Here is a 72,089-nt window from a genome sequence, read left to right as displayed (position 1 = left end):
GAACAATGATTAGCTTGAAATTGTCAATAGAATACTAGATAGATAGAAATTCTTTTGGTTAAGATCCGCAAATTTTAAGTACAAAGATTGATTGGATAAAGAGATTTATGGTTTATATAGAAGAAAAATTGGAAAGTAAATGGATGTGACCAAGGAAGTTCTATGTTTCCAACAAAATCTTAGGTTAAAAATTAATTGTGCTACAATTACAACGGCTAGTCATAAATAAAGGTGGACTAATTACTAATATTGAAAAAATTACCTATACAAATTTTTTAGTAAACTAAAATTAGGGACGGGCTATAGTCCGGGTTAGCCCCTTGCTAGGCCCGTCCATGCTCTAAATTTTAATATATTTAACTGCTTTTACTTTAAAGAAAAACTCTGAAACCGTGCCGAGCCATCCATGAAATGAGTTGGCAGTTGCTCATCATGGAAGCCGACTCCCGAGCCTAATTTTTCTGTTGAATTCATTACTCTTTTTTGTGTGTGTGTTGTATTCATTAACCAGTTACCCAACCATATCATTTTCTGCCTTCCCATCCCATAACATTACTCCTGGCTCTTCCCTACTCTGAACCGCCATCCTTAGGGCTGATAGCATATGTCAAAGGATTGTCTGCGTGTCCAGTGCAACGTTTGAATAATATCAGTGGCCAGGTAAATCCCATCTGGGTAGAACTATCCTCGAAATCAATCCACAGATAGGACAAACAAATAAAACCGGCTTGTAGCTCAGCTGATTTCATGTGTTTCACAAAAATTTCATACCTTCTAGAAGGTCCCAGGTTCGAGTCCCAGATGGTACAATATTACAGAGTTTGACATGGATGGTAGAGTTAGCTTGTCCTTCTTGCGACGATATTAACTACACTATCTGCTTCGACTCCCTCGGATTTGTTCCTCTAGAGGCTCGCTGGTAGGCTAGCACGGCAACCTGTTCAACTTATATAGTAGTACGCTGCTTAGTGCTTATATTCAGCCTTACGAACACTCAAAAAATTGAGAAGCCACGTCAGAAGCCTTTAACCCTTGAAAAGACGCAACAGTTTGGAACGCAACAATTTGGAACAGATCGGTACAAAACTACAAGTTTCTTTTCGTAAAACATTTGGATACTTATCGTTTTGAAACGTTGCATCTTGAAGTCACTGGCTATTCGGAACCATATCAATCGACTCCTTCCATGACTATAAATTCTTTATCTTTAGCGCAGCCTAATTTTGTCAGTTTCCGATTCGTTGTTTTGGTTTCAGTCATTTCAAACTCAATATTAAATGAATTGCTGAAAAGATAATAGTTCTTCAATCATGATGGTTGTGTTTCGAAGCTTTATAACATAATTGTACAGACAGAAAGCCTTATAGTTCTGATCAAAACGAATTCAGTCTGATATGGTACCTGATCTATCGCACGCACGCACAAGATAAAGGTTTGTTAACCGAATGTCTACCAGTGGATTGTTAAAATATATTTGTTAACCGGAAGTCTATTAGTGGATTGTTAAAATGCAATTTTGCTGTGCATCGGAAGAATGAATTCCCTTTATATCTTTCTTGGTTCTAATACTTTTTGGGTGTTTTGATTGAATATGCTTATTTGTTAACTGTTGATATTCGTTTTAAGATCACTTGAGTTCGCCTCAAGTAATTGTCTCAAAAAGACTAGGACGACACAATTTGCGCTTAATTTGTTTGTTTGTTTGTTTTTTTGAAATGAAGCTGATTTCATTTCTTTGTAATACAGTGCAACATTCAACGGGCTTGACATGCAACACGTGCACCATTTCTAGGTGTCCATTTGATTAAACGAAACCCCAACAGAATCAGGTCGATCAAGTCGTACAATACAGTATTTGTAAGTCTCATCAATCATTAGATTTTGAAACTTAAAAAAGTCACTTTTGTTCAATTGTTTTTCACAAGATGGCTTGCCGTGGACTTATCGGTGGTTCAGACAAGTTGAGAAGATGTATTTTGAAATTTTGGTTTACCTTCTTATGAAAACGTGTTTTGGTTCAGATGGAGTGAAGGTAGGAGCGGTTTAAGAATTCGACATTATTGAAGTTTGTATAAGTAGATTTAGGTTTACAATACCTGATGCAATAAACTCGGGAGGATCGGATTTACAAAAGAAGTCTATGTTCAGGAGAGGTATGAAATGTGTTTTTAGAGAAACCATCTATGACTTACTTTAGAACAGATTAGCTAATAACAAGCACCACAGATTTAAAATTGCTTAGTCTTCACAAACAGTGACGTGAAATGTTTCTGAATACTGTGATGAATCTTAACTTCTTTGTATAGAAACACCCATCATCGAACTTTCACTATTTCGGTTTTTGCACGCGCTTGGATGTTAGATCACCCCGTCTTATTGCACCATGAAGTTTTGAATACGGATAATCATGCAGCCTTCTAATGTCTTCTTATGTACCAGCACCGCCGATTAGTACTCATTGAAAATGGATGGCACCATTTTTCCTGCCCTTGGTGTCGCAAAAGATAGTAGTGGATGATGATACCTTTGGTGCACAAAATGCGAGACTGAATTGGACGTACCCGTTGCAAGGTTAAGTACCACCAGAAAATACTATATCATTTCAGTTTGTGGATGCCTATCCAATTGTTATTTCCCTAGCCAGTTGACCATTTGTTTTTAGCCGCCTAGGTTCCTGCTGCTCTCTGAAGTGGAAGATAACACAAGTTCCGTTGGTTTCGTCGCACTCCAGAAGTTGGATCGTGACACTGCTTCCCAGTGCTGTTGAGTGGGTCAGTGGTAAAAAGAGAGATTTAGTTCAAGATTTGGTAAAGATTACTATTGGTGTTGCAAATGGATTGTTGGTTTCTGCAACAAATACTACAGTTATGCCAAGGCAACACTTTGTCTATGACGAATCTAAGTGAAGATATCAATAGACTCTATGTAGAGAAGCAGTATATAGCTAGGAAAAGTGAACCAAGCTTTCTGAATGTTCACAAAACGTAATTTTAGTGATGAACTTGGTTAAGCTTCATGGCGTAGTTAGCAATCTTGCTACGTGAACAGCTGTGTAACAGCTACATAACAGCTGATCTGATGTGGCGGCTGATATGGTAGAAAGAGGTGGATATTCATCCTAGCCACATCATCATCAAAGTAAACTTTTTTTTCAGTTTTCCGATTATTTTTATCCTGCTCTTTTATTCTTCCATCGAATATCGAATCACTGACACGATAGAAGCCCTCACATATTCTCGAAACATTCTTGATCGATTAAGAAGCCGGATCCAGAATCACCGTATATGGCATTCAGAAATACAAAGTATTTTAGAGTTTTAATTTAATTGAATGGAATCATCAAATGAAGATTGTTCTTCTTCAACGAGTGCAAGTGAATTTGACCAGATCCCACTTAATTAATCAAGTTAGTAGTGCTGGAGAAACTGATTTCAAATTAGTCATCTGAGACTGGATTGTAGTAAGCAGCACAGATGTTGCGGACCTCTGATCCAAAATCTGTTTCGAACATTGTTGTGATTTCTCTCCGTAACTGGTTTCTTAATCTTTGATGTCATTGATAAATCTCAATTTTCATAGAAATTTTTTATTTTTCATTAATCAAAAACAAATAAAATCTTCTAGACTGACCCGATCAAAAGAATCCCCTGGACTCTTAAGTGTATAATCATCTATAAAAATTTGGATGGATGGTAATGGTTGATGATGAAGAAATTCATGCAAGGTTTCAATGCAAGATTTCTTGAAATAATTGCTCGTAGTGTTTCGCGTGGAGAACGAAAAAGAAAATACCTTCTATCTATGTGCTTTTTATTTTTTATTTTTTCAGACGTGGATGAGAAAATACAAACCTCTCTGCCATATGGCATGTGCCCTCAATTTTTGCTGTCAATCGGCTGTTATGTAGCGTGCCAAATAGCAATTTCGCGTAGTTACATGACAAGGAAAATTCAAGTGAAGGCAGGAGAAAGGTAACTAAAAGAGGACCCTTAAAAAACATAAATGGGAATTTTAACAAACTGCCACACTTTGGATTTCCGGTTTAAGAAAATGCCACCGTTTTTTTCAAAATTTATTAATTGCTACAACCGTTAGCTTTTTCATTCGGACCCAGGAATTTGGTCATTTTTGGTTGACTTTGTCAAAAGAATATGTCTACTTTACATACTTACCCTTACAAGTTTATCCTTATCACGAAGGGAACAAAAGAAAAAGCCATCGCCCTCTTCTCTATGGCTTCTGCAGATCCGCTTCTTATTCTTTCTGACTATTTTGTTTCTATCTTCCTGTTTCATCTTCTTCTTCTTTCAAATCTCGACCACAACAAAAATAACAAGTCATTTTCTCACTATTAGGGTCTGCAGATTGTGTTAAAATTGAAATTAGGGTTTGATTTTGGTCGGACTAATGGGTTTTTTGTTTTCTAATCATATCTGACTAATGGGTTTCCATCAGGATTAGAAATTGAGATTGAAATTTTCCTTTCATTATTTTTCTTCTGAGTTTGAAATTGAAAGTAGGGTTTGATTTTCTCACTAATGGTTTCTTTTCAAACTCAGACAAAAAGTAAATCAAAGACTTAGTTAAGGTTTCTGGATTTGAATAAAGGGAATTAGTTAGTGAAATTCATGAATGATGAAGGAGATGGAATTGTGGAGTTATGAATTGGTGAGGGTTCTATTTTGACTGAAGAGATTTGGGTTTGTGAGAAATTGATCACAAAATCGATCAATTGATAATGGGTTTTTACTGTTACGAGGAAGGGAGAAGGATTTATTGATTGAATCTCTGTTTGCAATGAAAATATAGGGTTTCATGAGAAGAACTCAGGGAAGGATTTGGGATGGATATTTGGTGTTGATTGAAGCCGAACCGAGCTAGCAGTGAAGAATAGTTAATTGTAAGAGGTTAGAGTTTGGGTCCGAGGTAATTTTCTTCAATCAATTGAATTGAATTTCTGTTACTGTGATGAGTTATAGAGTTTAGGTAATTATTGTATTAATTTTGAATTGAAGAATTAAATGGATGATATTATTGACCTTGATAATCTTAGGATGTCTGAGTTGATAGGAATTGATGTTGAGGCTATGTTAATGTGGAGAGATGATGTGTTGAGCTGAGCTGAAGGTGATGGTTGCAGAGAGACAAACAGATATGAATGTTGTTGCTATAGGATTGAGTTGAATTAGAGATTGGAGAAGATGCAGTTGCAATGGTGAATCATACAAGATGAGATGGTGCTAGTGGTTGTTGCTAAGGGAAGTGAGTTACAGCTGAATTTGCAAGTAGATGAGCAGCAGCTGGAGGTAAATAAATTGCTTGGATGGGTTGGTATTGGTGCATGAAAGCATTCAGTTTGTTTCGACTCGGTATCTAGTCACGAGTTAACTTTCTACTCAATCACTCATTCCCAGTTAACTGATTCAAGGGCTTGAATGTCATTTTATATGGGCGATTTAATGACGCGTGTGCACTAACGGCAGTTAACTATTTTCTCAAAAAAACTAGATGGAAAAGGTCAAGAGTGTGGCATTTAATAAATTCTGAAAAAAACAGTGGCACTTTTTTAAACATGAAATTGGAAGTGTGGCACTTTATTAAAATCCCCAACATAAATCAATTGATGAACTAGCCCGTGCATTTGCACGGGCATACAGGGACCTTGTAATATTAATAAAACGGAAAGAAGAAAAGAGAGAATTGAGTCTCTCGATTTGGTTTGAAGATAAAACCAATGAGATATTACTGTGGCACCTGGATGGCAGAATATGGGAAGCCATAGAAGAATCATTTATTAGCCTTAAAACCACTTGCTCTTAAAATTACTATTATACCCTTCTCATAAATTTGGTGATCTTTTTCTTCTATATCCGTTTGACAGGATGGAGTAGTTCATTTCGCATGATTTTTTGAGATTTATTCAATGGTACTAGCTTCATCTCCGGATTATTGTTCGATTAATTTTTATTACTTAATGTTCGTGTTTAACTAATCAAGTCAATAGCGGCTAAATAGTTTCTTGACCGGCCGAATGGCGTTGACGAGTCTGCGAATTCTTACAACAAAAGCTTGCATAACTGCATATATAAATCAAAAGCTTCCTTGGATTTTATGGGAAAGATGTCATCGTATTCGTGATATGATCACCCATTCCGTGTAAGCATATTTATGGAGAAGTGAACTTCTCAGCTAATTTCTTTGCTAAGGAGGGAGTTCATTTACAAATAGGGCATCAAGTTGTTTTCAGTTCTAGACTTGATAATTTGGTAACAGTTGAGTTCTTTGACCATCCTTAGGCCAAGCACTATGATTAGACATTTCGCTTGGTTATGGATTAAATGTGGCCAAGCGAAATGAAAGAGACATCGTACCTCACTATGGGAAAAGGACAATGCTTAGCTTTTGAGAAGGAAACTGTGTTTCCGTCTAAATTGTAAAAACAAAAACTGAGTTTTCGTGTACTATTTTTTATATCAGATTTCAGATATATTGGAAAATCCGGAGAACTAAAATTCAGATATATTTCAAATATAGTCTGTCCAAAACCGTATGAAAATCGTAAACTAAAGTTCTACAAGATAACTGAATTTCCGTAACCCATCACTTATCTTAAAAGAGGAACAAATATGTTCTTCTCTTTAGCGAAAAAAACAAAATCGCCACATTAAAGATAAGTTTGTGCCTTAGTAATTTGATTTCGTTATACTTAAGTTATAGCCAAGCGAAACAGACTACCATAGTGCTTGGCCATACGATATATATTGGCTTTTGCTTATCGGGCTTGTAATCCAGTATTTAGTTTGGAGCATTTGGGCTTGTTTTTTTTTTTTTTTTTTTCTCTTTCTCTTGTGTTGGCCCTTCTGGAATAGCAATTTGTGAATTTTTTGTGAAACGTAGATTGTTTTGTTTTTCTTTCCAAATTCTTTTTTCTCAGATTTCCCCCATGTAAGCTTACTCTAAATTTTAACATATTTAACCTGGCATTTTTAGGGGCGACTCAAACAAAATTAGGGGCGACACAAAAGACAAAATAAATTGAAAATACTTTTATGTCCCTTCATAATCGGTAGGCTAATTCATAATCGGCAAGATTTTTGCAAAATTTCATTTTTTGGGCAATAATATATTCGGTAGTTATATGAACTATTTTGACTACCGATTATAAGCTTAACCAAATTAGAAAAATAGAGGATTTTTGCAAAATCTCATTTTGGGGAAACTTTATATTCGGTAGTTATATGAACTATCTTGACTACTGATTATGCTAGGATACTTTCATTTACTACCGATTATAGGCTCGACCAATGCAGTTGAAAAAGCTCGGTGGCGGCATGGACGTGTTATGAATACAATGCCGGTACGTTATACAGGGGGTCTGGGGGGGGGTGGGGGGTGGGGGGGTGGGGGGGGGGGGAATTGTTTTATGGTTTATGGTTTTCAGTCTACTGCCGGCACAATCATTTAATTCTCGAGAATAATTGAATCGGGAGTCAAGATAAATTTATTTACTACGGATTATAGGATAATCAAAAAAGTTAGTGAGTATTTGCAAAATCTCATTTTGGGGCTACTCTATATTCGGTAGTCAATATAACTTTATTGACTACCGATTATGGTAAGATTTCGGCAAAGAGTCACTGTATAATCGGAAGTCATGATAACTCTTCCTTTCCTACCGATTATCGGCTCGACCAAAATTCAAAAAGAAGAGGAATTTTTGCAAAATCACATTTTGGGGCTACTCTATATTCGGTAGTCAAGATAACTTTATTGACTACCGATTATGGTAAGATTTCGGCAAAGAGTCACTGTATAATCGGAAGTCATGATAACTCTTCATTTCCTACTGATTATCGGCTTGACCAAAATTCAAAAAAAAAACAGGATTTTTGCAAAATCTCATTTTGGGGCTACTCTATATTCGGTAGTTATATGAACTATCTTGACTACCGATTATGGTAGGATTTCGGTAAAGAGATCTACTGTATAATCGGAAGTCAGGATAACTTCATTTACTGCTGATTATAGGCTCAACCAAAATTCAAAAAATTGAGAATTTTCGCAAAATCACATTTTGGGGCAACTCTATATTCGGTAGTTATATGAATTATCTTGACTACCGATTATGATAAGATTTCGGCAAAGAGAAATATTGTATAATCGGAAGTCATTATAACTTCATTTACTACTGATTATAGGCTCTACCAAAATTCAAAAAAAGAGGATTTTTGCAAAATCTCATTTTGGGACTACTTTATATTCGGTAGTTTTATGAACTATCTTGACTACCGATTATGATAAGATTTCGGCAAATAGAACTACTGTATAATCGGAAGTCATGATAACTTTACTTTCGATTATAGGCTCAACCAGAATTTAAAAAAAAAAAAAGATTTTTGCAAAATCTCATTTTGGAATTACTCTATATTCGGTAGTTATATAAACTGTCTCGACTACCGATCATAATAAAACTTCCGATTGTAAAGGGTAATTTGGCCATTTAAAAAAATGCGATTTTAAGTTACCTACCGATAGTAGATTAACCTCCTGATTATGACCTATCTTGTCATTTTGTGTCGCCCCTAAAAATGTCAGGACATTTAACCGTTTCTACTTTAAAGGAAAACGAGTTGCCAATTGCCCATCATGCGAGCCGACTCCGGAGCCTAATTTTGTTGAATTCATTACTTTTTCTTGCGTTGTATCCCTTAATCAGTTGCCCAACCACATCATTTTCTGCCTTCCCATAACATTACTCCTAGCCTGCCCCTGCTCTGAACCCACCAGTCAAAGGATTGTCCGTGTGTCCGGAAGGATTGCAACGTTTGAGCAATATCAGTGGCCAGGTTAATCCCATCTAGATAGAACTATCCTTGATTTCTATGTGGAGCTGCTATCAAATGGTACTGGCTTGAGCATGTTTTTCACATAAATTGGTAGGTCATCCTCAGCAATCAGACATGTACCATTACCATGTGATTTGTGCACCTTCTTGGAATTATTAACAAAAGGATCAAATTCATTATCATAAGGTGCCATAAGCCATAAATAATACAAAGACTGAGACAAAAGAACCACACAATTGTAGCTAAAACAATTGACTAGCACCAGTACAGGTCTATCCATTGATTGAGAAATCTAAGGCACAAACAGCCAATTGAAGATGGTCCATTGCAACTGCAGCATGATGGTCCTCCACAACTGCAGCATGCTTATTCAGGGCATAACTCAAAAACTATTAAAATATTACTAAGGCCAAAGCCAATGAATTATCTTCTTCATTGAATCATTCATATTTCATCATCATCAACCTTGAATAATTCGATGCGAACTCCACTGACAGTAACATCACCATTTCGAGGAATCAAACTCACAACCAATTCCTTTTCACCGTCGGCTTCAATTTCTTCCAGTAGAGTACTAATACCCAGTTCCAAACTCGAGCCTTTACCTGCTGATGATTTCGGAATTTGCACAAAACTACCGGCTAATTCTCCGTTGTCTGGCCCAGCTAACCCTTCGAGGGATTTAGTTACATAGACATCAAACCTTGCTGTTGATCCACTTGTAACGTTGATTCCATCTATTACTAAAATTTCTACTGCATCTGCTTTCTCATCTTTACTCCTTGAAGTCTTTGGCCTTTGTACTAATACCCGTATTGGTCCTGTTAATGGCCGTGGTTGGGATCCAAACCCGGAAACTGGGGCTAGTTTCAATGAATCACCTTCGCTCCTCTTCTTTGCTTCGTTCCTCAGTTTCTTGTACTTTCTTCGAATGGTTGTCCATGCAAGTGGTTCAGGATTGTAACTGTAACGTAGGCTTTCTGGAGTCAGACAATTCCTCACCTGCACATATAAACGTAAACTAAAGTATATGAGCGATGGAAGATTTAAAAACTCTAAAAACTGTGACAATTAAGAGATAATAGCAAGATTTTTCACGGGCCACCGCTAGAATGTGACGGAAACGAATATGCGCGTATGACCTAAATAGCCCATTTAAAGCATATTTGGGAGAAAACACATAAGCAAAGATATATCACCGGGGCAATTTTGAGATAAAATCTTTATTCTGACCTTTCAAGCAAGATAAGATAGAGATTCACACCTTGCACTTGACGAGTTGTTCATTCTCATCGTAGAAGATGAAAGATGAGTCAAGCCAGTCAGGATCTCTGAATTCAACTTTCTGTCCACGGAACTTACTGTAGATATCCCACATCCGATCGACGTTACCATGGTGAGCAAAGAACAAAGTGTCACGAGCAGCAGTGTGGAAATTTCCCATATTCCAGTGAGGTTTATCAGGAGGTCCAGCCCACATATGCGCGACATTGTGCAAACTCTCACACCTCCCTGGAGCTGGTGTAGGCTTCTCTCCCGCTCTTAATGCTTTCCCCATAAAAAGTGCTGGCAATTGTAACGTTTCTTTGAATATACTGTCTAGCTCAGCCAAATTAGTAGTAACCACAGCATCGATATCAGTGGGATTGGAGTTTTTATAAGTATATTTGTAATCAAACACCGACGTGTAGTGGCGTTTGTCACGAGTGTCATCCCATAAAGGTGATTTCTCATTTAAGTACATGGGGGGCATGTACATTCCTTTAGGAGTATCCCAGTTCCAGAAAGGGATAGCAAAAGTATCATCTCCGATAAGTTTTCCGAGGATTTTCTCCCAGAAGTATAGATAGTAACGATGCCATGGAAGGAAAAACCAACTTTCATGAATTTGAAGTAAAGCATCACTGTTCAACTGATTGAAGGCACCATTGCAGTAAGTACAATGAATGGTAGCTTGTTGATTGTAATTCCATGGATGATCTGCTGGTAAAGCCTTCATCTTAGCAATAGCTGCTTCAAATTTCGCAATATCGTCAGGATTGTATTTGTGGGCTGCTTTCCGAACTCGTAATGGATCATTAACAGAAGGCGGTGTGAAGTCAACCATTTTTGCATTACCGTACTTAGGTGGACAACAATCCACCTTATTCGGGGTAACATCATCGTCCGTTGCTTTATGACACTGACCTAAGTCAGGAGGCGTAAACGGAGCACCTATAGCAGAACCGGTGGCACCATATAATCCTCCTAACCCTAGGAGGACATTTCTTCTATCAATGACATTATGATTTGCATTGCCTTCTTTGCTGGTTTGTTTGTTTTGTTCACATGAGATGTAGCGGGTACGGTTTGAAAGATGAACTGATGGGCTGCTGGTAGTTTTGGTAGAACATCGAAGAGGATTGTTAGAGGTGATTGAAGAGGAAATGGGTGTGGTATACAAATGAGAGAGGGACATGGTTGTTGATCAAATGAAGTTTATTTGGGATTGAAATGGTGTATTGTAGAGAAGGAAAGAGCGATCTTTAAATAGAGGAGTGTGAGCAAAAATCAAGATTTGGCTCTACACATATTCCAGAGACCGTGTACTCACCGTCACAACACATTGTGTATGGATTCGACACGTAGCAAGATCGATGGCCAAGAGCGATTTGGCCAGAGAGAAAGAAGTTTCAAACATCGCAACGTTTCACACGAAAATAATAGAAAACGTTCTGCACGAGATGACAGGACATGGACAATGGGAATGCAAGCAATCGGGTACTGCAAATTTTCTAAGGGGTTGCTAAATTTGTCCTGAAGCACAAATTTTCTCAAGGGGTTGCTAGATTTGTCGTGAAGCACAAGTGGTAATTTTTTCTTGGTTCTTCACTGTGTAAAAGAAAGCTGAGACTTAAGTTCTTGTTTGTCATGATTGTAATTTTTTGTAAATTTGAAACTTCCATATGGTAGATTCTAAGGCTAAGTCCTATGCGTTAGATTGAGCTGCTAGATTACCAGAAAAGTGTTGCAATTCAAAAAAAAAGTGTGGTCTATTTGTTAACACTAGTTCTCTCTCCTATTATTTGCTCGCAGTTGAACTAGCAGCGAGATTGAAGCGTTGAATGGTTCAACGCTCAAAAACTGACCTTTACGCTGAATGGTTCAGCGCTGGGAGATTAATTTTCTGATCTAACGGCTGAGATTTAAAGCACTGAACCAAAAGGCGCTGGACAGTGGTCCCAGATGACGTGGATTGCTAATCTAGCTACTAATAGCACTCCCATAGGATTTAGGAGATTGCCCTAATTGACGTGGATTGCTAATCTAACTGCTAGATTAACATCCATACGACTTAGGATAGGTTAAGTGTTTGGGAGGGAAAAGGGAGAAAGAATTAGAGGAAAGGAGATAATGCATGTTGCTTGAAATGATGGGGCTGCGGACTTGGATAGTTAAGTGTTTGGCAGCTGGTTACTGAATTGCGGGTTAGAAACCGGTTAGTCTCAGCTGACGGCTATTCTTCCAAATGGAACAAGGTCTCATTTCTCCTTTTCATGTATTCACTTTGTATCTGTCGTTTGCTTAGAATCGTTATCTAGAGGGCTGCAAGGATTCTGGTGTGTAGTGAGATAAAGGGAGCCCTTGGGATTAAAAATAAAACAAAAATAAAGACAAAAAGATACAAAATGCCAAAGAAAACTAGAAAGTAGGAATTACTGTTTAATCCAGTTTTTCATGACCCAGTTAATGGCTAGTCCATCCGTGAAAAACATTTACTCACTAGTCCAAAAACTTTGTGGAGATTATAAAATGTGTTTTCTAAATGCCTAAAACACCCTTCCAGATCTAGTTAGTATCAACACATGTAAATGTTACTAGCAGTATGTTACTACATACTAGTAGTAACAAAAATATGTTACTAGTAAATTAGGTAACTACTTTACTAGTATACTAGTAAAGTAAACTAGTATACTAGTAGTAACTAGTAGTAATATGTAGTATCAATATGTAGTAACTAGTATGTAGTAACTAGTAGTAATATGTAGTAGTAATATGTAGTATCAATATATAGTAACTAATAGTAATATGTAGTAGTAATATGTAGTATCAATATATAGTAACTAATAGTAATATGTAGTAACTAGTATACTAGTATAACATACTACTAGTAGTATGTTATACATATTGATACTATGTATAACATACTACTAGTAGTAACTAGTAGTAATATGTAGTAACTAGTATGTAGTAACTAGTAGTAATATGTAGTATCAATATGTAGTAACTAGTAGTAAGTATACCAGTAGTAACTAGTACTTTACTAGTAGTAACATATGTAGTATAACATAAAAATATTAATATGTAGTATCAATACATAACATAACAGTATTGATATGTAGTACATAACATATTGATACTACATATTGATGTGTAGTATCAATACATAACATAGCAGTATTTATTTATATGCAGTCATAACATATTGATACTACATATTGATATGTAGTATCAATACATAACATAACAGTATTTATTTATATGCAGTACATAACATATTGATACTACATATTGATATGTAGTATCAATACATAACATAACAGTATTTTTTTATATGCAGTACATAACATATTGATACTACATATTGATATGTAATATCAATATGTCGACACTACATATTGATACGTAGTATCAATACATACAACTAGTAACATATGTAGTATGTAGTAACATACATAGTGTTATATGTTAGGGTTAATAGAGTAATTTTACTCTTTTCAAAACTTTTTTGGACTAACGAGTAAATAGATTTTCCCGCTGGACTAGCCATTAACCCAGATCGGGTTTAGTGGACTAAACAACATAGTTCTCAACTAGAAAAGAAACAAAATAGCAACATGCCCATTAAAAAAATAAAAGCCCAAAATACAACAAAAAAGATTTCAGGCAAAACTCAGATAAGAGAGGAAGGGAAATTCGATCCTAGGTAAATCGGGTGATGTATTGGAGAAGGTGAGGGTATGATCCTAAAAAAGAAATCCCTTGTGAAGATGATTTCTCTTATTACATTCTTAAAATGGATTACCTGCAAGTTATTACTTATTCTTCCATCTTGATTAGGAACACTAAGGAATATTCTTCCTCACAAAAGCGCACAAAGTAGCTATGTAATCAGATTGAAGAATCATCATGTTTCTATGGTTATCAATAGCACATCCTAATGCTTTTATAAACTAGCATAAATCCCAGCAGTGAAGCTTGTGGAAATACCCATTCCACCAGACTTTACATAACAAAAATCTGCAGTATGATTTCTTACAACCCAACCATAACCTGATATATCAGGATTACCCCTAGATGCTCTGTTATAGGATAATAGAGTTGTGTTGTCATACAGTAGCTGGAAATAGCACTCCATAATTCTTGTAATCCTAACTCTTCTACTAGCCACGTCAAACGTATTCAGAATATACAGATAATAACAAGAAGCTCACATTGTACCTTTAAATCTAATTTCACAAGCATGAACAGTGTGAATAATTTTCTTCTTATAATTTCTCTTCATCAGAACCAATTCCATCAAAGTAAATTCAGTTTTTTGGAAACCACAGATCAACCATAATATTGAAAGCAGCCACAAACCAGAATTTTTTCACTACTGGGCTCTTGTTTTCGCATATTGAGAGAATATCATTAAATGAAGAAGAATTATGAAAAGAAAAAAGACCTTCAATCCAATTTCATAGTGAAATACTGAACTCACAATGCTAGAGTATATGCTTCATATAATCCTAGTATTTTGTGGCAGTGTAGCATCTTGAAACTAGAACTATAACCTTTTTTACTCAAATTTTCTTCAGTTACACAGTACTAGAAGTAGAAGGATGTATATAAGGTTTCCAAATCTTTTTATACCAATGGAATTTAGGATGATGAACTCTAACAGTATTAGTATCACTTTTCAATGGGAAAAAACCCATTTTGAGCACCAGTCTTGATAAGTGCGTAATTCATATGATTTTAGTATCAATTCCATACTTGTTTAAGCTATTTCTCTTGCATGTATTCGTATTATTACTCTTGTTTCTCTTATTCATCTCTTATAGGTGAATCATCCATAAAGGAGCTATAAAAATATCTAGGAAGAGAAGTATTCCAAGTATCCAAGTGCGCAAGTCGAAGAGAAGTGGAAGAAGTGCGACGAAAAGGAGCAAAACAGGAGACGTACCAAAGACCGATATTAACTCATTCAAGTTCAGTATTTCTCATCACCATCTTGAAAATAATTGAAATAGGAAAAGAATGCAAAAATAATGAGGTCATTCCGAGTTTGGACGAAGAAGTTACGGCCAAAACATGTTTTACCGAATACCGAAGACAAGCAAGTTTGTAAACGGGTATGCAAACGGATTTAACTGAAATTTCATTTTGCAAACGGGTACGAACACTTTTTTCCATGGATTTATTACAAAATTTCGTTTTCATCTTGAAAATTTCGTTTACATACTGGAATGCAAACCATGAAGGCTAAGAACCGGTTTTAGGGTCCTTCTTTCGTAGTTTCGGGTCGGTTTCCGGAACTGACTAGGATACTTGGAGGCCAAGCAAAGTAAACCTATATAAATAGGTATTAGGCCTTCCAAAGAATATATCATCTCATATCACAAGCTATGGTTTATTCTACATCACAAACCTAGGGCTTACCCCTTTAGGGGAAAACCACCGTTATTCATCTTATTTGTAATATGAGTAGCTAAATCCTTTGTTGACTAAGGATGAATTCAATGTTCTAAGAGTGAAGATTTGTTATTAATAAAAATATATTTGAAGTTCTAATCATTATCGTTTGTTTTCATTATATCTAGGGTTTATGATTGATTCTTAGATTGGTTTGGGTGCGGCAACTAGATTAGTCTAATGATCATTGTATTGCTAGTAGAGAGTTGAACGATCCGTAATTGTCGTGCATCTTACACAAGTAGAAAACATGAGACCTTGCAGAGGGATTATGTAAAGCAATCGTGTGTGGAAACAACACCAGTAAGTGAACCGAGCATACTGAGTTTAACTGCTGGAATCAAACCTAAATTCACAAACCCTAAAGCGTTCGATTCGAGTTACACCTTGTAAGCGCACCTCAAGGTGGCTCAGTTGGATAGAATCCGGTTACTAAGCATACCTGTTACCCGGTGATACAAGGAGTTTTGGGGATAGCTAAGCGTACCCGTTATCCTATGGTTGGTGATGAATGGTTCTAATGGAAGATAGATAAGTATTCTAATCCATTTATCGCTTGGTGACGGCGAAGGATTCCTTAATCATCACTTTCTTCTTATTGTCTTTTTATTTATCTTAAAACCAATCCCCATTTGTTATTTACTTTATTTTTCTAATTCAAATAACCTATCAATTACACAGCTCTCTGTGGGAACGATCTCTTACTACCGCTATACTACCAGTTAGTTAGTGGGAAATATCTTTATTAATTTGTTGAGCCTACGACATCCCATACAACCCTATATCATTTTGTCATCACCATTATGAATAACAGGTAAATCAGAAATGTCAAAGATTCCAGAAATTCTACAGGCTTAATTCACCAATGATTCACAATCAAATGACTTAACTTTAAAATTTAAATTCTGAAAAATGATGGTACAAGAAAAATGGGATTGAAAATAGAAGAATCTTGTATCCAATAATCATACCTAAGTGAAATTTCATCTTAATCTTAATTAAGGATGAGTATGTATCATTAATAAAAAATAAAGGCGTTCTTGGTATTAGAAAATTTGAAGATGCGGAGATTTGAATAAGATTTTTCTTATAAAACCCCTTTGGAAAATTCATTCTACTAATCCTTTGGGAAATTCAATCTCTTAGGGATTAACAGATGACCAAGAAGTTACTCCTTTAAAAAAAATGGCCTTAATTTTGTTTTCCACTTTTACAACAAAAAAAAAAAATTTGTTGATAAAATAATCGTATTAAAAAAGATGAAACGAATTACATAACGAATGGTAAATGAAGGAAGGATAATATCCATCCATCCACCTGACACATTTTTTCTTTTAGAGAACTTGGTTGTATTATTAGCTATTGAATTTAAATCCCAACTAATGTAACTAACTTTGACAAATGAAAAATGGTTCAATAACATAACATAATTGAAAATACGAGGGTACCTAATTATACACCACAATATTTTGAATATCAACCTATAGTCCGATATCTTAAGTGATCGTCTATGGACAGAGTCAAGACAATATAACTTAAGTCATATACCTTGTGTGATTGTCTATGGACGAGGTTGAGACAATACGACAAAAAAAATATGTACTTGACAATAGTTACGGTTATAAACGATTGACTATTAGGATCAATGCCAAGTAATTCGGATTAAGGTACCTGTGTAATTTAATCAATTATAATGAAAAAATAAAGTAAATGACACAACAATATTTTGTTAACGAGGAAACTGCAAATGCAGAAAAACCTCTGGACCTAGTCCAGTTTTGAATACCCTCAGAATTAATCCGTTATACAAAATATAATACCAACTTCTTATAGTTGAGACCAAGTAGACTACCCCTAACTACTTAGTTTCCTCAATATCCTTGCGCCTTCGACTTTTAGAGTCACGCACGTGAATCACCAATTCTTTTGATCGTATTCCAAATAGTAAATGATAAATATGTTTGGTAACCACTCTATTAAATCTTTGGTAAAAAGATATTATGAGTCGTTGACAAAGGCTCTTCCGTTTAATGTAATAAACTTTTTTGTATGGTTAGATCAACCTAAAAGTTTTATTACCGAAATAACCAATTTCTAGATTCACAATCAATCAATATAAAACTCAAAGAGTAACTATAAAGTGATGCCGATCTCATGCAACTAGAAAACCGAGTCTATCAAAGATAAACATGATTCTAGTTGGATCCCATCCGATCAAGGTTTGTGCACTAAATTCACAAGATACGAAAACTAATAAAAAAATCTTCTTCGTCTTCAAATCTTCGATTTTCTTCTTAATAACCAAGACAACACAACTTGAATCCTCTTGTGATCAATCACACACAGAATAGAGTCTATTAACAATGGATTATCATAAGATGTCTTTAGATCCGAAAATGGTTTTAAAGATCTCGTCGATACTTTGATCTACTTTGAGTGAGCCTTTAAATCAGAAGAGAATTAGGTTCTTAAGAATAAACAAACTAGGTGCAATCAAAGTTTCAACAACCGTTAGTCAATCAAATCAATAATCGAAAACTAAAATAACAATGTAATTATCTAGGATCCCACCAACAGTACTCGTAGAGCTTCTTGATCCCACAAAAGTCTTTAAACGAGCGGTCGTAAGAGATTTCTTCTAATCAAGGTACTTTCCTCTCCAGATAGATGGCTCCACCAGAAACAACACGAATGAAATTTTCCTGGATCTTAGGATAGTTTGTAAAAAGTGCAAACTCAAGTATTTATAGACCAAGGTTATTTGGATAACAAGGAAATTCCAAAACCGGAAATATTCTCAAGATATTGATTAAAGTACCAAATTTTGGTTTTCCTATTCCCAATTAATTACCAAACCATATTTCCGAAATCTCATTTAGAAAACTTTTATTATTAGTGTAGAACAATAACTAATAATATTTTCCAGAGGATATGCTTTTATTTTTTATTTTTATTTTTCACCAAAAAATCTAATTTTTTTGTTGAATAGAAAGATAATAAAATATGAAAATAATAAGTTTTACAGGAAGTGGGTAGAGAGTCTAGCGACAAGCTGAGCCCCTATACCTTTCTGAATGACAACTCCTAATCTATGCTTTTATTGCTTGTAATTAAAACATATATTATGAAGATCGTAATTAAATGCTTCTCAATATTTCGGTTCGGTATCATCTTGAGTATCAAGGAATATATTTGAACAATTAATGATAAGACTTATGTACATGTTCAAATAATATCGACATCTAGAAGTTTCTCAGCAAACCCTAATTCCAAGATTCACATAAAACATAAAGAGATATGTGAATGATTGAAACTTGGTTTTGGTCCTTGGGATCGGTTCTACCATGACTCACAATGTGAGTTGTGACCGGTTATACTATGCTTCCCAAACTAGGTTGTGACCGGTTACACCATGCTTCCATAGGTAGCTTGTGATCGGTTACACCTTACTTTCCAAGTTAGCTTGTGATCGGTTACACCTAGGTTCCCAAAGTAGCTTGTGACCGATTACAACTAGCTTCCCAAACTAGCTTGTGATTGGTTACACCTTGCTTCCAAAAGTAGCTTGTGATTGATTACAACTAACTTTCCAATGTAGCTTGTGATAGGTTACACCTTGCTTCACAAAGTATCTTGTGACCAATTACAACATGCTACACAGTATAGGATGTGACCGGTTATACCTCAATTCTCATAATGAGTTAAGATAGGTTCTATCTTGTCATCTTGCATTGGTCATCAAAAATATATTCAATAAAGAACCAGACCAATCATGATTTCCCTTTAGATTAGGAAACAAGTTCATACATCTACTTTCTTAAACTAATGTAATAATACATAGTTTTCTAGGATGAAATCACACCTATATCTTACACATAATCAAGTAACTAAATACAAAGATTTTGTTGATGTCGTATTTACGAAGTTCCAAAAGATAAGCGTTTATACTTCGTATTTCAATAAATTCCTTGACATTTTGATCATAATGATATGACCAGTTCTAACCACTAAAGTATTATATATATATACAGCTTCGCGTGTTATGTTTTCAATATAATCCGACTTGAAAGATACATTAGGAATGAAAACAATATCAAGTGAATATTACTAACCCCAAGTGGAAGGATGATGTCTTCGTTGTAGTTGTTACTTCTGCTCATTCTTAAGGTCTTCAGAGTACGTCTCAACATTCCTAGACTTTCTAGTCTAACCTAAATGAAGTTGAGTATATGATTTAATCAAGAGACTATAGATGAGTTTTGATACTAAAATATGACAACCAAACTTGACATACCAACGCTTGGTGGATTCAGCCGAGCTATGCTCGAACAGTAATTATCCAAGACGATGCTACTAAACCAATTAGTTCTATTCTCCAACACCGTCATGCTCTCAGCTACTCTACCCGTCTAATTCTCCTTCAAAATTACTAAATCATTGTTGTTTTGAACATACTGTTTTCCATTACGAAGGGGAGATAGCGGCAAAGTTTCCTAGCCATGTGCAGGGCAGATCTCCATTCCAAATATTTACCCAGATTCGACTAGGTCGAAAATCAAAAACCTAGTCGTTTATGACTATGTTCATCACATATGAACAACACCATAAACCATCAGTTTTTAATCAAAACTTAGTTAGATGATTGTGATGATGTTTTGGGCATATAGAACACCATCAAAATGGGGTAGGTTGAAACTGAAAAACACTATCCACAATTGGCAAGATTAAATTGCATCAAGTTTTATTTTCAAAATTAACCGGATATTCTTCTTTTTCCTTATCGATTTAGGTCTAGTTATCCGAATTTTCCCAAAATCAACTAGATATTCTTCAAATACCTAGACGACTTTCAGTAAAAAAAAAAACATGATATAACATATCACACATTACAATCTATAACTCTACTCTAGAATTTTAGTCTCAATAATCTAATATAACTATAACACTCTATTTATTATATTAATTAGTTCATTAGCCCATAAGAACATCTTTACCATTATAGAAAATATTTTGCAAAATGATTGTTGGAATTACTCTGTGTAATGCTTTTTCATCTTATCCTGAAGCTTCAAAGAACATTCGCAATCCCCAAAAGACAGTTTTTTGCTTAACAATAATTATCTTTTATATGATGCAAGACTTCCCCGGGTTCCAGCAGTTTAGCACCCAAAATCCTGGAATTTGTTTTTGTATAGGGGTGAACACTGAATTAGTGGAAGCATATCTTGTATCACCACCCGACGGAAAAAATACAAGTACGTCGACAGATTCCGGATGAAAAAACTCTAATAATTATGATTTATCTGCATAAATCAATAATAGAAGATACTGAGGGAGTTTTAAGTTTCGATTTTGAAGGAAATTTTGATGTTCCATCATCATTACCCCAAATAGTCAATCACATATATAATCTTTGTTGTAAATCACACGATCGAAGTCTTTATTTCATAAACCTAGTCGTGTTTGAAACTATGAATTTAGTTGTAATTAATAGTATACTTGTCTTCTTGTCAAGTCATGAAGAATTGGAAGCACCATTATCACTACAACAATTACTACCTCGTCATTGTAAAAACAGTTACAAGCTTCTGCAAGCTAACATTAAAAGTTAAGTTTGTTCAAAAATTTGTTGTGATACACGATATAATGAATAAACAATTAGGGAAAATAAATATATATTTGATATTCATGGGTGAGATGGTTCTAGCGGATCTTAAAGATGCCACCCAAGTCAAGTTTACCAAAATGAACGATTTGAAAAGTCCAGTCACATCCTATTCACCAAGAATCTTGTTTCAAGGCATACTCAAATTTTTTGAGGCATATCAAATTATTGTCCTACCTAGGGTGGGTTTATGAGGGGTGTACTAACAGTCGATAGATTACTAAGTTTCCCTTAATTATTTTAAAATACTTCGAGATTATCCTTCACCTTAATTTAAAATATAAACCTAAACTAATCAAATCCAAAATCATTTTCAAAATCAAAAATCATTTTCATTCCTAACCTAATCTAATCATTATCAAACCGTTTTGATTTTATTCTTCATCGTAGATTCATAAATCTTTGATTATCGATTAAAACCACAAGTATAAAATGAGTCATGTGAATCGTTGCGCAAGAGATATAGCTCCAGATCCGCATATTGGAACCCAAATCTTTGTTCTTCTTTTTTTTATGTTTCAGAAGAACAGTTCGACAGATATTGAAATAGCATGTTTTTAGCCGAATCAAGTTTATAACGAAGAAAACCTTTAGGTTCGACTGATTATTTGATATATTATTTTCAGTCGAACCTTGTTTATTTGGAAAAAATCCATGTTCGGCTAGTTCGAAATATTAGATTACAAGACAAACCTATAAAAATGTTGCACCAACGCAAGGTTCAGCTCATATTGGAAATGCAGTTGTATATCCGAACCTTTAACTTGTGTTTTTACACTACCAAGTTCGGTCTTATCATAGTAAGCCTTCGCATGGCTCCGTAAGTCGCAGCTTATAAAAATCCAAACAATGGAGTACAAGTCCGTCCAACAATGACTGAAGTTCGAATAAGCCGAACATCAAGTATTTTTTTTGATGCACTTAGGTAAGCCTTTAGAAATATCAGCCGAACGGTTCTTCCCAATAAGATTCGGCGAGTAATTCTATAGCCGAACCCAGCATTGAACATCCGAAAAAGTTTTTGAAAATTCAAATGAAAAAAAAATGAATCTAAAAAATGGGGATTAAACGTCGCCTACAACTATAGCTGTGAATCTGATTTGAACCACACACTTTGGACACTTCTAACCATTAAAATCCCAAAACCTAAGTTTTTTTTTTCACTTTTTTTCTTTTTTTTCCTCTCAAAAATCCCAACTCGCTCACATAAATATAATTCTCTACTAATTTACCACTAAAAATTTAAGTTAATCAATCATTAACATTACTTGAATCATTATCACTAAATCTAAATTATAAACATTAACACCAATCACGTAAGGGTAGTTATGCCACTATAAAAAAAAAGGTGGTTGAGGGAAGATGGGATTTTTTTACCTAATGACCCTATTTTCGCATCGTTAGGTATGCCTCAAAAAAAAAAGTATCCCTCGAAACAGAATTCTTCACCAATAGGCACATCGATGTTCACTGCCATATTCCGGGTTGGTCGGATGAAATCCACGGATTCGGATGGTTTTGCTAAGCCCTAGACTCTAATGTTAGGCATGGCCCATTTTAGGCTCCTCAAGCTGAGGTAGAAATATTTCAAGCCCATATAAATGTAATCTGTGAAATATTTCAATCCCATATAAATGTAATCTGAAGCCCAAATTGCTTGTCTAAGTTCCGCAAACTGTTTCGCTAGCTATTTTCATGTGTCTCCCAGTCTTGAATCCTGATTCCGCCATTGAGACCTCCAGTGTGAATTTGTCGTGAATATATTGCCACCAGTGACGCAAGGTGCAGTTTTTTTTGGCGTATGCAACCCTCTTCATTTCTCTAAATTGACTTCTGACTCCAAATGGTAAGATTAAATAACTCTTAGTATTTAAAATTTTAAAGGAACAATCATGGGAATTCTTGTTTGGTAAGAATTATTAAATATGAATGTACAACTTGATACCATCTGGTATATTTTACATTCTGGGAAACAAGTGGGGGTCTGATCCAAGTTTATTATCATGGGGCTGGAGATTTGGCTGGTCATTGAATTGAGGGTTAGAAGTTGGTTAGTCTCAGCTGATGGCTATTCTAATTCCAAATGGAACAAGGTTTGATTTTCTTACTTTTCATGTATTAAATTTTGTGGTTGGCATGAGTTTTTTGTAAAATACTAAATCTGAACTAAGCCAGTCAATGGAACTTAGTGTCGTAGTATACTCTAGTGTCTTTCAATTTTCTTATGTACCTAAATGTACATTGTATGTTACTTCAATTTTGTTTGGTGCAACAACTTTTGTAGATATCGTGCTACTTCAGTTTTCTTTCCTTCTGCGGTTTACTAGATAGTTCTATGTGCCTATAATCTCCTTTATGAGTCATATGAGTTTCTCATTTACGGGATGGATTGTAGACTTCACTGTGAATTTGTCATGGATACATACTTCCCAATCCCTTGCCCTGCTGCCTTTTCGTATCACAAAATAAATGGTTAAAAAGACCAAAACCAACAATTTCTGGGTGAAAAAGACATGTAAAATTTGATACTGTTTAAATGGACGAGAATGTAAAAATAGTCAGGATGTAAACAGTTTCATCCTACCCATTTTCAAATACTTTTTCTTATTTTAATTTACATCATGATGTATCCAGTTTCATCCTCGCTCTTTTTTAAGATTAAGCCACGATGAATCCAGTTTCATTCTTACTATTTTTTTGGTGTCCATTTCACCCATACTAATTTTTACTCATCCATTAGAACCACGTTTTAAAAATATTTGGACAAATGACCAATTTTTCGTTTTCGTATATAGCCAGCTGTTACGCATAGGTCAGTTTCTTCCTTTTGTAATTGCTACTTCTTTTCGTCATTTCTCTTGTCCGGTTGTTGGTTTCCTGTAGTGTTGCGTGTCTGTTCCTTCCTCTAATATGTGGCGCAGACAAGTAGAAATGGAACCTCAATGCGCTGCTTGGTGTATGATATATATATGTAAGATCTTTCTCAGAATGTGCTAGTGCTTTGGTGTAACATTGTGGGTATATATGCGAGCAAATGTCCAGTTGCCCTATGTAAAATCGTTAAAAATGGGTAAGAATGTTCTTGGTCACTAGGTTAATCAGTATGGCACACACTAACAAAAATACTTTCAAATAATAACACCTATACCAAGCAGGGCTCCAACATTTTTCTTTTGACATTTGATTTACTAAAACCTATTTACAAGCTGAATCGACAAGAAGTTTTATTTACTAGGAAACAATACGCATGTTTCCTCTTTTAACTTTACTACCTAGATCATGCATTCTGTCTTACCTACATCGACCTCCATATCGAAACAAAAATACCTTGTGGTCCTCTCTACTCCAGCACTGTGAAACCTACAATACATAAAATGTCTTTTAGGATAAAGCTTTAACAGTATATACATGAAATCTAGCCATAGATACATATAGCTACACATATCTAACCCATTTCAATCGTAATCTTATCAGGAAATACAAAAACAAAAACTATTATAGGCAAAATTTAGCCTGCATGCTCTTACTAAATGCGTGATAAGAATTTACATTATTCCTAGATTTTTTGGAAGATGCCATACAATGACAAAAACCTATACCATGGAGAAGGGTCTGGATAAACGGAGTTCCACAAGCTAGAAATCAACTTGTTCACTAGATAACATTGAATATCACCAGATTGTAGATACCAAGTACTGCCATTGATGGAGTATACTCCCAACGCTGTAAATACTTACCAATATTACTTGTATATAGTGATCTTGACCTAACTTAGGTCCTCCCAGGAAAATCTCTCTCTACATTCACAGCCAAAGACATGTATCTATCTTTACAGTTGACACCCATATAGAGCAGGACCATCCACTGAGACACTTAACCAATTCCTGGACATACAAACAGCATATGGAAGAAAATTACATACCCAATTTCAGCTTTTCATCTTTCAACTTTCCCTCCTAGTCAGCAGACATTGCTTTGTGGAACTGATCATTATCAACTTTGTAAAAAGGTTGATAACTTGATATAGTTACTTTTGCTTTCATCATTTCTATAGTTGAACTTAGTGATATAGTGGAATTATGGGTCGGAACAAGCTTTTACTTTAAATCTTATTTCATCATTGAGTTTCGGTTTTTTTACAGAGAGCGAGAATTTTATTTCTTTATTCGGTTTACGGAGGATGAAAATCACGGTCTATGTTCTTACTAGTGATGTGAGTGAATTGAGTGTTCAAGAGTTAGTTTTGTTTTTGCTTGTTGATATGGACTATGGAGGGAGTTGGAACCAAGCTTCAACTTGATCATATTAGACGATACTGAAAACAAAGGAGCGGGTACATACAAAATAAGAAAAAGGCGAAGAGTTAATCTTCTTTACGTCTTTAATTAAGTTTCTTCTACTACTCTTAATTAACTCTTCTTCAACAATTTCCAAGATATATTGAAGAGGGCACTAATTCTTTTTCTTCATTTCCGTCAGTAAAACTATTCTGTTTGTTACGAAGTTTGACAAATATGGCTGAAGTTCTTATTATTGCTGCGAGTGAATCCTTAATGAGCAGGTTGGTTTCTATTGCTTCCGATGGGATATATCTAGTTGGGAGTGTTAAAGATGAAATGCTAAAACTCCAAGGAACTTTACTCGGTATTCAAACTGTATTAAGTGATGCGGAGAAGCAACAAGTAGAGAAAGATGCAGTGAAGATTTGGCTTCGAGAACTTAAAGACATAATTTACGAAGCTGAAGACATATTGGATGAATTCGCTTACGAAACTGTGAGGCGTAAAATGCTTATTCAAGGCCGTAAACGGAACAGGGTAAAGAACTTCTTCTCGCCCTCGAACACACTTGCATTTCGTGTCAAAATGGCTCGTAAAGTTAAAGATCTTAACCAAATGTTGGATAAAGTGGCAAAAGAAAAAGACATGTTCTGTTTCGATGTCAGCACTCAGAGAAATACTACAAGTAAGGATAATGTTATCAGAATCAGAGGAACTTCATCCCTTGTAGGTGACTCAAGTCTTATCGGAAGGGAAAACGATAAATCAAAGATAATAGATGTATTAACCAATATCTCTAACAGTGAACAGATTTACCGTATACTTCTCATCGTTGGCATGGGGGGAATTGGCAAGACCAAACTTGTTCAAAGTGTCTATGGTGATAACGTTGTCATACGTCATTTCGAGAAAAGACTGTGGGTATGCATATCTCAAAATTCTAATCTGAAGCAGATTTTTGGCAAGTTATTAGAATCCATTACCGGGACGAAGAAAGATATTTCAAACTTGGATGTCATGGTGAATAGCCTCAAAGAGAACCTTCAGAATAAGAGATATCTGATAGTTCTTGAAGAGATGTGGAACAATAAGCACAATGAGTGGGACGATATGCTGAAAACTTTGTTGCCCATTGGGGCTCATGGAAGCAAGGTAATCGTGACAACACCAAGTAATGAAGTTACTTTAAAGACACGGTCTGTATACAGATATAGTTTGGAACGGTTATCCAACGAAGAATGTTGGACTCTCTTCCAGAAAATTGCTTTCGGGTCTGGAGGAGTAGAGAAGACAGAAAAATTAATCAAGATCGGAAAGAACATTGCGAAAAAGTGTGGAGGATTGCCATTAGCAACAAAGCTTCTTGGGGGTATGATGTACTCCAAAAGGGGTGAAAACGAGTGGCTGTCAGTTGAAAATAACGTCATCTGGAATCATCCCGAAGGCGAAGAAAAGATTATAAAGATATTGAAGTTAAGGTATGATCACCTTGAGCCACATTTAAAACAATGTTTTGCACATTGTTCTTTATTTCCGAAAGATCACATTTTCAAAAGGAAGAAAGTAATTCAGCAGTGGATGGCCGAAGGGTTCCTTAGTCCCGGTAAAGAAAGCGCAGAAATGGAGAAGATTGGTAATGAATATTTTAACACTTTGCTAAGATATTCATTCTTCCAAGATGAGCAAAAAAATGAGCTGGGAGGTATAAAATCATGTAAGATGCATGATCTTGTGCATGATCTTGCACAATCCGTTGCTAGAACTGAATGCTCTATGATAAATCTTAACAAGAAGCCAGAAGAGGAAATTAATGGTCTTCGGCGTGTAAGTTTGGTTTTTGAAAATGAGTTCTCATTTGTCGCTATGGAGTTGTCCAAGGTGAAAAAATTGCGGACGTTCATTTCTACTACACCGGAGTTCATTGATAATACTTATGCCATGCAGATTTTCATGAACTTTAGTCACATACGTGTGCTGGACTTGAGCTGCAACGCGATAACGGAGTTACCTCCATCAATTGCCAAGTTAAAACACTTACGGTACCTCAATCTCTCAAACTCTCGATTATCTAAATTACCCAACTCTATTACTACTCTCTACCATCTGCAAAGCTTGATTCTGAAGAATTGTTTTGAGCTGAAAGATCTTCCTCGGGGCATGAAAAAGCTTATCAACTTGAGACATCTTATTATCTGTAAAAGTCAAGCTAATGCATGGATACCTCCAATGCCAAGGGAGGTAAGAAATTTAAGTTGCCTCCGATATTTGCCGGTATTTGTTGTAGGGAAAGACAGTGGATTTCGTATCGAAGAGTTGAGAGACCTAAATCTTCTTGGTGGTAAATTACAAATTCATAATTTGGAGAATGTAAGAGATGGAAATGATGCCCAAGGTGCCTGTTTAAAAGACAAACAACATATTGTTAGGCTGGAGCTATATTGGACCGAAAACGAAACATGTAATGATGTCGTTCGAGATGATTTTGACGTGTTAGAAGGCCTCCAACCTCATCCAAACCTTAGAAGACTGGGAATCCACTACTATGTTGGTTCAAAATTCCCCACATGGATGATGAGGCAAGATAATGTGCTTCCTAATTTGGTTTTTGTCGTTCTTCTAAATTGCAGTAAGTGTGAATATCTTCCTTCGCTTGGGTCACTTCCTTTTCTAAAGGTTCTCAAAATAGTTGGACTTGTTAGTGTGCAAACTATTGGCAGTGAGTTCTACGGTAGCAACAATGGCGAGGTGTCTTCTTTCCGATCTCTTGAAGAACTCTCACTAATTGGTATGCCGAATTTGCTAGAATGGTCAGATCACATGTCATCACCATCTTCTGCTTCATCATCATTTCCTTCAAGTTTTCCTCGCCTTGAGCGGCTGGAGATCAAGGCGTGCCATAAGTTGACGATCATGCCAAACCGGTTTCCATTTCTCAAAGTACTGAAGCTTGAACACTGCAATGGCGAACCAGTAAGCTCATTGGTAGATAGCAATCTAACATCTCTGACGTCCGTGGACATTGCATTCTGTAAAGAGCTTGTGTTTCTTCCTCGGGGATTGCTTAGAGGAAATAATATGCTTCAAAGTCTTGAGGTTTCTAATTGTGAAATGTTTCAAGGCTTTAATCCGGACCAAGAGCTTGATGAGGAGGGGCAAAGTCGGTTACTTCCTAACAATTCTCTCGATTCGTTGTCGCTGTTTAATTGCCCTGCATTAGTCTCATGGCCAGATTTACGGGGATTCAACTCTCTCTGGGTTCTTGGTATCAATGTCTGTAAAAGGCAGAAGTCCATCCCAAATGGTATAGAACATCTTCCCAAGCTTGTAATTCTGGGTATTGGTGGGTTTTCTGAAGAGTTGGAATCCTCTCCCTTCCCTGCTTTCAATAATGAAGAAGGAACTCTCCAGAGACATTACTTTCCATCGCTTCGTACGTTGTACATTTACGGATGGTCCAAACTCAAGTGCCTGCCGGATCAAATTCAGTACCTTACTTCTTTGCAGTATCTCCTTATATATAACTTTGATTCGTTGGAGGCTCTGCCTGAGTGGTTGGGTAACTTGGCTTCGCTTAGGTACTTGAGTATATGGAAATGCGAAAATCTTAAGTATATGCCTTCAGCAGAGCAGATGCAGCGGCTTACCTCACTGCAACAACTGGAAATCCATTTCTGTCCACTTCTAGTGGATAGGTGTATAGAAGGAGGAGAAGAGTACAGCAAGATTTCTCACATTCCTAATGTCACTTATTTTTAACGGAACACCTCCAATTCAAGATCCTTCACAGGTTCGTTGTTTAACTCATTCTTTCTATTGATTATGGTTATATCCTTCTGCTCCCACCTCATAAGAGATTTCCCCTCTGAGCTCTTGTAATTGTGTGTCTAGTCATGTTCCACTTCTATGAGCCATGCATTTGTGTTGTGTGCACTAATTAGCAGCCTACTTCAATGCTTACTGTAACTGTAGTAGATTTTCATTCTCGGTTTGATTTTGTTGCAGCAGGAGCCTTTTCTGGCAATGGGCAATCCGACTTTAAGATAGGTCACCTGTCCAACCAGATGGAACTCGTAGTCTTATGGTCCATTGTACAATGCCGCTGTGAATGTAACTGAACATGGTGTAGCAGATAATTCATTTTCAATCAAACCGTGCATTCCTCAACGGGAAGTAGCAGAGACATCAAACATCCTTCCGGTTGGAAGCAAACTGTATACGGTTAAGCTACACGAGTATTTTTCTTGATTGTGTAGTCTAATTGTTCCTTTGAAAAGAGAGAATGAATTTTCCCCAGAAGGTGGACTACATTTCATCAGGATGCAAGATTTTATTTGAGAACTGTTTTTTATTATTCATTTATACGGCATTATAAAACTGGCAACAGCCCCTGCTATGTGAATATTATTTTGTTTTTGACAACACAGGATGCCTCTTCTTGCACCATCAGCATCTGAAGTTGATGAAAAATGACAGAAAGAAAGATATCAAAGAGATTCCTTGAACGTGGTCACCATTTCTCATCTTCTTTCGATCTTTCAATTTCTTTGAATTCACTATCAGTTGCTCCATGATGCGGACATTTATATTCGTAAAATTTGTCAGTAGAAAGTAAAAAAAAAAAAGTCAAGTATTTCAACTCAAAAACAAAAGAAAACTTTACTCAATTGATGTTCTTCAGAAAATCTAACGAAATTTCTTCCTTGAAGAAAGACACACATTTCGGCAAATTTTGTAATTTTTTACATCGTCTAAATGGATGCAATTGCAGCCTGCCTGACCTTTGGAGTTTTGAATGATCATTTTATCGTACAATATTTTATCTTATCCCTCACCTCCACCTAAAATGGACAAAAAATATAATGACAGCCCTCAATCTTTATGCTAATTTAACAACTTCTCCCTTTGATTCAGCTCTTGTTTGTTTGTTTTTTATGGTCAAGAATCTACTTAAATCCACTAGAAGAAGGTCTTGCAAATTTGATCCCCTTCATGAGCTAACTGTAATGGCTATAGTAATAATATTACAATGCCTGGAGTCATCCGCTATCTCAAACCTTTTTCCAGTGATAAGCACGAATTATAAATGGATACCATTGTGTGGGGTGATACTGTTACGTATTAACAGCGTCGGATCGCTTAGTGGATGCACGGTGATAACATATTGATCACGAATCGCGATAATTTCTGGGTTGTTTGTATTTTTTCAAACTCAAAAGATTCGTCCGGATCTAATTCATCTGAATTTAACCTATCATGTCTGAATTTAACTCTTCACAAATTCGAGTCAGATATATGCCCAGCGAGCGAGTCAGGTATAAAATCAAACCTTACTCAAATAGCTCCCAACCAGATGTATGAGACGAGTCGGCCCTACAGTTCGGACATCGGAAAAATAAAATAGACAAACCCCCAGACATCAGACTCGTCCGAATCAGATTCAGATCACGAGTCAGAGCTTAGGGCCCTGTGGCAATAACGAAGACAAATGAAATGTGTTTTTTTCTTTGGAGATAGATTGCTTGGAGGAGGTAATACTAAATACACCAAAATTTAGAAGGAAAAAAAAATCTTAAATCATTGTGAGGTTTATAACACCTGGTACTACTGGTAGTAGTAACCAATCACTTAGAAGAACAACAACGATGGCTTCATCTTCTCTTTGTTCCAACCCATTGACTTCTATCCCAAAATCTAAATTAGGGTTCTCTTCTTCTTCTTCTAGAACCCAATTACTATCTCAATCTTCTTTCGTCAATTTGAGAAAATCATCCCCTCAATTTGCTAGAAAACAACTCTCACACTCTTCTGTTGTTGTTTGTAAAGCTGTTTCTGCTGAACCATCTACTCAAATTGAAGGTCTTAACATTGCTGAAGATGTTTCTCAGGTATATGCATTTCAACATTTACGATCTGGGTTTTGATTAATTTTACTAATTTTGGGATAAAGTTGGAATTTTTGCTGGTTTTCTTCATTCCTTCACTTCAATTTTTGTTTCATAAAGTGTTGAATTTGTTCAGTTTCATTGATTACTGTAGTGATTTGGGTTTTTCAGTTTATATTTGTTTGTTTCAAGAAACTTAGGGCTGCATTTATCTTGGGTCAACTGTATTCACTTCATATTAGAGCCATATGCATTGTGGTTTTGGTGGTGGTGGGGTTTGGGTCTACTGGAAGCCGGTGCTAATCGAAGACGATAAAGAAGAGATAGAATTTACACTTGATGTGCCACAATAAAATTGATTATAGTGTTTTGTAGATTGTTTAATTGGAACAACAACTTCCATTCTCTAATATGGATTGCATTTTTGAAAATCGAGTAGGGTACAGTCTGTCAGTAATACTCAATCCACCTCCTCTTTTGTGTTTTCTGTTCCTTCATTTTTCTAGAATGCTATTCATTTAAACAAGCTACTGCATTGTCCTCTCTACGTCTTTGAAACCAATTAACAAGGATAATTAGAAACTTAGTTATCTATTTCCAGTTGCATTCTAGGTTATATCAGGTGAATGTGAGGGAGAAACAGAAAACGGAGACATGGGCTTTGTGTTTTGTGCTTTGGGTTGAATTGATTAAGCGAAGTTGTAGTGTTGTAATTCAAGAATACAATTTGGATTATGAACCGCCAGCTGTCTGTTTTACAATTTATAGATTATACCATATAGTGTAAACTTGCGTTATCTAATCTTCGCTTTGGTTGGTCTGTGACAGCTTATTGGAAAGACACCTATGGTCTACCTCAATAACATCTCCAAGGGTTCTGTTGCAAATATTGCTGCCAAACTTGAGATAATGGAACCCTGTTGCAGTGTTAAAGACAGGTAAGCTACGCATACTATGAGACAGACAGACAGCTAAAGAATGTAAATTGATTTTCTGACATTATTTGTCTCCACCTACTTTTTAGGATAGGTTTAAGTATGATAACTGATGCCGAGGAAAAGGGGCTTATTACACCTGGAAAGGTAACAGTTACCTTAATCAACATGGCTGTTTGTTTGTTATTTATTTTCAAAGAAATGGCTCCAGTTTTAGTGGTAGATGCGACCTTATTATCTAAATTTGTTTTATCTCTCTCTCTTTTCAAGAGTGTCCTGGTGGAACCAACCAGTGGAAACACAGGTATCGGTCTTGCCTTTATTGCTGCTGCAAGAGGATACAAACTCATCTTAACTATGCCTGCATCTATGAGCATGGAAAGACGAGTCCTTCTGAAGGCATTTGGAGCCGAGTTAGTTCTTACAGAATCCGCCAAGGGTATGAAAGGAGCTCTTGCAAAAGCAGAAGAGATTGTAAATAAGACACCTAATTCCTACATGCTTCAACAATTTGACAACCCAGCTAATCCAAAGGTATGAGCTTAATCTTTTACATTTTACCCTTGTTGTGGTGAATTTCTGCCTTATGGTGAGATGATCAGGACTTTGGACCATTCATATAACAAAACTCTGGGAATTGGGACTATTAGTCGACTGTTGACTTGTTGTGAACTGTCATATGAGGAGAGGAATGATTTTGTATTATCTAATTTTCTTATCGTGGTGCATATAGATTCACTTTGAAACAACTGGTCCTGAGATTTGGGAAGATACAAGAGGAAAAGTAGATATATTTGTCGCAGGAATTGGTACTGGTGGAACTATTTCTGGGGTTGGTCGGTACCTAAAGAAACAAAATCCTAACGTAAAGGTACCTTAAGTTCTCTTTCTCAGTTATGAGCGTAACTATTTTGAAAACAAGATATTTTTTGGGAACAGGCTGTTACCATGTGAAGTTTAATTGACTTCATGATGTATTAGATTATTGGTGTTGAGCCAACAGAAAGCAACGTACTTTCAGGGGGAACACCTGGTAAGCAATGGATGGATAATTTGGGTTGTTTCACATCTTCTCTGAAAATTTTCTTTACTTTCATATTTTCTTAATACTTCCCTCATACTGCTATCAAATATACAGGTCCTCACAAAATTCAAGGGATTGGAACAGGCTTTATACCTGGGAATTTAGACTTGAGCATAGTTGATGAAGTCATAGAGGTTTAAATTCTTATCTCATGCTTATTATTTCACCGTCCAAGTTTGGATTCTATGGATTCTCTTTTATATTTCATCACCCAAGATATAATTTCTGATGTTACTTTAATGTCTTTATTATTTGATAATATAGTTGTTGATTCCAGATAGACAAACAAATTTTGCTTGATTTACATTTCAGTTGTTGAGTCCAGTCATATTCCCGGTCCTTCGTCATGTTTATATCATCTACATATGAAAATGTTGGGAAATTGTTCTATATCATGATAATATTCCCTCATAATCTCTAACCTCTCTGTAGTCTTCATACAGTTTTCTTAGTTTGATGCAACTTTACTTATTCCGTTTCTACTCTCTGGAATTTCACGTAACAGGTATCAAGTGATGAATCTATTGAAACAGCGAAACTGTTGGCACTTCAAGAAGGCCTAATGGTTTGTATTTGTTTTAGACTCGATTTTTATTATGTGTTAGAATATGGTATCTTGAGTAGACAGAAGATGTACAGAAAGTAGACAATATTATGGGCTTTAATTTTTCTGTAAGAAGCTCCTTGACAAGTACAAAGGAACAGTGGAACGGTTTTTACCTGTTTAGATGGATTTGGTATATAAAGCTCATTGAGATATGAGAAGCAGCAAATTGTCAAAATATAAATAAGTAGATATATCCAACTTTTTCCCTAGGGCCAGTAATGGACCCTTCTTTACATTAATTCAATAGAAATTTGAAACTTGCACGAGGATAAAATGGTAAAAATGAACGTTTTTAGATGACGAGTGACTACTTTTCTGTGGAGAATTTTTGATACAGAAACTGATAAACCAGAATGCTTATATTTCAATGTCGTATGCAGGTGGGAATATCTTCTGGTGCGGCGGCAACAGCTGCCATCAGGGTTGCAAAGAGACCTGAGAATGCTGGAAAGCTTATTGCGGTAAGGACCTTCTTTCTTTTCCTTTCTTGGGTTTTCAATATGGTATTTGAAACTCTATAAGGGCCAAGTCTGTGTTCATGAAACAGTACACGTAGCAAACACAACGAGCCAATACTTGTAGTATAAAGTCAATGGAGACATTTTGCTAGCTTGGCTTGTACTCCTGCGTAAACTCAAGTGATCCCAAACACTTATGTGATATGTATTGTTTGTACACACTTAGTCTGAAGATTTGAACCTTATGCATTACTTAAGGGTCCCATCATATGTGAAGTCTTTATTCACACAGAGTGTTTATCAAGTGAAAAGTTCAATACAAAGATTGAATCAACTAAACTTAGATATGAGTTGGTCTTCTTTTTTCCTCAAATGTTGAAACTCTTACAGCATTTAGTGTTCCAAATCGATTGACCAACAAAGCTGGTCTGGAATCTGATTTCGAAAATCGACTGTGTCCTGACAACAGTTGGCTAGTGCTTCTTATATTAAACCTTATACGTTTTGCACAAATTACGACAACCAACAACTTAATTAGATACATTATTCTAACTTTCCATCACATTGATAGCAGTCTTTCACGTCTCTTTTATCTCTGATATTTTTTTTCTGACGTTGCAGGTTGTGTTTCCAAGTTTTGGTGAGAGATATCTCTCTTCTGTTCTCTTCCAATCAATCAGGGAAGAATGCGAGAACATGCAACCTGAGCCATGAAAAATGAGTTTTTCATTTTGTCTTGGTAATTCTGTTAATTCCACTTCTTTTTGTACCTGCAGACATTCCACAATGTGTTTATTTTTTTACTCAAATTGAGTAATGAGTTGGGTTTTGTTACATTATTTTGTAGGTATGATTGAAAATACACCGAATAATGTTAAAAATAAAAATGAAATGTGTATTATCTTGACATTATCTTTAAAACAAGTGTTAAATTTTTGTAATATCTTCCCTTGTTTGCGTAATCCCACCAACAAATCCACAGCTAGGATTGTGTCTATACCGTACATACACCTTGCTTTCCTACCTCATGGCATTTATTTACAAACAATGTGGCATTAGGCTTTGGAAGATACCAGTTTTTGCAGTCATGAACCTAGTTAGCAATTCGGGGTACGGGAAATGTTCGGCACAGTATTATACGGATTTGTAAAAGTCAAATTCGATTAAAAATTTGGTCAACGGTTCGTGATTCGGCAGTAATACGGAACGGCAGACGTACCTGTATGATCCGTTTTAGAGATATGAATTCCGCATATACCTATAAAAATATCATTTTTACACAATCTCTCTTGAGATATTGTGATTTAATAATTTACATGAACTTTACATATGATATGTGTGTTATAATCTGTAAATAACATGTTAATTGGTGGTATTGGAATCAGATTGGTATATGTAATATTTTGAAAGTAAAAAATATAATCAAGAATGATAATTTAGTGATGACGTGGCAAAGTATTATACGGACCGTACGATTTGGTAATTCGTAAATACACGTATAATTTGACTTAGTTGCTCTAGAAGAACGTCTAGATTTTTTGGACTGAAAATTCACAAAACTAAATCGGGATTTCAGATGTACGGATGATATACGGATTCGGTCGATACGGATGGATTCGCAAATTATAATTACTAACTAGGGTCATGAATGAGAACCATGTGACTAGCACAGTGGAGTCTCATCCGTCTAAAGTTCACAACCTGGCTCCCAAGGTCTATCATAGACCCCAACATGACGGCAAACAGGACAAATGACACCGTATAAGTAGTAGTGGAAAGTAAAAATCAAAAATATAAAGCACAGTTTGACTAAGTTAGCCTTGTAATTTCTCCCATTAAAATATGGAAAATCCAATATAATAAATGTCTAACTAATTAGTGTTTCACTAATTGCTGATAATAAATACTTTATTCATTCGGGTCTGGATCCAAAAACTGAACAGTTATCTATAACAGCAGGAAGTATTTTGATGATATTTTTCCATCTTGTACTTGATCTAATCTTGATTTTGAGTTACAGCAGAAAAAATGGTATGAAAATAATTTAGTAAGGCTTAAGATTCTCGGCTATTTTTCTAATAATCGAAGAAAATGAAAAACAAAAAAAAAATCAATGTTGTATCTTCATATTGATCAATCTACGCAAAGAATATCATTTTTCGGCTTCCAATATCTGATTAAATGCTATTTGTTGTTTTCTGGTTCAAAAATGAAAATTCTCCATTAAGCAACAATGAGTTCTCATCGTTTAACTGTGTGATCTATCTTTTAAACTTTGGATAAATTAGGGATAGAGGTTAGTTGATAAATGATTTTCTTTTTCGGATCTGACTTATGGTCTATCCAATATAGTATTCCAATAGTATATATGATTTAAAGATAGAATGAATCTTGTATGAAAACCCTAAAGTCAAGACGATGAAGAAGACATAACGCTGCTATTTTCTAATGATAATGCCGTTAACTTGGTTATTACTCCCTCCGTTTGACAAAGACAGTCCGCTTTGATTTTGTCAAAATATTAAGGAGACCATACTATTTTACTTGACTACCATTAGTTACTTACATATTTTATTTTAATAAAAATGTTATCAATAAAGACTATCCAAAATTATTATGAGAATTATAAATACGAAATATAAAAGGAAAATTTAAAAGATATCGAATTTATGAAGTATAAACTTTATAAGGAATTTAATTTTTAAAGATAAATATATATTTCCTTAAAAGAAATGAAGGGTATATTTGTTTCCTTGATTATACTAATTTATTTAATATTTTAGATTAAGTCACGTTAAAAATGGATTTATGAATATAAAGAAGTCAAGGGTATATTAGAGAGTTCATTGGAAAAGTATGACTATAAATAGAAGCTGGACACAATTGTGAAACTGACGTAAAAGAAATAGAGGACGGTCTTTCGGAAACAATGCCTTAACAAATGAGTAATAGTATTTTTCCGTAATACTGTTTCATTCTATAAAAGGTAACAAGTCAAAAAAAATGCACGAATAAATAAGTAAATAATTTAAATTAATTTCATATTATTAGAAATCGGGAAAATAAGTAACAAATGAGTAATATTATTTTTAATTTTGGTATATCTTGATATGTAATAGATATAGTATAATCCCTCCGTTTCAAAAAGACAGTTCGCTTTGACTTTGTCAAAATATTAAGGAGACCATAGTATATTACTTGACTACCCTTAGTTACTTACCTAGTTTGTTTTAATAACAATGTTAACAATAAAAACTATCTAAAACTGTTAGGAGGATTATAAATACGAAATATAAAAGGAAAATCAAAAGATATCGAATTTATGGTATATAAAGTTTATATGGAATTTAATGTTTGGATCTAAATATATATTCTTGTAAAAAGAATGAAAGATATATTTGTTTCCTTAGTTATACAAATTTATTTAATATATTCAAATCGGGTGCCATTAAAAATAAATCTTTTAATATAAAAAATTTAAGGGTATATCAGAGAGTTCATTGGAAATATATGACTATAAACAGAAGCTGGACAAAATTTTGAAACAGACGAAAATGGAATAGAGGACGGTCTTTCAGAAACAGAGGGAGTATATGCTTGACACGTGTTTTATTATGATTGGCGCGACACGGGGGGATATGGGAGAAGGGGACGGGAGATCCCGAGCCTATTCATTTCCCATAATAATGTTTTTTCACTAATTGCTCATAATAAATGATTTATTAATTTTTTCACAATAATTCTACTCGACCCATAAACCCACTGCTCATGTGGGTTGATTTTTACATTTTTCTCGGTCAAGAGCTAAGAGTTTTTTCCTTGTTCATTTCTTTCAAGTTTTGGTTAAAAAAAACAACCAAGCACTATCATCCAAAAAATTCGCATCGAACATTAGTATTTTGAACAGATCAATGCATCATCGAAGTCGGTGGAAGATTAGTAAACGTTGAACCTATTCACCTATTCATCATAATCTCCTGTCCAATTGTTATTAACAGTAAAGAGGGAGAAGAACAGATAGGCTGCATATCCATCTAATGACAGGTGAAAAGTAATGATATTTTATTTAATGAAAACAGTAAAAGATATTAAAGAAGCTGTCTCTGACATTACATTTATATAGACAAACCAATCTACACTATACACGTGTAGTAACAATAATGGTCAGAACAGATTAGTTTACACATGTACAACACACATGTGAGACTGACAGTAACAGAAAATATAAGTACAAACACTCTAAAGATAACGGCACCATTACACCCCCTCAAACTGAAGTGCATATTTGTGAACTTGCAGTTTGTCTCTGAGATAGCCAAACCTGGGACCATGTAATGCTTTGGTGAAGATATCTGCCACCTGCTCAAGAGTGGGAACATAAAAAACATCCAAGGCTTTCGATTGTACTAGTTCTCTGACAAAGTGAAAGTCCAGAGCAACATGCTTCATTTTACTGTGCTGAATAGGATTAGAAGCTAAGGAGATTGAGCTGATGTTGTCACAACCTAATCTGGGAACATCAGGTAGTGGAATATGAAGATCATTGAGGATAAAGCAGACCCAAACAAGTTCAGCAGCACTATGAGCTAGAGTCATATATTCTTCTTCAGTGCTAGATCTAGCAACTGTACTTTGCTTTCTAGAGGACCAGGAGATAGGATTTTCACCCAGAAAAATGCACTAACCACCAGTTGACCTTCTGTCATCAATACTGCCTTCCCAGTCAACATCTGAAAAACCCAGTAAAAAAGAAGAACCTTTTGTGAATTTGATACCATACTCAATTGTGCCTTTGATATATCTGAGAATTCTTTTGACAGCTTCAAAATGAGTAGTGGTAGGATTCTGCATGAATTGGCAGACCTGATTAACAGCATAGCAGATATCAGGTCTGGTCCATGTCAAATACTGAAGAGCTCCAACAATTGACCTGTATTCTGAAGGATCAGGAAGTAAAGTGCCATCTGATTTGCTTAGCTTGACTGTTGCTGAGGCAGGAGAAGAACATGCTTTGGCACCAGTCATATTGGTTTTCTTCAATAGGTCAAGTGCATACTTGGATTGAGAAAGATGCAGAACAGAGTTATTTCTCTTGACTTCTAAGCCCAAGAAATAATGTATGTCTCCTAGATCCTTGATCGGAAAACTAGCTTGCAGTTGAGTGACAATATTATGCATATGAGTTGGATTATTGCCAGTGAGTAAGATATCATCCACATAAACTAGGATAATTTTGATGAATGATCCAACTTTGTGTATGAACAATGAAGTATCAACATATGAGGTAACAAAGCCAAGAGAAATAAGAGCTTGAGCAAGTTTAGCATACTATGCTCTGGTTGCTTGCTTGAGTCCATAGATGAATTTATGAAGTAGGCAGACATGATTGGAGTATTGCGGATTAATAAATCCAAGTGGTTGAGTCATAAATACCTGTTCTTGCAGATCCCCATGGAGAAATGCATTACTCACATCAAGTTGAGTAATGGTCCAGTTGAATTGAACTGCAAGAGCAAGAACAATCCTCACAGTTGTTGGTTTAGCAACAAGACTAAATTTTTTTGTGAAGTCAAGTCCTGGTTGTTGATGAAAGCCCTTTGCCACTAGTCTTGCTTTATGCTTGTCTAGTGAGCTATCTGCATTATATTTGATCATGAAGACCCACTTGCAGCCAACTACATTTTGCTCAGGAGAAGAAGGCACATAAGACCAAGTACCAGCATTTAGTAAAGCTTCATGTTCCTGAAAAAAGGGCGACCTTCCATTTTGGATTCTTTATTGCTTGAGAAAAGCATGTTGGAACTGGAGATGCTTTATCACTTAAGTAAGCTGCAGGCAATAAATGTTTAGTGGAAAACATAGTTTTAGGTTTAAACACACCTCTCTTAGCCCTAGTAATCATGGAATGATCATTATGAGGAATGAATTGAGTTGTAGGTGTGGGAGTGGAGGTAGTGAGTATTGGAGGAGGAACTGACTCAGGAATTGAAGGAGCAGTAGAAGCATCAGAAGTAGGAATGATGGATGGAACAGTTGCAGAAGTAGTAAGTGATGAAAAAGTTTTGAAAGGAAAACTAGATTCATTAAATAAGACATGTCTAGAGATATATATTCTGCCAGTGGTGAAATCATAGCATCTATAACCTTTGTGATAAAGACTATAGCCTAGAAAGACATAGTGCTTACTCCTAGGTTGTAACTTATTTGATGTATATGGTTTCAGCCATGGAAAGCATGAGCAACCAAAAACTTTCAAAAAATCATAATTAGGAGACTTATGAAATAGAAACTCAAAAGGAGAACCAAAGTTTAGAGCTTTTGCTGGTAATCTATTGATTAGATAATTAGCAGTTTGAAAAGCCTCTACCCAAAACATGGCAGGGAGACCAGATTGAATCAAAAGAGTTCTGCCAATGTCCAAAATATGTTTGTGTTTTACCTCAGCAACACCATTTTGCTCAGGTGTTTTGGGACAAGAAAAATCATGAAGAATTCCTTTTTGAGTAAGATAAGCTTTAAGAAGATTGCCAGTAAATTCACCACCATTATCAGTTCTAATACATTTAACAGACAAAGAAAAGAAGTTTTCAATTTGAGTGACAAAATTAATGAAGACTTGTCTGAAATCAGATTTATTAACTAGTGGAAAAATCCAACAATACTTGGAGTACTCATCTACAACATTAGCATAGTAGTATGAGCCTGAAAGAGAACTGACATGACAGGGACCCCATAAGTCCATATGAAGAAGCTCTAAAGGTTGGGTAGCGACAGTACTAGAAAGACTAAAAGGAAGTTTGTGCATTCTCCCCAGTTTACAATCATTACAAAATAAAGGTGTGCTAGAGACTTTAGGTAGTTGTAACTGATGGCAGAGTCTTTGCAAGGTTTGAAAAGATGGATGTCCAAGTCTTTTGTGTAGAATATCACTGGTGATGAGAGAACTGGAGTATGAAGCAGGAGCAGTGTGTGAATTGAATTGAATAGGGTAAAGACCATTTTTATGTGGCCCTTGCAAAAGAATCCTCTGAGAGGTCAAGTCCTTCACATAAAAACCAAAAGAATCAAATGTTAAAGAGCAGTGGTTGTCTGTGGTAAATTTGTGAGCTGACAAAAGGTTTTGAGAGGCTTTTGGCACAACTAAAATGTTATTGAGTGTAATGGATTGATCATTCACATGTTTTAATGAGTGGACAATATGAGAGATGTGCATACCTTGGCCACTAGCTGTTGAAATCATTTCAGCACCATCATAAGGAGAAGAATTAGTCAGATTAGCATCATTAGAAGTGATGTGATTGTTAGCTCCACTATCTGCATACCAGGGAGAATCATCAAAAATATCTGCAGCTGTTAACATTGCCTGAAGATTTTCTGGTGGAGGTTTTCCTTGATAGGAGAAATTAAGCCTTTGGTGACATTCAGTGGCATCATGATTCTTGCCTTTGCAGATTTGACAAGGTTCAATTTCAGAAGTAGTGCCTCTTCCATAAGAAGGTCTTGAGAAGAAATTGAGATTTGGATGTCGACCACCACGACCTCTTGATCCACCTCTATGAAAACCTGAGTTTGAGTATGAAGGTCTAGGAGTGTAACCAGAAGTAGGTTTGAACTGTTGATAATGTTGAGCCGCAAAAGCTTTGGCTTCAGAATCAGTTTTGGTATTTTTTCAGCAATCTCTTCATTCATGAGCAGATTGAACAATTCCTTGCTAGATATTGGATCATTACGAATTCTAATAGAAGTAGCAAAGGAATGTTACTCTAGAGGCAAGCCAGATAAAATAATTACCACCATTTCAGTGTCTGAAATTTGAGATCCTGCAGCTGCAAGTTGATCTTGAAGGATTTTAATCTCCATTAGATATTTCGATACAGAACTGCTCATTTTGAGAGATTGAAGCTTGGTACGAAATTGAATCGCATGAGTTGCAGAAGTATGAGAAAATCTCTCTTGAATGCTAAGCCATAGTCCTCTAGAAGTATCAGCACCAGCAACGTAACCAATAACAGAATCAGAAATTGTTGATTGAATCCAAAGAAGAAGAGTTGTATCTTCAGCAATCCAATCTTGATATTCAGCTAGTTGAGCTCTTGTGTTTCCTTGATCAGGATATGGAAAAGATCCATCGATGAACTTTTCAACCTGGAATTTCTTGAAAAGTGGTAACATTAAAGCTTTCCAGGTGATGAAATTATCATCCTTGAGTTTCAAAGGAATTATATGAGCAATAGTATTGAGCGGAAGTGTGGAAATGCGAAAATTAGGTCTTTGATCCATTGAATGAAATCAAGATTTGAGATAAAATTGAAAAACAGAAATCAAGATTTGAGAGAAAAATGAAAGTAAATCAAGATAATAACGATTATGATGAACAAACAGATCAAGATTTTGAGTAAATCTTGATTAAAGAACGAATTGAAAAACTCAAAAAAGAAAAGTAGATCTGAGAAAGTTCGCAAGAATTGGAAAACAAAGAATATCGGAGAAAAAAAAAGATCTTCACCAAAGAGTATATCTGTGAATCACCGTCGCAAGAGAAAAAGGACACAAAGTTTTGTTGAAGATGAGGAAAAAATCACCATTGAAGGATCAAAAAGCTTAAAAAACTTAACCTGCTTTCGGTACCATAATGACAGGTGAAAAGTAATGATATTTCATTTAATGAAAACAGTAAAAGATATTACAGGAGCTGTCTCTGACATTACATTTATATAGACAAACCAATCTACACTATACACGTGTAGTAAGAACAGTGGTCAGAACAGATTAGTTTACACATGTACAACACACATGTGAGACTGACAGTAATAAAAAATATAAGTACAGACAGTCTAAAGATAAGGACACCATTACCATCATCATGTACTTTCGATGTTTTAGTAATTTGTTCATTTGTGTTCTAGCTCTACTAAAAGAGTTCGTAATTCTCTGGCTGACAATATATACTGTTTGTAATATATTTATGTCTACTATACCGTTTCCAAAATTTTAAAACTGTGTTCAATTTTGTCACCGTTCTTTCGTGTGCGGATGATTATCTAGTACTTTTAATGATTGTACTATTCAGAACCGGAAGAAGTAGGTGTCTTTATAACTTCATACTCATTGGACACTACTGCAACTTCTTATCCATGAAGGGAAAATATCAATTTCTATGCACCTTACCCTTCCGTTAATACATCGAATCATGGTACTGCAAATGTTCATGAATGCTTATCTAAACTTCCATTAGGCATAAATCATATACCAGCAACACAGATGACTAATTTAATCAATTTCAGAAATAAATTCTAGCAAATATTCTTTCAACCCTCTTTTGATTCATCCGAAATCCCTTAATTGCAACTTCGGTATTCGATTTCGCCAATATTTTTTTTTTTGCAAACTTTATTACCAAATCCACCAAACCCTAAGTAGATCTTTCTCTGTAAAAACTTTTGTCGTGCGGCTACTCACTATAAGAGTATCTATGGGTACCAATATAAATCGATTATTGATTTCCCAATCCTCAGTCACATCTCTATTTTTGAATTTCCCATAATCCCTAAATACTTACACAACTAGATTTTCCTTTCGGATGAGTTTTCTTTAATTTGTTTTCAGATTTATAAGCTAAAATCTTGAACATGTTTTTGGACGATAGATTTGTAAGCTAGAATCTGTTCAACTGCTCATGTTCTATGCAGTTTTTGGATGATCCAGAACCTAGTTAGTAATTCTCGGAATCATTCCCGAATAATTCGCGAACGTATCCGAACTGCCCGAATCCGAATGACATTTCAAACTATTTGAACTCCGAACCTAGTTCGCGGATTATATAGACCTTACGAATGATTCGCGAACGTATGCGAACTTACCGAATCCGAATGATATTTCCGAACTATAACTCCCATAGATAACTCTTCGACCAGAATTATGTTGATTGGTTTTTGTTTGATTTTGTATATACTTTATATTTAAATATAATTATTCAGTTAAAATTCTCAATTGGTAGTTGTTTAACCAGTGTTTTATATGTTGCTTTTTGTTTAAAAGTATATAAACTCGTTTTAAATACATTTATGCGATTAAATTATTTATTTCTTGTTAAATAATCACGCTAAAATATTTTTTTCCATCTTATAAATCATATACACATAAAATTAGTCTCGTAATAAGGTCATAATACTTATCAATTTATCATATATGTAAGACGAATTTTAAGTGCCGAACTCACATTTATAAAACGAATATTCACGTATGTATGTCGTTCCGAACTACTGTCCGAACAACGAACCGTTGATCGTATTTTTGACCGAATCCGTATAATTCTCGTATGTATGCCGTCCCGAACTACTACCCGTATCCCGAATTGCTAACTAGGATCCAGAACTTGAATGAAACGAAGAACGAGAAATAAAAGTCAAGCAACGTACTGCCACCTCAGCGGTGGGTTTGAAGGTGGGATTGACCGGTGGGCTGAAAAGAATTATTGTTATTTTCATTATAAATTTTCCCGTAATTAAGTTAATAAATTTGTATCTCCATTAATAAATAATTTTAGATTAAGGGTAAGAAAACGTTAAATTTTTGTGGTTGAGAATGGTGTAAGTAGTGTTGTGAACTTTCGTGCATGGTTTTAATTATTGTATTTGTTGCATTTGTTTGTTTTTCGATGCACTCTATTATTTTGGAAACTTCATACTAGGTTTTGGTTGCTCACCCCTTTTCGTCCCTTTCCACAGAGAAGCAGAAAGACTACCTGACAAGAAATTATTATATGTCACGAAGATTTGGGTATCGCGTTTTAAATTTAATCGAAGCGTTGTTTTGTTTTAATTTGATACTTTGGATTTTTGTAAAATCATTTGAAAGTTTTGTAATTTTAAAAGTAAAATCATATTTCATTTAGTAAATTTAATTGAGCTTGAATTATTTATTTTATTTATTGAAATCTTTTAAAACGGAAAATCTGGTCCTCCACGAGTGGTGGTCCGGAAATTTGGACTTGCTAGTTGGATCGGACCTGACCCACAAGGTCGAACCTGTGTCCGCTAGAAGTCCGAAAATCCTGGCTATCACACGCCACCACAAAAAAATCACCTGATACCACGGTTGCCACCCCCCGCAGCTGGGCGTGCTTTTAATTTTTAACCACAAACGTCATGTATAAAACTTAGATTTAACAAAATTAAGTCTTCTATTTATTTTTTCTATTTTTTGTTGTTTTTGTTATATTATCTTTTATATTAAAATCTATTATATTTTATTTTACTATTAAAAATCATAATTTGGCTAACTTTGCATGTGTTAGTGGTGGTCCAGATTTATCCTAGGGAAAGATAAATCAATGGTCATGGTTATCCAGACCACACTCATTTTATGCACATGTGCGTTAGGTTTTAGGGAGATGGATGAGTCACCGTGGGTGCTCAATTGTTTTGTACAGGTACGCAAAATCCTCTATCCTAGAAATTTTGATACCCCAAGCTTCACTGTAGCAAAGCTGCCTTCGCTCCCTGCAGCACCAACTCCAACCATATCTGCCCAGAATACCAGAATCATCCGTGCTGAAGACGAGACTGTGGCCGGTAATGATCCACCTCGCAAGAAATCCTGCCTTCAGAAAATTCCCAAAGGTTTCTCGGCATCTACCATTGCCGAAGATTAAGCATTACGAAGCCTTACACCAAATAGAACAATACCTGGGATAATATACAATGTTCATATCTTTGTATGTATGAACTTTTTTTTTGGTGTGTTTCCCTTTCTACATTTTATTCTGATGTGTTTCCCTTACTGCATTTTGTTGACGTGTAATTTCCTCTTTTTATTTTTTGCATTTCAGCATTAGTCCCTTTGGGCATGATCTACGGTGGCATTGGCGGATCTGATTTATCCCCTATGTAAACGTGTTGATATGATAATATAATTTATGTTCCCAATATTGATCTGAATCCATAGTGGTTTTGAAGGAAATTTTCTAACACTAGCATCACAAAGCTAACGTATTTCAACTTCCTAAGCAGATGATTTCACTTTTGGCAAAAATTAAATCAATAATATTGCACATTTGGCAGAAAAAAAAACAAAGACGCTAGCAAATGTTATGGCTTCGGATAATGCACCCCGACTAATGTGTTTTACTCTATAATTGTTCGGTTTTCTTGAATAGGTTATAACGTCTCCGTGTTCTAGTCTTCTTATTTATAGCAATTCTCCGGATTGACATTCGGTTAAGAATGAAAAATCAAAAAATGACATTACGATGACCATCACGAATGCTGGTAGATCAGGTTATTTATAATTTGTTCTTTCTGAGTGTACAAAAGCACCGGAGGTAATATAAATTAAAAGAAGCGAGACCGGACCAATTGGTTACCAGACTACTCCACATTGAAAAGAGTAAAGATTGTTATGTCGTACGCCTACCAAAGAGGTTGGCGATTCTAGAGGCGACAATGGACACCTATTGTCAGGTGTAAGAGATGACCGGATTGTATGAGCGACTTTGCAAAGTAAGTATATGGTCTTACAAATCAGCTCAGTAACAAAAAAGATGTACTCGATCATTAAAAGATGCATGACAATAAGGGAACTTCAATCTTGCCTCCCCAATTACATATTAGTCGGTTTTGAAATTTCTTTTTCTCCCCAAAAAATTACATATTGCGATTAAGCCGCATACTCCTTGACCATAAAATGCCATGAAATGGTTACAGCAAACGGCTTCCAAAGAGGCCAGCGCTGATGATTCTGGAGGTGACCATATCCACTTATCTGCCAAAGAGACTTCGCAACATAAAAGTATATATATGGTCTTACAAATCAAGATATATATTTCCACAAATAAATTTCAATAGCATATATACCAATAAGTAAAAAAAAAAGGTCTGAGAAAGTACAAATTATGTACATATTTTTTAAATTGGAAATGGGGAAAGGAAGGTGAACTTATCTTCTTAATTTATGATATTAAACGCGTACAAACTCCCTATAAAATTATTTGTAGTACATATTTTTCTGAATTTTATATGACGACAACGCGTATAATTTTAGAAAGCATTTCTAATTTAATGGAGTGTGTTAACAACATTAGTTGTTTACCCGATAGAATAGAGAAAAAAAAATAGGAGATATCCCTACGATATCTATGACCAAGCCAGATTTAACATACATCAGACAAGAAGGAGTTGATAAGTATTCGGGAAATATGAACCAACATCAAGGCCCGTGCCGTTAAGGCACGGGTTAAGGGCTAGTAATGGTCATATAATGGTGTTTTGGGTTGGGACTAACTAGATAATTAAGGTCGTGTTTGGTATCCTGGATATTCCATCCTAGGTTGGGTTATCCAGTAAAAAATTGTTAAAATGTGTTTGTCTCACTGCAATTCCAATCCTGGATAAGGATTACTGAACTTTCCTTGTTTTTAGGAAGCTAGAAAAGTGAGTTTAAGGTATTTTTCTAAATATCTGGGATACCTGTATTCTTAGCTGAATTAGACAATTATTTTCCTTTAAAATAAGTATTTGGCTAAGAAATAATTATTCATATTAACCTATTTCTGTAGTCAAACAAACACAAGTTAACCTAGCCCAAGATATGATAGAATTTTAGACAAACACCAGTAAAACAAACCATTAACAAGGTTATCATAAATTAAACTAAGATAAACTTTCCAAGATATGTTATCCCGTTTCCAAACTCCCAAACAGACCCTAAGACTCCAAAAATTTAACCATTTCTTGGACCGCCAAACAGGATATGGAAGAATAATACTACTCCCTCCGTTCCTTTTTAATAGGCTGGTTTCTATAAAAAAATGTTTCAAAAAATAGACTGGTTTCCTAATTGGGAAAGTCAAATGTTACTTTAATTTTGTGGGACCACTTTTTTCTTAACTTCTTTTGATGACAAGTGTCATGTGGACCATTTCACTTTACTTCTTTTGTTGACAAGTGTCATGGGGACCATTTCATTTCACTTCTTTTATTGACAAGTGTCATGAGGACCACTTTCAATGATTAGTTCTCTTAATTTCCTTAAATTTCTCTAGAAACAAAACCAGCCTATTAAAAAGGAACGGAGGGAGTACATCGTACCAATTTTTGGGTCACATATGATTTTGATGTTGTAACAAATTTTTTTTATCTCTACCGGAAACGTGAAGGGAGAAAATGAAGATGATGTCTATGGTACTTATAGCCATCCTCAACAACAACAATGGCTTCTCCTCTTTCTTCCAACCCATTGACATCTATCCCCAAATTTAAATTATGATTTCCTTCTCCTTCTTCTAAAACCCAATTACTACTATCTCAATCTTCTTTCAATATTAACTCGATAAAACCATCTCCTCCAAGAAAACAACAACTCTTACACTTTTCTGTAGTTGTTTGCAAGGTTGTTTCTGCTAAACCATCTACTAAAGCTGAAGGTCTCAACATTGCTGAAGATGTTTGTCAGGCATACATTTCAACAATTACTAGAATTCTAAACTATGGATTTTTTTTATTGGTGTTGTTCGATATATATAAGTGGTCAATTTGTTCTGTATGTGCCTTTGATTACTATAGTGAATTGGGTTTGTTTATTTGCCAAAAGAATTGGAGCTTACATGTATCCTGAGTTAACTGTATTCACTCCCTACTTGTTGGTAAAGTCAAAATTGTTTTCCATGCATTGTCGTCGAAAATGTTAATTTTGAAGGATAATGAGAAATTTAGTTGTCTCCAGATTTTTTCTAGTTTACATATCAGATGACACTACACCAAAATGCCCAATTTGTCACGTTTATAATAGTTGCTATGAATTTCAGCAACGCTGATGTACGTTGACCACACGACGCATAAATTTCTTGTAACTTGTACAAAAGTTGCTTAAATTACGAATATCAACGGATTATATGTTGTTGCAAAAGTTGCTTATCTTAATAAATCAACTTATATATGCGTCGCTTTAATTAAATACAACAACGTATCTAACCCCACAAAAAGCTGATGTGAATAACTATGGCGAGAGTATTAGGAAATGAAATTCCGTGAGTGATTCTGACACTACAAGATTAGCACTAAATGGTTTTATGATACTTAATTTACGCCTCTAATCCACTTTAAGCCTTTAACGGCTTAACCCCAGTACCCCACTTCCTCCACCACTTAACATCAATTGACAACAATCCCAAAAACAAAAACAAAAAAACAACTGAACTTACAAACTAATTCCTACTCTGTTCGTTTTCTCCGCTTTAATATAGCTTCATGTATTTAGTAAGCACTTCTTGACAAGAAATCTTCAATCAAAACCAACTATGCAGAGAAGGAATCACAATTTTAACGTAAGTTTTGATCAATTAAAATCTTACGTTACATGGTTTTGGATTTTTTCCTCAATTTTTATTTTCAATTATTCGTACCAATTGATTGAATGAACCTCTTTGAATGTACACATTTTCCGTTTCACTGTTTTTGGGTTTATAAATTTGATTCTCAATTGGGATTTTTGGATTATTTCTTGATGCATTCTCACTGTTTGTGGAAATGCCAGCAGAAATGAGTCAAATGTGTATAAAGAGTTGTAGTTCACTGCCACAGGGGTGTTTTCTCTTCTGTTATTATCAATGACCAAATAAAGGTAATTTAATGTGGTGCCTTATTTTTTATAACTGCAGGTGGTGTTGATTCTCATTTCATACCTGATTCTAAAGATTCTCGAATTCGTATTCAAGAAATCAAAAGAAAAGTTAGTTGTTTAACTAGCCAATTATGCATGCATATGTGTTTTTCCTTATTTTTGTATTGCTTTGCAAGGTGGACGAAGTTATGGACGTTTCGACTTTCAACCAGTGATGAATTGGATGTACCCACCTTCGGAGATAAACCGGTGATGGAAATTGCAAAGCAGCATGGAGGTTATCAACTACAGGTCCATTTTTAAAATTTGTAATTACTATCTTTTAAATGAATCTCTACTCTTATGGAAGAGAGTGAGGGTAGAAGACTACAATCTGTTATGTTTCATGGAAGAGGATGAGGGTTTATTCTTGCAACCTCACCTGGTACTGTTTCCCATTCAGGTGTCCCTTTTCAGCTTTTGGGTGTTGGTAAGTTCCCCAATGCACAATTTCTTTGAGTTCTTTTTCCCTTTTCCTCCATACATTTATAAGTTCCATGTATGGTGCAGAAATCTCTTCCTATCAGTAAAGCATTTAGTCTGAACTTGAGTTTTCAAGGAAGCTGTTAGCATATATAGATACTGACAGAGCAAGCTGAAGTCTCTACATGATATGATCACTTGAATTACTGGTATACATCTTTGTTGGGTTTCCTTAGATAGGTATCTTAGAAAAAATAGCATGTTTTAGCAATAGGTCGTAGACCACCTAACTTAATTTTTCATTATTAATTACAGGCACACTTTATCTAAAAGACTAATGACAGTGACCATAACGTCGGACGTAGCCTGTTTGACCTACCATAATGGGGATGAAGCATCTAGAGTCACGATAGCTTCTTCTCTTATCTCAAATGTGACTACCCATATATTTTACACAAATGTCTATTTTCTTATGAATACGTTAAATTTAACATGTCGTAAACTAGCTTTGTCTCACATATAAAGTGGAGTATCTTAGTCGTGACCTTATGAAAAATAGGTCAGTTTCACAGATCAAGTACTGCCACCTATTTGAGAACCAGAGCTGTACCGAATGAAAGCACAATATGTTTCTGTCGTTTTGGTTCCCTTCGTTACTCTAAATGTATATTTTCGTTTTAAATTTTCTTTTCAAATGATATGGTGGTATGATTTCTACTCTATGATGTTGCAGGGTGAATATCAAAGTTTTCGTTGGGTGTGGCACATCAACTGAACTGTTGGGGTGGTCTCAGTCGCATAATCCATCACTAGGAAATTTGTTGGTTGTCATTGTAGGAATTACTCTGGAAATGTTCTTGGAAATCTTTAATTTCCCTCCTTACAAAGGATTTTCATGAAAGATAATGCCCAGTTTTAGAGTTCAAACTTCATGAATAGGGTAAAGAACAAAAGCTCAAGTGATGCACACAGGTAAAGAATACATTCAGTCAAACGGTTAATGTTTTTTTTTCTTCTTTTGGTGAGAACCTCTAATTAAAATATTACTTTTAAACAATGCAGGGAGAAACTGAAAATGCTAGAAATGCTATTGGAGCCAAAACAAACATGAGCAAGAGATTTGGTAATACTTCTGTTGATGACGCGGTCTGCACTACAGGTGAAACAGGGTGCAACAGCGATGAAATTCACAGCCTATGAAACAGGGTGCAACTCAATTAACATGACTTGAGTTGATAAATTCACATATCTCCAGACTTACAACAGCAATTTGCGCACCTTATATGATCAAGCAAACTTAACAGGCAACTTAGCATTGGCTCACAGCTCAGACAATGGACTAATGTTCACCCAAACCAAAAGACTATACTCCCGGTGCGTAGCACGGGTTACTAGTTTCCTTTTATAAGCAACCCATATTCCTTATGGTTTGGCCACGTGCCAGTGGGTCCCGCATAAAAGGATAACATCATATTTGCCTTTGAAACATTTATATGCGTTGCCAATTGCTGGATTTTCAGCAACGGTACTGTCACCAATATTTATATCTGTTGCAAAATTTTATCAGCTACCAAAAGAAAATTGATCCTGCCCCTGCAGATTTCTGCACCTGCTTCTCAACCTGCACACCCTACTATTTTTCTATAAATCTCAGAGACATTGCTCCTTAGGCTCCCCATATCTAAACAAGGGAACATTCACGACGCCAATTAACAAACATTACGTGCAAATTGGTTGTTGTATTCTACAAATCTACATGTTCTATAGAAGGAAAAATGGGTACTGAAGTAAATGAAGTTGTCCAGGGAGCACCCATCTTAATTATAATTTTATAACATTAGTGTGACCTAGTTTACTTGTACCCTATGACCTCTTAGTCAATCTTAAGTCTTATAGATTTGGAAAGGATACCATGCAATCTGAAATGTATAGGAGTAAATGGGGAAGCTTAAAGTTGACGATAAAAAAACTTGTCCAACTAGTTTTTCAAATGCTTGCAATTAAACAAAATAAAAATCCCAAATGAAGTTCAAATAGTACCTGATTAGCCTTCACTGTCAAAATGTTTGATCCAAGTTCTCTATTTGGCATCATTAGAAGCTTCTTCACACAAGGTTTGCATATCGCTTCTGGAATAACCTATGCATGTGAATTACATGATAAGAGTCTTGAATCTGAAGGAACGAATGATATTTTAGAATGTGTAGTATGGTTGGCGTGTTGGAAGTAGCTGATGCTTACCTTGTGTCTCTTTTACAAGTCTTTCCAATCTCCTCCTATAGAAAGAATAAGAACCAACCAAATAAGAATACTGTTATAAAGAAAGACCTATTTGAGAATTGAAGGTAGTTAGATTATCCTAGAGCTTTATTAGGTAACATTTTGCAAATAAAATGGGTTGCATGTTCAAGTAGTATCGTAGTGACGTGTGAACAGTGTTACCTGGTATAGAAATTGCTTGACTTTTAAGTTTATTTTTGAAAAGCATTCACCTCAAACTTTCATCTGGTAGAGATCCATAAATATTCTTCACCTATTCAACATTGGAGATTAAACTACAGTTACCATTTCATATATTACTTGTAATGTAAAAAGATGACTTGTAATGAATCATAATAGTTTCATCCTAACCAGTATGTGAAAAGCAGCATCATCTAATTCTTGTGCCTTATTAGTTGCACCTGTGAAAACATAAAGACTCCTTAGTTGGATTTCTAACTTGTTAAATCTAAAACCAGGTTGTGAAATGAAGAAACTGAGCACAAAAGAAGACCAGATAATGCTTTTATGGCCTCCAACAAAAGTAAGAAATGGAAGCATATGAATGGTGTCCTCCCGCCAAATCAAGATGAAAACAACCATACAATTAAAAGAAAAAGAGGTTCAATTTTGGCACCCTATAGGTTCACGATTTCCGATGCTATTGAAATCAAAACATTCTATGACACCCCTGCATCAAGTAGCAAAATGATGTATGTTAACACTATGCCTTTAGCTGATTAAAATACGCGAAAAGAAAAAAAAAACTCTACAAAGCTTGCCTTGCTGCCAAATTGATGTGAAGTCGGTAATAATGGTTTGGGATAGTTACATTACACCTCGTGTTGTTCTAGATAAGTCGTAAGAAAGGATCGTACGAGTGAAACATGAGAGAATTAGATTGAGAGAAATTTAATAAATATGAATTTATGTGTAGGATCAGAATCTCGCAACGATAATGTTTCAGCGAAATTACCAATGACATAGCACAACAGCGTCGCAGAACAATTTCGGAAATGATAAAATAAATGACGCCAGCTGAGATCACAAGAAAGATATGATAGTCATGCGGAAATTATAGAGTTTGCGAAATTAACATTTGTAAGGTTGCGAGAATATCGCAGACCATACCCGAAAATAAAGGACAGATTAGCTGTCATTCACCATGTATTTTCCTATAAATAGCCGTTCGAGTTGTAAAGAGGGAGAGAGATCTTTTTTGGGTAAGAAACAAGTAAATAGGAGAGAGAAAGTCTAGAGCAGAGATCATTCTTGATTTCTTTATCTTTTCTTGTAAGAACATTCAGATATTGATAAATAAAATTAAAAGTATAAACCTAAAAATGAGTTGATTAATAGTGAGATCATATCAGGGGTGTAGTGTAGGATTTCCTGCAACTACATAATGGCGCTAGAAACAGGGAAGTTTTGAAGATTATTTTAGAAAAAGTTGAAGATTGATATTGAGATTTGTGAAAATTTAGAGTGATTGATTAAGAATTTTCCATAATTTCTTGCAATATTGTTAACATTGAAGAAATGGCTAGAAGAAGAAATACATCCGAACAACCGACTACTGTTAGAAGAAGCAAAAGAATTGCTGGAAGAGAAAGAAGTGAAATGGGAGAATCTACTAGAATGAGAAGTAATAGAGAAAATCAAATTCAACCACCAATTGAACAAACACTAGTTCAAGGGAGGAATACAGATTATGATAGGATAAGCATACACACTTGGCAATCAAATTCGGCAAAAGAAGTAGAAGAAGAGCAACAAAACAGAAATTATAGACAGGAAGAGAGAAATCAAGAAGCAGATGAAGGAATGATTCATGGAGATGAGGAAATTGGAGCATTAGAAACGTTGAGACGAAGAATACATGAAGAAAGAAGAGTTGAGGCAGAAGAACGTGCAAATTTAACAAGGAAAAATCACGAATTAAGGATGGAGAATATAAGACTACAGAATAGAAGATCGAGAAGTGTTACAAAATCATATTCAAGATCAACTAGAAGAGAAAGGAGGCGAAACTCACCCACAATCAATGCTGGAAACAATATTCAAGAAGAAATAACAAATCCTACTGAAAAATATCACGAAAATAGAGAAAGAGCTGATGATCGTTACGTTCCACAAAATGAAACTTTTGATGATGGGAAAAATGGTGGAAATCAAGAGAACGAACAACATCAGGGACGAAATGACCAAGATGGCGAAGGAAATCGAGAGGAAGGCAGAAGAATTTTACATGTGAGAGAAGCTCAAAGAAATCAACAGACAATTGAAGAAGAAATTGAAAGACATTATGCTGGACAAGCACGTTTAATTTGCGAAAGTGAAAGATTGAGAGAGGAAATGGAAGAACAAGAGCTTCAGGAGACAATTCGCCAGAACAATCATGACAATCGAGAAAGAAGACGTACACAAAACCGGAATAACGATAATCTCAATGAAGAGTATGATAGAGTAAAGAGGATGGCTGAAAGACAGCGAGTTGAATCGATAAGAAATGAACAAAATCATGGAGGGGAAAATGAAAGGCATCATCACATGCGAATTCAAGATAGAGATGAGGAAGAGAATCGCAGAAGAAGACGAGATGAGGATAATGAAGAAGAAATGTAAAATTTTGCGAGAGAAGATAGACATGAACGCAGAAGAAGAGAGGCGAAATTAAAGAGACCAATGGATCAAGATTCAGGTATAAATAACACAAATCTTGAAAGAATTAGAAGAAATGAGAGGAATGCTAAATAATAGAGGAGAAGTAGGTAGAAAACAAATGGATGAAGCAATAGAAGAGGCTGCGAAAACTCCATTTACAAGGGAAGTACAATTAGGAGGAATACCACCGAAATGCAATTTACCCGCAATAACCAGCATTTTTGATGGAACAACTTGTGCAATTCAACACATTAAATCCTATGTGAGGTGCATGTTACAATGGGAAAATCATGATGCCGTATTATGCAAATATTTCGCATCCAGCTTAACAGGGGAGGCGTTAAAGTGGTTTGAAGGTCTACCAAAGAACACAATAACCTCCTTCAATCATTTGCAGACTACATTCTTGGGGGCGTATATAAGTAATAATTCCTCGCGACCTGGTATAGAAGATGTGTTTGGATTAAAACAAAGGATTGGAGAAAGTTTGAAACACCTGACTAAAAGATGGAGAACTATGTGTAGCGAAATGGCTGGCCGTGTAGATGAGAGATATCTTATATTATCATTTATCAATGATATGTTCGCAACAAACCTATTGTATGTCCAAATTTTCAGAGTCAAGAATACGATCACAATGACTGAATTGCGGGAACTTCAAGAAGAATACATTGCTCTAGAGGAAAGACAAAATGAAATGGAATCATATCCAGTTGCGAACACCAGCTCACAAACAGCGAATGCAAGCTTATTACCCAAGCTAATAAACACAGTGGCGAATACTTCGCAAGTACAACAAGAGAAGGTGACAAGTAACAATCAACAGAAACTGGTAGCTATGGGAAGCCGAGATCAAGAAGAGTATGAAAGAGAAAGAAATTTCTACAATTGTAGAGGAAATAACAAGATTCAAAGGCTCGATCAACAGCAAGAAACTTATGGAGGTCAAAGACAAAACTATAATAGAGGACAAGGACGTCACAAGGTAGTATGGGAAGAAATCAAGATGCCACCTCTAAATGCAAGTGTGGAGAAGATATGGGAAGCTATAATCTTGATGGAGAATATACCAACACCATGGAACATGGGAACGGAACCACCTCCAAACCACAGAAGTCATGAGTTTTGTTCTTATCATCATTTTCATGGACATACCAAAAATGATTGCAGAAATGTAAAAAGAATTATTTTGAGAATGATAGACCAAGGAAAACTAAACGACTTTCTGGTAGGGCATCCACAATCTCAACCACTGTCACCACCACCAGAACATCACAAAATGAATACGATGAAAAAGAAAGAAACATTCTACATAGAAGTTGGTGCAAAAGCAAAAAATCTATTCTGTCACTCTATCGTACATTCATATAAGACAATTGAAGATTTTCATGATAATGTTTTGAGTAGAGTGTTCGCAAGAGATAATGATGGAAGAGAAATTATGAATATTGCGAAAATCTCGCCACTAGAGCACTACAAGAAAAGTCGCTTTTAGTGGCAAAATATTGTGTCACGAAAATCAATTTCTTCGTTGCCGAAAGAATTCAGCGGCGCAAAAAATTTCATCACCTATAGCGAGTCGTTGAAAGTGTTCTGTGACGTCCTTAAGAAATCGTCACCGAATTTTTTTAATTAGCGACATAAGTGTTTTTGCCACCAAAACTATCTTTCCGTGAGCAAATAAAATGGACATTGTTCACTAATTTTTTGATGAAGAATTTTGTCACTCTTGGTAATTTTGTTGAGGAAAATATTTTATCACTTAAAATAGCTTTAGCCGCGAAATTCGTTCGTCTCAAAAGATACTTATAGTGAAGAAAAATATTTGTCACATAAAATAATTTTAGCCGCGAAATTTGTTCGTCTCAAACTGTACTTATAGCGAAGAAACAAGATCATCACGTTAACAGTTTTAACCGCGAAATTTGTTCGTCTCAAAATATAGTTATAGTGAAGAAACAAATTCGTCAGCTAAATAATTTTAGCCACGAAACCGTTTCATCTCTGAAAATATAATGATTTAGCAGCGGAATAACTTTCATCTCAAAATAAAAAAATTAATAACAAAATTTAGTCGTCTTTAAAAATACGTATAATGACCAATTAGGATTGTCTCTGTAGGTCATTTCAATAACGAATATCATCGTCTCCGAAACAACTTTACCTGCACATATAATCGTCTCCAAAATAATTTTTGGGACAAAGTCACCATAACTATTTTCTCATCATACCAAACTCGTCACCATTTTTCTTTGATGACTAGCCTAGATTTATAATTACACAAAAATAAATATAAATAAATAAACATTTAAATAAATAATATAAGTTGAATAAAAAATAATTACCCATTAAAAATAATTTTTTTATACAAGATCCAAACTTGAAAAATATGATAAATAAACTCCAGCAATAAATAAATAGATAAACATCACTACTAGAGAAGAAAAAAAAAATTCCAAGACTAAAACATTAATGTGACCGCATTCAACTTTCAGTTACATTAGCAGTAATGTTGTTCAACCCGAGAGAACGCATCATCATATCATGCATGTTTCTTATGACCCTTTCGCTGTCTTCTTTCATCTTTTTGATCTCCTCATTCTAGGCGCGTATTTGCTCTTCATGAGCTTGAATTCTATCAGCCTGCGCTTATAACATTTCATGAATTCCTTCATTGTTAGAAACAATGGTCAAAGAACACGTCGTCGTTGCTTTTTCTTTAAAACCTGAGCACATACTTCTGCCTCAGTGGGTGCTGCAGCTCCCACTTCGATGCCTTGATGCATTAGCTGATTCATCGTGTCCTATCTAGAGATACATCAAAGAGAGAATAATTAGAAACTGAACCAGAATATCAAACTAGTAGGTTAATTCTAGTGATATAAAACTATACAAGAGATTACAAATATTTATTGGGTGTGGTTTGGTTTAGACGTATACAACACAAACTGTAACACTAATACTGTCTATACTCACCCATTCGATGCGAGCTTCATCGGAAACCCATTTAATGTGAATACTACAAAAGTGGTACCCTACACATATTTTACAACAAGGCATATTATTGGGACAAGTAAGCACTAAAGAGATGAAAAAGATGGAAATCAATTTGTTGTTAAACTTAGTTTTCAGACTCCAAGTAACAGAAAGAACTTTCAAACACTACTGCTTGCAGTTAGAGAAGGAAGGGGCCAAGTAAGCTACCAAAATGACCTACCGACACATATACAAGGTGATCTGAGTTATTCAAAAAGGAAAAAACCTTAAATACTCACATTTTGTGAGTGTTGCGTTAACCTAGCTAAAAAAGTTATAAATTGCAGACCTAAATTATGTTTTGTGATTTTTACTGACTTAAAAGTGCATAATGCTACTTTTAACTGTTTAAGTAAGAACATTACCAACTCAAATAAATAACGCTAACTAAGTCTCGGATAGCACACAGAATTGTGAAGTCAACCAAGCTCCATACATAAGTCTAAAAGGGATCAAAACTACCAATCTAACTATGGAGATTAATGAAGTAAAAGTCCAAAAACAAGAAAAAGGGGAAAAGTAACGGGTACCCTCAGAAGATGATGTTGCTGGAGCTAGTTGTTCATTATTGTTCACCATTTTTCACCTGGGCAATGAAACAACACCATGATTAAAAGAACAGATAATTAATTGCACTCCGGTGTAAGGAAGAAGAAAAAACAACTCAATTATAGAGTAAACATTCACCTGCAGTTGTGGAAAGTCCTCCCTCTAAAGAAACTGAACAAAACGAGGAACTACACCTGACTGGATCACTTTATCAATCAGAGGGCTTCTCTCTAATGAACAATTTAGAGACACAAAATAAGATCTCCAGTACAAGAAAATACAGCAGTGCAACAAAAACACCCCTAAACCACCAAAAAACAATTACCTATGGATAGTAACTTCCTGAACTGTGAAGTAGAATCCAAATGCAAAGCATTATCCTCTGACCAGACTCCATTAACCAGTGTAGGCAGAGTCTCTAGCTGAAAATCATAAGAAACACAAACTTTACTAAGAAAAACAAGCTCAATCTAACTCAATCTTAGAAATACGACATCGTAAATCCTGAATTTCACCAAAATAGAAAACACTAACAAGCAACCAGATGATCTGAGCACTACCACAGAAAGCCAGCATTAATAGGATCAGTATTAATGGTCGTCAAAAAGCCCTAATGCCAGAAGAAAAAAAATAGCATTAACTCAAAACTACGCATGGTCACTTATGACTGCTGATCATTTTGTGCTTTTTTTTTTCTTCTTTTTCCTGGGATGCGTACAACATATTCATGTTATCAGATACCATGGGAACTGACTGGCACTAGATTGTATGGCACATATTGAAACTATCTAGGTGTAATTGGTCTAGTCTCACCTAATTAACATCATCTACATACATACTTTTAGAGTTTAATGCATGATATAAGTACATATGTTCATGAGATACCAGTACTCATAAAACAATTGATTTTCATCTTCGCATAACCAAACATGGGGCGCTAACCAGCACACTGTAAATAATCTTAACTCCACAAAACAAAATCAAACAACAAGGGACAACCATTTAAGAGGAAATACAACAAGGTTTGCACGAAACAGACAAATAACCACAGAAGTGTCATTTAAGAGGAAATACAACAAAGACCCATCTATAGTTAAGTGTAATCCGTATAATATATTTCAGAAACTACATAAATTAGACATCCACATGACAATGATTGTGAATTAAAACTTTTGAAAGAAGATTATAGTTTTTGAAATTTTTTTCCACAAATCAAAACCCCCAATTCATACATATCATGTAAAATTAGAGAAGAATCCAAATATCCATTATACCCATTCATGGTGACTCCAATTAGCAATATTCATATTAAGACAATTTTTCAAACACCATGTACGCAACCCACTTCTTCTCAATCTAGAAAAACAATATTATTTTAAGTTGATGCAATATAAATGCTACAGAAGTAAAAGACCAAAAAGAAAAGAAAAGGAAATGTAATAGGTACCCTCAGAAGATGAAGTTGCTTGAGCTGGTTGTTCATTGTTGTTAGCCATTTTTCACCTGGGCTGCTGGGCAATGAAACAACACCATGATTAAAAGAACAACTAAGAAACCACAGGCAAAAACATGAAAGTTTGATGATGCATATATATCTTTTTCAAACAACAGAATACAAAAGGAACATAAAGGGGAAGAGCAAACCTTAAAGAATATTAGGAGATCAAAGAATTACAAAATTAGGGTTTGCATATATGAAATTGAAGACTAATGTGAGATCTAGAGAGAAAGTACCTTCAATCAGTATCTTGTGAGAAAAACTTGAGAACTTTGGGGCTGTATTTATAGGAGAGAAAATGAAAGATCAAGCGGGGAAAAAATCGCCCAGCTTTTTTCCCTTTTGATTTACATGGCGCCAAAAAATTGAAGATTAACCAAATTCGAAATGGTTCCTTAGCTTGTTTTATCTGATTTTAAAACTAGGGTTTTTCTGTTCATATCTTCTTTACAAATGGGTGAATATTCTTCTCCTCAAAAATCGAAAATTCTCATCCAAAATAATTCTTAACAAGGAAGATTTACCTATATGGAACGAATTTAAGATTCACTGACAACCATATGATCTGCTCATCTACCTCACTCAACCATTCATCCCTCAAAAAAAAAATCTTGAAAATCTTTTGAGAAAATCTTCAGCCAATCAAATCCTGATTTCTAGTCAAATATCCCTTCTACAGGATCTCTATATTTTAGGTAATCAAATAACAAAAAAGAAGAAAAACTCGTCTTCTTTATTTAGGGAAGAAGAAGAAAATTTCTCTGGGATTTTCGATAAAAAAGAGGTAAAAATTTTATGAGATTAATGTGCTGAAAATATATTCTGGAGAAGTTGTATCACACACTTCGTGATGCACTAAATTAAGATACATCAGATCTTTCATCCAATGGGAACTTGCCAGGCATTATTCAAAATCTTTAAGAAAATAATTTTTGTTTTTTGTAGTAAAAGTTGGCTTTGTGATATCCAAAAATCAATGTTTTTTTTTAAGAAGATAATTTTGTTTTTGGCAGTAAAGACTGGCTTTGTAATTTCCAAGAAATCTGAATGACCTCAGCGGGGTCAAACCCCGCCCGGCGTTGTACCCGGGATCCACCAGCGCGTCTTCGGCGCGTCTCCGTCAAAGATTATCTAAATTCATCCTCTGAGTAACCTAGAGGACCGCTAGATCTTAAGGATAATGCATTTTAATACTTAGAAAATGAGTTTGTGTAAGGATTTTAAGGTTACCCGGTGCATTTTAGGACGTGCTAACAAATTTCAAGAGCGGACTGATAAATCCCAAGTTGAGATGAAAAATTTTCAATCACAGGTAGATTGTATTGCACTTGTGGATGAAATTCGTATTAAGTGGCGAAATCACAAAAGAATATTTGTTCAAGAAATCTTGAGATCCAGTCTTTACCTTCATTACTTGCTCTTTATTTGTAAGGTATAGAGGAGAAGCATAAATGACCCTGTGTTGCCTTACAACTCAGTTACTTAGCGTGAGATTGTAAGATTATTGAAACAAATGAAAAGATACCACACAAATTTAATGTTTTGTTAGCATATTTTAGTTACACTGGTATTTTAGGGTTGGTATTTAAATTCTTTGTTCACAAGATAAATTTTTCATGTAGTAACGCATTTATGCTTGTAGTTAAATCTGAATTTGATGAAAAGATCGAGTCAAAAAGAAAATTTTGATTGCAAATAAAAATATACTTTGAGTGTATATGCATAATGACCACTTAAACGATAGGAGGCTGATGAAGTACTCAATTTCTCAATCAAAAGAAATTTGGATAAATGTGGGTGAAATTTGCGGAAATTCTCGTGAGATTGTATATAAATATATATATACAATATCATACTAGATGACCACTATTACAGCTGGAAGCCAGGAACTCAACTTCTTAATAGGAAGAAATTTGAAAAAATTAAAGAGAGCTCATAAAACATTATAGTAATATTGTACATTTATTGAAATAAATAAGAAGATATCGAGGATATTTCAAATAGAGTTTACAAGTTTTTGCCTCACTGTACAAATTGGAGTTGGGATATGCATTGAGATTTAGATTCTTGGCTTACAAGATAAAATTTTGGTTGAGTTTAATTTGAACTTAATGAAAATTTCGGGTCACTGAGAAAATTTTGATTATAAATAATCATAGTATTTTATTTACATATGCATGCTTCAATCAAATTCACATCTTCTTCTTTCTCTTGACGGCTCAAGGTGAAATTCAATTCAAGTCTTTTAAGGTAATCATATTGATGAAATAATCGGGTCACAAAGTATTACAAATAAATAAGAATATAGTTTATGTGCATATATATGCATAATGACCACTTTCACGATGGGAGGCGGAGGATGTACTCAAGTTCTCAATTGAAAGACCTTCGGACAAATTAGAGTGAAATCTGAGGAAAATTTATGCATATATATATATATATATATATAAATTTTAGTTTTATTAGTATATTGTATGAACACTATTATGGTTGGAAGCCAATGGAGAACTCAACTTCTCAAAAGTAGGAAATTCGGATAAATCAGAAAGATCTTGGAAAAAGATCGATTATAGTCAAATTGTAGAATTATTGAAAGAAATGAGAAGATAACGAGGATATTTCAAAACGAGTTAACAAGTTTTTGTCACACTTGAAAAATTGGAGTTGGGATATATATTTTTGAGTTACAAAATAAATTTATGGCACAATGTTATATTGTTTTTGCATTTAATTTTATGTAATTTGCAGAAAAAAATTTGATTGTAGATAATAGTGTTTTGTATACATATGCAAGGTATTTTTGGAATTGAGCCCATTGTGTCAAATTGGAATATATTATTTTAGTATGTTCTTGCATAAATTTTTAATTAAATCGGCCTAACTCTTGTCAATGATTTGAATTTAGCGGTTACCAACCAATTTTTTTGAAATGGGTGTTTAATTAAAAATCTACCAAATTTTGCGATTGCCAAACACGTTTCACGTACTATATCAAGTACCAATGTCATAATGACCTCAAAAATACAAAAGCGATACAATGCATCAATTATACTAGCTTATATCACCCGTAAGTAATATGATAAGCATATATGTGTTTATTAATTAATGTTTGTCATTCTTTAGCAAATTCAATTTGTATATATTAAATGATCGTTTTCATGGTGGAGACTGATGAAAACACAACTTCTCAATCGGAAGAAATTGGAAAAATTAGAGTGAAATTGGAAAAAGTTATAACGAAATTGTAAGATTATAAGTATAATCCTATTTTTCTTGTAAACAATAAATATCAATCATAAGAAACTGGAAAAATCAGAGTGAACATTAGGAAAAATTATAATGAAATAGTAAGATTATAAGTGCAATCCTATTTTTATTGTAGACAATAAATCTCAATCGGAAAAAACTGAGGAAAAATTAGAATGAAATTGAAAAAATTATAAGGAAATTATAAGACTACAAGTGTGTTCCTCTTTTTATTGTAGAAATAAAAAAATAATTAATTTTAGTCACGATATTTTATTTTGTAATATAGTCTACTTTAAATTACGTTCTTTTTTAATATAGTCTATTTTAAATTACGTGCACTGCATTGAGTGAAAATTTGTTTAGGCTAATGTGAATCTAAAAAAAAAAAAATGCGGTCAGAAAAAGAAACAATAAAAAAAACTCAAAATAAAAAGGGGGATTTTGTGTTTCCCTCTCAAAATAAATGGCTATTTTGCGTTTTCCCCCTTTTAAATTGATAATTGGTGAATCCCCCTCTCAGTCATAACTGCCGTTACCCTTACTTAATCGTGCACGTACTGTTCACGTGTGTGCCATTAAAAAATATTAGATTTATATTTTAATCTAATCCGACGGTCCTCAAAAAAGATCATACTCTAACCCTAAAAACATTAAGTATCGAAGTATCATCGTCCTCGTTGTCTCCAATACATCCATATCAGTGAGATACAAACCATAGGCGAAACTTAAAATCCCATTTTTTTTCCCAAGTCTGCAAAATTCCCTTAACCAAAAATCAAAATTCCCTACAAGTGAATCCTAAACAAACAAATCTTCACCTTAATTCGACTAAAATTTCACAAACAATCAAAATTCCAATGAAAGAATCAAGACCAATTTGAATGCAATTTCTTATGTAATTCCACTTTTACAATTAAGGCCCTGATCATTTTTTTCATTCATTTGATCAAACATTCTAAGAGACATCTCAACATCACCTGCTTAGGCAAACCCAGAAAAAAAAAAAAAATCAATCATAATTCAGAGAACACCCATGTCCCAACTTAATCTGTTCAACAAATCAAAACATTCACTATGATCCCCATTTAGCACACCACATCAGTAACCGAATCCATTTCCTACACTTCACAAAAAAAATTAATTGATCTTTGAATTTTTCCGATCTGGGGTTTGAGAACATTAAAAAATTGGTATTCACTATTAACAGAACTACAATTCTTGATTCTATTGCACCCGATTGATTATTTGAAAGATCTTGGATTGGGATTGCGTGTGGGGTTGCAGACTTGGGGGAAGTTACAGAAATTTTGACGGAGACGGAGAGAAAGAAATGATCTTTTAGATCTCTATTGCAATCTCTCTTGTTTGGTACACCACGTGTTACCTGATTAGAATGGTTTCTTTAGATATCAACATGTGTTAAGCTTTTAAAATAATATACACGTGCACTGCACATGCCCGATTAACAAAGTGATAACGGCAGTTATGACTGTGAGGGGGTTTCACCAATTATCAATTGAAAAGGGGGGAAACGTAAAATAGCCATTTATTTTGAGGGGGAAACACAAAATCCCCCAAAGAAAATATTTTGCTCAAGTAAGAATTTACTACAATCAGATTTCCATGCCTCCAACCTATTTCAGGCATGCCAAGGCTCCAAGAGGTCTCTTGGATAACTGAACGGTTTTAGTAACTATGGAGTAACTTATTAAAATACAGCTGGCTACACCATGTTATAACCCGGCGGAGTCTCCCATATTTGTTTCTAGGGCTTTCGATAAAAAAAGAAAAAATGGAAATCTCTCGTTCTTCTCTTTTTCCCTAATTATCGTTTCCGTTCTTCCCTAAAATAAAGAAAGCGTAATCGAAATTGCTGATTAATGTTGGGGATTAATGATGTAATTAAGAGTTTGAATGGGTTAGGAATTGGGTTCTGAAGTTCGATTTCAAAGCAAGTTAGGAAAAGATTTGGAAACAGCTGAAGAACTGCTGCGAATTTGATTTAGCTTGGATTTCTTATTTTAGCACAATCAAATTCGTGTCATGAAGAAACCAATCACAATCAAATTCGTCACATCTTCTTCACTCTCTGGACGGCTTAAGGTGAAATTGAATTCAAGTCTTTCAAGGTAATCGTTCTGTTTTAAGTATTTCAATGTTTAATTAATCAAATTAGGAAAAGGGGTTATTAATGTCGACAAATTTTCCTTCACATCCAGGAAGAAAAGAAGTAGAATTTTAGTCGGCTGAAGAAAAAGGGATACAGACGAGGAAGTGTTGCCAAAGAAAGGTTTGTGTTCTTCTATTAACAATGATTAGCCTGGATGGAGTTGTTAATCATATTATCGCTCTAAAATTTTTGATAAAATAGTTAACGGTGTTCAGTTCAATTCAGAAGAATCGAGAATTGGGAAAATCAAATTTAAGGCTTTTGATTTGGATGAACATCAAATCTCTCGTAGAGCAAAGATTATGATTATTACGCTAAGGTAACTGATTTCCAAATCCCTCTCTATTTTATTGATTTGACTCAAATTTTTGTTGGTATTGTTAGGTCATTGATTTGTAGTGGGAACAATTTTTCTATGTCAATCTTGCATTGGAATTTTGAAAACTTTGTGCTGTGCACACTTTAATGTTTTGGAGTTGGGATTTGGGTTAATGACAAAGTTATTGGACACAGAATATGATGGGACAAGAATGTTAGGTCGCCCTTTTCAATTCAGTGTTTTAGGTGGAAATCTTGTGAGATTAACATGACAGCCACGGTCGAGTACGGCTATTTCTTTTCGTTTTTTTTTTAAGTAAAACACTATGAGATGGGTGTTGGCTTTACTGTGGATAGATGCCTGGGACTGTAGAGAGGGTAATTTGTTAGTTAAGCGATTTGTGGATTTAAAAGTATGCTAGAGATTTGAAACTGCGAATGTTACTTATAACTTATATGTTTATCATGACAAAGTTTGTTAAGTAGAGTTCTCACATCTTGTTGGAACCATATAGGCAGTCTTGGCTCATACAAACTGTACACACTGTAATTGAATATCTTAGGATTTTGATAGTGGATTTTGTTGTATTACATTAATTTAATGACAGTCAAGTGGTTAGGGAGATTTAGCTGGTTTTGTATATACTCAAGAATTTCAAGTTACAATTTCGTTCAATCTATGGACTGACCACCAAGGACGGTTAGCTTTGGTGCGAATTTGTGTTTTATTTTTCTTGTGGAATGGTGTTAGTACATGTTCTGTCTGCCCCCATATATGCTAGTATGTGTTTGTGATACCTTTTTTTTCTTTTATTTTTGAATTAAGGATAGATTAAAGCTGGATGCATGAACCCAACAAATTGAGCAAAGAACGGTCAGGTGTTAATTCCTTTATTGAGATACCAAAAAGCATCTCATAAGAAACAAAAAGGACAAGTGACTCCACGGAAGAAAAATCTTAAAACAGATTATGATTTGACATGTTTAAATGTGAGTATTACGCGATTTAAGAATGAACTATGTCTTATCGCATCGGATGCGCGACAAGTGTTCTACCTGGATGATCATAAATTTGGAGCAGACTGGAAAGTGGTTCAAAAGATGCATCACAGACATATATGAGACATACGTGGGATGTTCCTGAAATGGATGATGATGATGAAGAAGAAGATGTTTATCAACAAACTTGGGATGTAACAGTATCATCACTCATACAAGAAGATAATGTTGGAGTAGATAAACTCCGTAGAAATGATGTGGAGGCAGAGTTGGTAGATGCAGAGATTGTACTTGCAGCTGATATTGATGTGGATGATGTTCATGTCGAGGAAGAAGATGAGACATTGGTTGATTATAATGACTCGGAAGACGTGCCGGTTGACGATGATTCAGACTTAGAGGATTAGTTATTTGCATTTTATTTACTTAAAAATAGTTGTTTGGTTTGATAATTATTTTGATTAAAACAATAGCTCATAACACCGCTATTTTGAGAATAATTAGTTTAATCATTTTTAAGTAAGTAAAATGATTCAGAGGTTCTAGCCGTACTTCCGATGATTCAGAGATTGGTTATTTTTGTTGGTTGGTTGGATTTCAACGATCTTCTATGTGTCAGCTTTACTACGCAGTTCCTTTTTTCTTTTTCTTTTTTTTTTTTTCATTGTGTTTGGCATAATTTAAGGTGCTCAAACAGGGAAAATATTTTGATCCAGCACTGCTAGATCATGTTTAATCTAGCAGAATTTAAGCCAGACATTTGGGTATTTTTGTTGTCAGCAAACTCTTATGTTAACCCGAGTTATCTCTTTGGCCGGTGTTTTAGCTACCGTGTAAATTATAGGAAGAATAGTTCCTCAAATTTTCAGATGATGATGACTGCCATGAACGAGGGTTCCTACTAAAATTTAAGAAATCCTTCAATCAGATGGTCCTAAAATTTTCAGAAATCCCTCAATAACATGTTCCACAAATACGTCACTGATTAACAAAGTTTTTGGGGCTTATCGGAGTATGGAGGAGATTTTAATTTTCTAATGAATACTATCAATCTTTGCAAGGTTTATGATGAAAAGTAAGATTATTTTCTTTTGGTGGTGATCTTGCTCTTGTACTCAGGTGGAAAATATTTGGGTACCAATTAATTTCTTGAAATACTGATTGGGTATTGATTAATTTAGTCAAACAATGCGTAAGTACCCATTGGTTTTGTTACACCATAATTGGGTACTAATCAAATTGGTGAAAAAATGTATGGGTTTTGGTAGAATTTTAAAGGAGAGGCAAACAGTTCATCATCATCATCGCATTCGTGGTAGTGGTTTACCGAACGTGTTTGGTTTTGTAGATTTATGTTTACACAGGTTTATCATGTATTAAAGTTTTCATGATATATCTCACAAATTTAGGATAGATAACTATTACCTAGCTCTGATGATCAAGGATTCAAGGTTTAGAATAGAATGGAAGTTGAGGTATTGGTTCCGATGGTTCGGATCGAAGGAGAGGGAATATGAGAAGACAAAAAGAGAAAAAACTTCTTTGATTACTATTGAAAGTTGAAGAAAAACGGTATATAATGCTCATCCATATTCAGTAAAAAAAAAGAAAAAAGATCTTATACATCAATAAACATACTGTAACTAAAAGAATGGCAACACAAGTCAACTGTGAAAACAAAAAGAGATAACCGTGGTTAACCTAGGAGTTTGCGGAGGTCATAATAGCCAAAATGTCTGGTCTAGATCAAACATGATCTAGCAGCACTAGAGAAAAATCGTTCCCCTCAAACAGTTTGTGATCCTACCGAGTTTCCCCGATTAACTTGAAATGGAAAAACGTGAAATTGTTGTCCAGGAAAAGGAAGGCTGGTTGCACCAGACACACGTACTGTTATTCAATCTAGATTCACCAGGTCTATGGAGCATTAATTTTTTCAATCTTTTCTCATTGAAATATATAAAATTCACGGGTCTATGGAGCATTAATTTTTTCAATTTTTTCTCATTGAATGACGTAACCAAATGACTACTTGTACGTGTCCTCTTGTGAAAAATTACTTCGACAAGTAAATTGATTCTCTAGTTTATAAGTTTATCTAATTTATAAGTTTAAGTATTATATTCTAGTGATAAAATATATTGTTACCAAAAACTTATTCTTTAGCAACTATGTAATCTTTTATCACCATAAAGAATTCTTTGTGACAACATTTTAGTAATCACTGAAATCACAAACTGCGGTAAAGTTATAGTGTCACTGAAAATGACTAAAGAGAAAAAATCTAGTTTGTTGCAAATGTTCTTTCTTGTGATGATTAGAAATTGTTACTATATAAATATCTGCAACCAAACAAGCTGATAGTCACTAAAATAAATATAGTGTCAAACATTTAGTATCGTCACCATAAAATTAGTTAGTGACGAATAAATGTGGTCAGTATAAAGTTTTCTTTTGTAACAAATTTATATATTATCACCAAAAAGATTTTATGTCAATTTTTTAGCATCATCACAATAGACTTAAATGGTGACAAACACATATAATCACAGAAAACTTATTAGTGACTAGGCATTATTTCGTCTCTAACTAAAGTCACTAAAAAGTTATGAGTGACGAAACCCTAGTCTCGTCGCGGAAAACCTAACAACAGTGACAAAAATTATTTTGGTCACAATAACTAAGCTTTAGCAATGAAATATTCTTCGCCGCAAAAATTATTGTCACCAAAGCCATGTTTTCTTGTAGTGGAGGAATGGCAGAAACAAATCATTTCTTTTACCGCAGAAGAACTTCCTGAAGGAGAAGAGGTGCATGACAATCCATTGGTAGTAAAATTAGAAATTAATCCAAAACCTAAAGAAGATGAGGATGATGAAGCTGAAGATTCATGGGAAATCAATAGAATTCTAATTGATACTGGAAGCTCTGTGAACATCTTATTTTATCATACTTATAAAACTATGGGTGGAAGAGATGATGATATTACACCATCAACATATAAGATATATGGTTTTAATGGTACTGCTAACAAGCCAGGTTACTATGCGAATTTCATTGAAGGGAATATCTTCTGAAATCTTATTCTGTGTCGTTGATGTAGAATCACCCTACAATGCGTTAATTGGTCGACCTTGGATACATGGGATTCTAGGTGTAGCTTCAACTTTTCACCAGTGCATCAAATTCCCTCACCCCAGTGGTGTAGGAATCATAAAGGGAGATTGGGTTGAAGGAAAGTGGTGTTACGAAACTGAGATAGAATCTTGCGAAGGAAGAGCAAACAAGAAGGAAAATTGGCGACACAAAATCAAAGATACACAAAGAAGTGAGAGGTTGATGGTGGATACAATCGAAAGGAAAGGAGAAGAGATGTTGCGAAACTAATGCTAGCTCAGAATAAAAATAATGAACATACCACTACTAAGGAAGCAGTAGTAGAAAATAATAAAGAAGCAGAGGATGACAAAGGTAATAAAAACAAGAAATGTATGAATGATTAAGTTGTTGCGATACTCTCGCAATAAGAAAAATTCTCAAAAATACATTTGATTGAATGGCAAAATTGAGATTGCGAAATTCAGATACAATATGATGATTTGCGAGACTCTCGCAGAGATAATGAATTTTACAGAAAGTAATCAGAGAAAAATGACAAAAGAGAAAGAGGCAAACCTTTATGGCGTACACCCTAGTTCGCGAATACAATTCGCAAGAGGCAAATGTAAGACCTAAAGTACGTCATATAAGGGGGTACGTATTGCATGACTCAGGGAAATGCTACACCGCCACCGGAACCTAAGTCATGGAGATTTTGGGTCAATGAAGCCCATCCGGGAGAGGCACCTTGGATTCTCAGCTTAAGCATATGACTTAGGTTGGGCGACTAAGGTAATAAGGACTCTCCCAAGGAGTGCATATCTGATCAAGGAGCCTAGGTACACGGTTGAGTCAAGAGTGCCAGAGACGTTTGAAGCGTACTTTTCCATTCTTGACAAGTCTTGGCTTATACTGCACTCGGCCTGAAGAAAACCCCACTTAGGGTGCAGTCTCGTAACCATAAGCCCTATAGGTAAAAGGGATAAGAGACTATGAAAATAACTGGTTGTTGTTAAGACTGGATGGGAGGAGCTAACCTTGTATAGTAGAAGTACGCCTCCTTGAAGGGGAAACCAGGGGGGAGATAAGGGCGGCACCCTCCATTAGGGAGCTGACAAGTGTCTTAAGACGCAAATGTCATGAGGCTTTTTATTCGCAAGGATATTAAGGCTTGTCATATTTGTACAACAATTCTGAAGAGGCAATAATACAAAAGAAAAGGATAAGACGAGATCAATTGGATTTCGCATGAAAGTGCGAAGACGTCCTGCGATTTCGTCGCAAGACGGCAATGTCATGGGGCTTCATTTTCGCAAGAATATTTAGGAATTTCATATTGTCGCAACATTCCTGAAGAGGCCATAATACAAAAGAAAAAGTTCAGGCAAGATCAATGGGTTTTTGCATGAAAGTGCAACGACGTCCTGCGATTTTGTCGCAATGACAAGAGGTGGCCTAATAAGACCTTTAATTAAGAAGGAAAAATAAGACCACACAGGAATGAGATTTTGAAAAGAAACAAAATTCACTTCTCATAAGATTGCGAAGTTATACAATAAGAATTTTTTTATGAAATCTCTCATTTGGATTCAAATAACAGAGGCAAGTATGGGAATGTATGAAATTAGAAAATGTTATTTGTCTTCATATGAGAGATTTACTCAAAGATTCAAGAATTAATGATTATATTGATT

At 35.0% G+C, this 72,089-nt stretch overlaps 3 protein-coding genes and 2 long non-coding RNA genes across 8 annotated transcripts; 4 read left to right on the top strand and 1 right to left on the bottom strand.

Moving 5' to 3' along the window:
• Positions 1-9,022: 9,022 nt before the first annotated feature.
• Positions 9,023-11,329, bottom strand: LOC113318085 (polyphenol oxidase, chloroplastic-like). Its single transcript, XM_026566210.1, has 2 exons — positions 10,111-11,329; positions 9,023-9,848 (listed from the first exon to the last, which is right to left on the bottom strand). The coding sequence occupies exons 1-2, from the start codon at positions 11,302-11,304 to the stop codon at positions 9,291-9,293; spliced, it is 1,752 nt and encodes a 583-aa protein (XP_026421995.1). The 5' UTR covers positions 11,305-11,329; the 3' UTR covers positions 9,023-9,290.
• Positions 11,330-25,331: 14,002 nt separating this feature from the next.
• LOC113318069 (disease resistance protein RGA2-like) lies at positions 25,332-29,815 on the top strand. Of its 2 annotated transcripts, none has more exons than XM_026566196.1 (2): positions 25,332-29,295; positions 29,514-29,815. In XM_026566196.1, the coding sequence occupies exon 1, from the start codon at positions 25,743-25,745 to the stop codon at positions 29,262-29,264; it is 3,522 nt and encodes a 1,173-aa protein (XP_026421981.1). In that variant the 5' UTR covers positions 25,332-25,742; the 3' UTR covers positions 29,265-29,295; positions 29,514-29,815. The 2 variants fall into 2 exon arrangements, with proteins under 2 accessions (XP_026421981.1, XP_026421990.1); XM_026566205.1 differs by having other exon boundaries at positions 29,511-29,815.
• A 1,268-nt stretch (positions 29,816-31,083) lies between these two features.
• LOC113318056 (cysteine synthase-like) lies at positions 31,084-35,417 on the top strand. Of its 2 annotated transcripts, XM_026566190.1 has the most exons (11): positions 31,084-31,393; positions 32,219-32,328; positions 32,415-32,472; positions 32,596-32,859; positions 33,059-33,196; positions 33,307-33,358; positions 33,464-33,543; positions 33,915-33,974; positions 34,397-34,477; positions 35,096-35,213; positions 35,322-35,415. In XM_026566190.1, exons 1-10 carry the CDS (start codon positions 31,151-31,153, stop codon positions 35,186-35,188), a joined length of 1,179 nt encoding a protein of 392 aa, XP_026421975.1. In that variant the 5' UTR covers positions 31,084-31,150; the 3' UTR covers positions 35,189-35,213; positions 35,322-35,415. The 2 variants fall into 2 exon arrangements, with proteins under 2 accessions (XP_026421975.1, XP_026421967.1); XM_026566182.1 differs by having other exon boundaries at positions 31,085-31,393; positions 35,096-35,417.
• Positions 35,418-50,193: 14,776 nt separating this feature from the next.
• LOC113337933 lies at positions 50,194-51,877 on the top strand. 2 transcript variants are annotated; one of them, XR_003354519.1, is made up of 4 exons: positions 50,194-50,561; positions 50,642-50,763; positions 51,288-51,526; positions 51,617-51,877. It is a non-coding gene; the product is annotated as an uncharacterized LOC113337933 (long non-coding RNA). The 2 variants fall into 2 exon arrangements; XR_003354518.1 differs by lacking the exon at positions 50,642-50,763.
• Positions 51,878-65,616: 13,739 nt separating this feature from the next.
• On the top strand, positions 65,617-67,876 carry LOC113337924. Its single transcript, XR_003354515.1, has 4 exons — positions 65,617-65,938; positions 66,029-66,099; positions 66,205-66,298; positions 67,129-67,876. It is a non-coding gene; the product is annotated as an uncharacterized LOC113337924 (long non-coding RNA).
• Positions 67,877-72,089: the final 4,213 nt, after the last annotated feature.

This window comes from Papaver somniferum, chromosome 1, assembly GCF_003573695.1.
Source record: "Papaver somniferum cultivar HN1 chromosome 1, ASM357369v1, whole genome shotgun sequence".
NCBI lineage: Eukaryota > Viridiplantae > Streptophyta > Magnoliopsida > Ranunculales > Papaveraceae > Papaver > Papaver somniferum.
This window is presented reverse-complemented; position numbering and strand designations above follow the sequence as displayed.

What these genes read in the sequence shown, in the direction of transcription:
- LOC113318085 (XM_026566210.1), bottom strand. Translation starts at nt 11,304, where the DNA reads ATGTCCCTCTCTCATTTGTATACCACACCCATTTCCTCTTCAATCACC. An exon ending in AACAACTCGTCAAGTGCAAG is followed by an intron (nt 9,849 to 10,110) that starts GTGTGAATCTCT and finishes TTATATGTGCAG; the next exon opens with GTGAGGAATTGTCTGACTCC.
- LOC113318069 (XM_026566196.1), top strand. Translation starts at nt 25,743, where the DNA reads ATGGCTGAAGTTCTTATTATTGCTGCGAGTGAATCCTTAATGAGCAGG.
- LOC113318056 (XM_026566182.1), top strand. Translation starts at nt 31,151, where the DNA reads ATGGCTTCATCTTCTCTTTGTTCCAACCCATTGACTTCTATCCCAAAA. An exon ending in ACAACCCAGCTAATCCAAAG is followed by an intron (nt 32,860 to 33,058) that starts GTATGAGCTTAA and finishes TGGTGCATATAG; the next exon opens with ATTCACTTTGAAACAACTGG. An exon ending in CACTTCAAGAAGGCCTAATG is followed by an intron (nt 33,975 to 34,396) that starts GTTTGTATTTGT and finishes TGTCGTATGCAG; the next exon opens with GTGGGAATATCTTCTGGTGC.